Source organism: Mytilus californianus, unplaced genomic scaffold (genome assembly GCF_021869535.1).
Source record: "Mytilus californianus isolate M0D057914Y unplaced genomic scaffold, xbMytCali1.0.p SCAF_14, whole genome shotgun sequence".
Taxonomy (NCBI): Eukaryota; Metazoa; Mollusca; class Bivalvia; order Mytilida; family Mytilidae; genus Mytilus; species Mytilus californianus.
In genome coordinates this window covers 3,728,963-3,801,051 of record NW_026262626.1, presented here as the reverse complement: position 1 = coordinate 3,801,051, position 72,089 = coordinate 3,728,963, and the positions used below count along the sequence as shown (strand labels likewise).

Below are 72,089 nucleotides of genomic sequence, written 5' to 3'. Positions count from 1 at the left end.
AGTTCTCGTTGGTATCTTTTTTTTTTTTTTTTTTTGTTAAATTCGGGTAGCGTCAAGAGAATAACCATATACATTTTATAGATATTATGTGTCAACTAATGGTAGACGTACAAACCACATTTTCTTTACTTAAAGGGTCACCCGAAATTAATACGGCTACAGAAATAGAGTCCCGTCTACTTCTACGTGCTGGTGGAAAAACCGTGACGAACAGTTGTCCATTTTGGTTGCATTTGATAAATGTCCGATTGGATTGGGGAAATTTAAATCCGTGAGCCATATTCAAATATATTACCCCTGTGTAGGTTGCATCTATATAAGCAAAATATTTACTCTTGTTTCCGAAGACAATTTAAATTTCTCGCCATTCACCCTAGTCTACCCTCTTTGCAAAAAGTCCAAATATACACGAAGTTTTTGCAATAGAGTCGTTTAAGTATTCAACAAATTGCTAGATTTCTGTTTCAAGTTGAGAATTTTGTAAAATAACAAATTTTACCACTACGATTTTGTTAACTTTCGTTGGGAACCAAGTTGTGTGGTTTCAGTGTGTGCAGTCAAAGGGCTGCCGAGGGATGAAAATATTCATGTACCTCAGTCAACCAATTGGTCGACATTTAATCAGGATTGGTATCTTATATTTTGACATGGGTAAGGTGTTATCTTGTCAAAGGGTCACACGAAAATGTACTAGAAAGAAATTTTCAAATATCGTAATTTTTTTAGTCAACTTCTGTAATAGTGAAACCAATTAAGAATAGTATTTGACTTGTTATCGACACATAAGACTGATTTTTCTCAAACAAAATTTAAGTAAGTGCATTCAAAGAAGAAAAATTGATTGTTATTTTATCCACTGTTACCAGTATAAGACTATAAAATGTCACGACGTTGCGATATGTCATAACTCATCTTTTTTTTTTGAACTTCCGGGTTCCTTGTTACATACATTTTTACAGTATCAACCAAATTTCTTTATGAATATAAATATAAAAATAACGAACTTACAAAATGACTTGGCTAATTTAGTTAATAGCTGTGTGCATTACATCTACTCATCTGCTGGTGTATTTCAGTTTACTGGTTGGTACATTAATTCACATCACATAGTGTAAAACCCATATGGGAACCTTTTGCATTACAATCAATCACGTTCAATATATCATCGATGTAATCTTTTATTTTTATCAAAATAAGTGTATATTATATTCCCTTCATGTTTAGGTTTACTTGTTAAATATGTAATTAGCTTTAAATTCAAGTTTCAGATCTGTTCGTTATCTTCCGTTTTTACTGTAGACAAGTGTTTTTATCAGTAATTTCCCACCTCTTTTTATGTGACCATAAGTAGGGACAGATTTCAACAAGTGTTTTTACTTCCTTTTAACAGGACGTTTCCTATATACTTTTGATATATACTTAAGATACAGTTATATTTAGCAATCATCTATTAATGATAGTAAAATCGTATATAGTTGATCAGTAAAATAAATCAGAAAACAAAGTATTCCTTGATCTAAATCTTCAAACGATCTCGGAGGAGTTAAATAAATCCATTTGTCATTCTAGTACAAAGCAGTGTTCATATTCATATCTATTTTAAGGGTTCTCGTGCAGATTGACATGTGATAGTTGCCACTGGATTTTAAATGCAATCCATTATTATTGATACATTATTGTTGATGCCTTAAATGATTCTGCGGATATCTTTTTTTTTATATCAATCAAATATTTTTGAAACTCTACAGAAGAGATTCATGTGCGTATCCCGGTAGCTTTCAAATTTAATTGTTAGTGCCATTAGACTTATGTCACTACTTTCAAAACCAAAAGTCGCCGTCGTCTGTGTTCCGAATGTTTTGAACGTTCAACTTCATGTATCATTTCATCAATTTCTTCATCTTAGATATCTAAATCTAAGTGTTCGTCTGCTAGGCATTTCCTCTCATCCTCTGTGAGGACGAAAAAGGGAAGCGGTTTCCAAATTTAAGGTGTTTTCATACTTGGATATATTTACAAATTAAAGGAATATAAAATCGATGTATGCATAAAACTAGCTTCTACTGGTAGACTATTTAATCACGAGTGTATCATCAGCTCGGTTGTAGTCAGTGCTTTGGTTCTGACATAATCAATAACATACCTTTCTTAAACTGTCCGTTTATAAATTTAGAAATTATAAAGAAAGTAAGGTTTCAACCTCCTCCTGAGTCTTCCTTAGATGGATTTGGCTATTATTTTTAAGTCACTTTCGGTCCATATAGCTTTTCACATGTTTCGGTTCTTACACATCATTTGTCTTATTTCTTGAATTCTAAACATATTACAGCGTCTCGCGATTAATGTCAATACTAAATTATTTAAGAAAACTATTAATACACGTGTTGTAGAAATGACTTGACATAAATATAGCGTTAAAGATTTCTTTTAATTGATTTCAACATTTCTATTATTATACTTTCAATATTATTAACATTTTGATAATTTTCAGTATAATAATGAATAACCACTGAATGATGTGTTTTCATTTTAACCTGATAATCAACAGGTGCCGCGAAGTTTTGTTTCCTAAAGTATAGCTAATAAGGTGCGAAAGGCTTTACTTCTTTGAACTCACTTGTTATTATAAATATAATTAAATTCTACCATTAAAGACATCACTTTTCTGAAATGCTATGCAAGTGTTCTTTTAAAACGTCCAACACGTGATGTTTTGGTGGTAGGGACGTCTATTTTATTGTCGTGTATAAATATCTCCATGGCGTCTGTCAAATCATCATTTATAAATTATTCGCCGTTATCGCTTTGTAAAGGTCTAGGAGACCATAAAGATATATGCATTACTTAAAATATAATGGCCAACGAATGTTTGCGTAGGTTGCAGAAATTGAGCGTCTTACGCATGTTACGGTAGTTGGTTTTTTAAATTTGCAACAATATCAGTTTACGTGCAATTTAAAAATAATCTTGATCTCCCTTACTACCGGAAATATAAAATTCTAAAGCAATCGTAAAAAGCTTCATACTTTCTATGGTCTTCCGTGTGTTTTTATAATGATTTGAATGATTTGTTCTTTGTCCAAACATTTGTTGTAATGAACATTCAAATATGGAGACTTTTTATACATGCTTTTTGATTCTGAGTCAAAGAGATATAATGACATGAAATTTTGTACCATTCTGTCAGAAAATGCAACCTTTGGCTCATCTAATAATTATTTGGCACCTTGGTTCGGATGCTCTTCATTTGCTTTTAAAACGTGACGGATATAAGGAATATTCACCCACAAAATTGTACAGGCTAATTGGTTTTCCTTGTGAATTTATTTTGTTTCCAATATAAATATTCTACGATAGATTTTTTTTATGCAAATAAGCCATATAGATACTAAGTAACAATCATACAATATCTAAGGTAAAAATATACAATCTGTTTATAATAAACAAACATAACTTAAATTTAGAGAGTAATTATAGTTTTAAAATAAATTTAATAAGTTATTTCTTATAATCACAACTATAAAAAATGTTTTCATTATAAGAGATATTTTTTTTTTAAATCTGAAATCTGCATTTATTTACAAAATGAAAAATGACTGTCGTTAGCAGAACGGGGGATTTTTAAAAGTTTCTTTTTGAATATGGGTTTCGCACTTCTCGCAAACAATCATCACTGTTTATTTCTTTTCGACATCTGAAATAAATATTTAGGGAGCTATGTTTGTAAAGTCACTAATCCAATTTCAATGCGTTATTTCTTTAATCATAAGACGACATTTAGGGGTCCAGTCGATTTCATATATTGTTGGGTGCATTTAAACTGTAAACAAGCAAACATAATTACAAAAATAGTGCTAGTATATAAGATAAGATAAAACAGACACTAAAGAAGTTAAATGCGACTCAAAGGTAAATTACTCAGGCGAGGGTATGTCCCCAGGGGGCAACACTTCATTTGACATGTGGATTCCTATGACAAACGTTAGCATACATGATTCTATGTATGACTTTTTTTTATTCATTAAATGATTTACTGGGAAAGACTAGTCAACAGGATTAAAACAATATTACCCAAAAGGTCGTCGTCGTGGAATGGTGCCATATAAAATTGCTTGTAGAAAAAACAGTAATAATGGCAACAACCCTAAAAGTCGAAGAAAAAATATTTCCCTTGATGTAAACTATTTCTTTTAAAAGAAGCCTCCCTTTTTATAATGGATCATAGTTGAAAAGTTTCATCCACAACTGCGAGTTTTCTTTTCTGTAAATTCCATAATACTTTTCCATTCCCTAATTATGTTAGGTTGTACCGTACATAGACTTCAACAAATAATCCAGAAATAACTGGAGGTTCACTATTTGTTTTCCTATTTTCAATTAACATCCCTTCGAAGGTCATGTGTCTCCACAGGTGATTGGATGTTCAAAAACATGTGCTGCCATGTAATACTCAATCAATGGTTAATAGAGTCACTGTCTTCTTACCATAAGAAACGTAAGTAATCTCGATGGTATTTATCAAAATGAAATTGATAAAAAAAAATTGTTTATTATCTTTTATCGATTATAATTTCTACTTGAGAAAACTTATAAGCACTCCAACAAAGTTTTAGTCAGGGCCGGGCCGGGTAATGAAATACTATTTATGACGTGCTTAAGCGTAGAAAAGTCAACTTGTTTGTACAGGTAGTTTAGGGTGGTACATCCCCAATAGAAGATACCAGCGTTCTCCTGAGATTTCCGATGGTGTCCCCTCAGTTGCTCCAGTATTTATCACTTTAGACATAAATTTAAAAAGAATGCACACTTTTTTATATAGTTTTTACGTAGACTTGGCTTTAAAACTTGAGCCTGTTTCCAGACTTAAGAACAATTTTTTGGGCATTGGTAGTTTTTGGTGGTAAGAGTTCTATATGGCACCCCCACAATATTAAAAGAACACAATAATTTATTACAGTTTATTCCGTTGGGGTGCCATATGGAATTCTTTCCGTTTTGGTTGTATACTTAACAAAATCGATGAACAACACATTTTTCGACTTTACAAAAGTGTTGATCCACCCGTTCTAAAAATGTGTATGAAATACTAAATCCCTGGGATGTGTTTTAGTTGATTTTAGTCTCTGATGCATGATTTTTTATTATTAATTGTTTTTGGCTTTTTACTAGCTGTCAGTAACTGCGAGTACTCTCAATTCGTACTTTAATTTGACCTGTTGATACTATTTGTAATGCTTTTTTGTTATTTAATGTTTACTTATTCAGGGTTATATCTGGTCTATATACCAGCTTTGAAAAGTGTTTGGTATTACTATAAATTTTCACTTCTTCGAACTATGAACATCAAAATTATCTATTTTGTAAAAATATTTCCTTTCTTATTTTAAACTGTATACCTAACAACAAAATTATTTGCATTTACCTGTGTATAATATTATTGTAAATGGCGGATTTTTGTTTAAGGTTATTGTTGTTTTTCTGAAATTGTTTAACATTTCACAGCGGTATAATACTGTTACTTAAATTATTCATCCCTTATTTTTTTGATTTTGTATTTACATTGTATCATAGATCAAATTTATTCGTTCAGGGGATGTTCACTTGTGTTAATATGTCTTTTGATTGAGTTTCAATCAAGCCATTTCAATAGATATTTTATTGTGTGTCTTTCTATGTTGTGATGTTACACTATTGTTTCAGATAAGGGTGAAGGTTTGGAACCATTAAAACGTTTAAACCAGCTGCAATTGTTTGCACCTGTCCTAAGTCAGGAATCTGATGTTCAGTAGTTGTCGTTTGTTCATGTGGTTCATAAGTGTTTCTCATTTCTCGTTTTATATAGATTAGACCGTTGGTTTTCCCGTTTGAATGGTTTTACATTAGTAATTTTTAGGGCCCTTTATAGCTTGCTGTGTGGTGTGAGCCAAGGCTCCTTGTTGAAGACCGAACTTTGACCTATAATGGTTTACTTTTATAAATTGTGACTTGGATGGAGAGTTGTCTCATTAGCACTCAGACCACATCTTCTTATATCTCTCTACTATGTGTTGATAAGTTAACCGTCGGTGTACGAACAAAGCTGTAGTCTTCAACATCGTTTACTTTCATATTTTATTTACATAATACGAAAGGTATGCGTTGTCAGTCTTTTAGCACATACGTTAAGCGAATATTGATTGCAGATGGAAGATAAATCCCCCAAAGACCTAGTTGTTCTATAACAATCTATCCAATAGGAAATGTTATGCAAAATGTCCTTCTTTATTAACAAGAATGTTGCATGGTGCATGTCGGGAAAAGCATGTCCTTTCAAAAGTTCAAGTTTACAATTTTGATATTATATAGTATTTTAGAAACTGAGGGAGCAAGGTATTGAAACCTGCCAATTGAACAAATAATTTGTAAAAATTTGTAAGCTTGATGTTTAATTGTCCTTTGTATTGTCATGTACTGCATTTGATACATGCCATGTATTACAACAGGTATAAGGAATTTATTTTATTGTGATAGTCATGTTAATACTTTGATGGTCTACAGGAGGTAACCACTAGCAAAAGTATCAGTTGTGATATCACTTATTATTACTGTATTCATATATTACTTATAAATACGTATTAACAATTTGTCTTTATATATCACCATAATGTTGTTAGTTTTTTTTTGTGTGCTCTTAATTGGCAATAGTCTAATGCTTAGAGTTAAGATTTAATAAAAATATTTGATTTGATTTAATTTGATTATTAAAGACGTGATAACTTGGCGACCATAAAAACTGTTTTGCAAGAAACGCATGTAATATATCAATTATGATAGCTAGACTGTGAAGGATTTCATGTGTTGGTTTTTCTTTAAGGACAACAATCATTTTCACTTCCGGTCACGCGAAGGTCACCTCTGGTTGACATGTGGTCAAAGATTTTGGACTGAGCAGCGGCTTTTCAAATGTGGATAAAAAACCATATCTTCTACTTCAATCAGTATAATACATATAAGAATTAAAATGTTTAACAGCAACACATGCCACGCTTGACACCAACAACTGTCTCAAGGGTGAAAATAGACACACAACGAAAAACACTTCGTATAGATACTCATTTTGCTGGGATTAAATTAGTTTTACATTCGTAAAACATTTCAGCTACCAACAAGATAACCACGAAATTGCATACTTGAGTCCTTCTGTTTACGTTACACATGATCTACGAGTTGAAAATTGACGTGTGGAAAATTCAAAGTAAAACGTGTATTGGTAAGAGGTATACTGGATCGCTTCGTCCCTCTTTAGCCATTAAAAGTTTACTGTGAATACATATTACTTTTTGTTCAACATTGGCAATATCAGATCTTGGATTTTCTACAGAATCTACAAAAATTGGTATCAGGGAAGACTTTTGAAACTTGGCCAAACAAAATCAATGATTCCCTATTACGTTCGTATTGAATCGGAACTACCTCAGTAAACAAATTACAAAATTGATTGACAAGCCAATATAATCCATTGATAACCCCAATTAAGAGACAAAGAGTTGTATTTACTAAAGGTGAGAAAACTATCAGTGATAGGTAAACAGATGACACTAATGAGTTGGAGTTAGTTATTTTAATATATTGATTAGCTTCACTTAATTTTTTTAATCCTTTAATCATCACAATATAATAAGAATTATGAAGTGTACATGCTCATTTAACACCGAGTTATGTATGCTGTGAAAAATATTTTCATCAAGTGTTGATTGACTTTAAATTTTTCAGGTTCATATTGGTTTATATTCGCTTTTCTCAAACAATAGGTTGTTAGTCATACCCTACAAAATCATTGATGCATTACGTAAACAAAACATGGCTAATCTAACATTTGAACAGTGAACAAAACAAGAGAAATGAATACATCTTTATTATTAACAGCAATATAAATTATCATGATGAGCATCAACTAAATTCAAACCAAACAAACATTAATGCAGAAATGAATATTATTCCTGGATTTGCATTGGTTTTACCGGCGTTCAGTTACTGTCAGCTGAAAAAAAAATGCCCAAATTTTGTCCGACTTATACGAGGGTCAAGACTAAATCCTTAGAATTTGGAGCTGAAAAGGGCCCCCGACTTATAGTAGGATCGACTATTAGGCGAGTATCTACGGTAAATGAGAATCGTTTCTAGTCAATTTTTCATACATTATTCCTGCCAAAGTTTTGTTTAAATTTACCATAAATCTTCAGAGAAATTGATGAAATATTATTTCCTACATGATTTCTGTTTGAACTATGTGCCAGCAATGTTACCTTGTTGGCCAGATGAATAGTGATAATGTAAAGACAAAAAAAAAAAAGAACACGGAAAACTTTGCATGATTTGAAGTTCTTATTTCTTAGTCCACTTGGGGCAAAAGGCCAGTGTGAGGTATTCTCATCGCATGTCGTCCATCGTCTGTTAACGTTTACAGAAATCTTCGCTCTTGAAACAATAACGCTAATAGCAACTAAAGTCCTATCAATGGTTAAAATTGGAAATAGAGTAAGTTACAAGTATTATTTAATATCATAGAACTTGTTATAGATAGAGAAAGTCTGTCAGTAGCTAAATGATAAGATGTAAAAGAAACTACTTACTATTTCAAATAAATCTGTCAAACCATACCTTGTACGACTTAATGTCCTTTAATGACGATTTGTTCACCCGCTTGATCCTTTTTTTTTTTTTGCTATCATATTGAAAAAATATAATAGATAGAGAGAAACTTTAAAAACGGAAATAATCAGCAAAACAATATTTACAAACGAGTCAAATATTTGAAATGGTCAGATAACTCTTTACATGAGTTATTGTCCTTAAATGAGGTATTTTTTCACCTTTTCGTTTTTTTATTTTAAATTTGAAAACAATAACAGATGTTAACGACAAAAATTATTAGCTAGATAAGATATATATATATATATATATCTTTCAAGATACATACAAATTTACTTACCTACTGCATTCATCAATCACATACGAATATAACCGCATAATAAATAATAATAAAAACAACATTATAGACTTTTTATAGGATTACCAAAATATTTTTATCCAAATTTAGAAGTAATATATACGATTTAAAACCCAATTGTTCAGAGAACAATGGAAGGTCTTTTCACCCAAAATGCACATTTTCTGATAGACAAATAATCACTTCTGGTTTAAAATGTAATTTTTTATGTGAGATGATAGCCTTATATACGCTGATTCCAAAAATATATGGTTTCTATTATATTTTTGCTTAAAATAATGGAGATAAGTAGGCACTTCCGGTTAGAAGATTTCACTTCCGGTTATTTTACACTAAATCCAAAAATATAAAATTCTAGTGCCTTGCACATATGCAAAATGGCTACTTTCGGATGACATTTTTAATGTCATATGTCAAAAAACTTTGACCTTGACCTCAATTTTAAGGATCCTAGGTCTCTATTATATATGGTTTATGAGTAACATCACTATACAGCTAGTTGTAACTATATGAGTGAGAGGAAATTAAAAGTCAACGAACCGTTTCAACAAAATATACGTGTTACGATATGTCGCAACTACCAATTGAGTAAAAAGATTTTGTCGATATCTGATACGGTTTCTGATAAGGAGCGAAAAAAGCCAAAATCAAAATTTAAAACATGACCTTGATCGTTGACCTTGATCTCATTTTCTTTCTGGTGAACCAAAGATCTTAAATCAAACGACCCTAGGTCTTCCCCCTAATGGTTTTCCAGTTACAAATACATTTCATTTATATCAAATACAGAAGGAGTGGAGTCTCAAGATCGCTTCAGTCAAAATTATTTAGAAAATCATGAAGATATAATGGGTAAATTGAAGAAAAACTATCGGTTTCTTATAAAGATGAAAGCGAGTAGCAATAACAAAAAAAACAGTGTTCTGGGAGATAACTCTTACAAAGAAATTTGTTTTAGGTTCATCAGGGTAAAGTTTAAAGGTGCATACACTGTACGGTATCAAATACCAAATATCTTAACGACAAAAAATACATGCTTGAATAAAGTTTGGAAGAAGAACAAAAAACTATAATCAGATCAAAGTCTTTCCATGGAAAATTGGTTAACTCATAAGTCAAGTGAGCGTTACAATATACGTATGATATGAACTTCAGTGGTTTACGCTTTTAACAGGGTTTTCCGAAGATTGTAAAGTTCCGGTGATAAAACTAAAGAACCATTCAACCAACGCTTTTCAAATTTTGATATGTTTTTATGATGACAAAATGAAGGTTAAGTTCGACATTTATAATTTTCACTTTTGTCGTTCGAGAGTGATGATCTTTTGTTTTTTTATTTTATTTTGCTAGGTAATGGCTCTTTTAAAATGTCATTTCGTGCAAGTCCTTGAGAACTTTTCGTCTAATTCTTTTCTAATTTAATATTTTGTATAATTGATTTTCACGAACTGGGCTTTTGTCGCCCTTTTTTTTAGCTCACCTTGCACGAGGGTCCAAGTAATCTTTTCTCATCATTTGGTGTATGTCGTCCGTCGTCTGTTGACGTCTGTAAATGGACTTTTCCCTTTTTTGTTACAATATTTTAAATTATTTTAAGCAAAAATATAATAGAAACCATATATTTTTGGAATCAGCGTATGACAGTGATGACTGCTGTACCCATATTTTGACTATTTTATTTATAATGTCTGTTTTGTTCACGCATCGTTGTAAATATAACGAAATTTGATAAGACTGTCGTACAAGTGAGAGGTTTAGCGCTATAAAACCAGGTTCAATCCACCATTTTCTACATTTGAAAATGCCTGTACCAAGTCAGGAATATGACAGTTGTTGTCCATTCGTTTGATGTGTTTTGTCATTTGATTTTGCCATGTGATTAGGGACTTTCCGATTGAATTTTCCTCGGAGTTCAGTATTTTTGTGATTTTACTTTTTATTGACACAGATGAACGTTTTCAAACTAAAGTTGATGACAAACTTAATTTAAGCGTTCCTATTGTCAACTTTCCATTTCAAAGCCGTAAAATATCTTCTGACCCATCGAAAGGCGTTTACATATCTCAACTGATACGTTATTCTCATGCATGTTCACATCATACGAACTTCATTAACAGGGTTGTCCTCCTGACATAAAAACTATCCCAACATATGTTTTATTATCACAATCACAAATTGGTTGACCGATACAGTTTGTCTGCCTTCCTCTGCAGGTGTCAATATAACTGCAGTCTCTTAGTTATAGAGGTAAAATTGATAAAGGGGTAAACTGAAAGAAACCAAATTGTAAGGGACATGTAGCAAGTCTATACTTTTAGGGACATAACTCAGGAACAATCATTGGTATGTTTCTGTCGACCATTTTGATTAATATGCTGTAAGCTGTTTAGTGACATGATAGATTAAATACTGTTTTACATACACACATAAAGATCATTTAGAACTGGATTTTACAATCAAATTACTGATGTAAATAGTTATTTCCTGCAACAAATATCTACGTTCCCAAATGAGTCGTGATGTTTGATTTATCCTAAATATTATATCTTCCGATTTATATTTGTCAAATATAATCTGAAGGTTTTGATCATATTCTTTAATAGGATTTTATTTTTTCATTATAAAACGTAGTATTAGTGCAACGCGAGATAGCATTCCATATTTATATGAATGGGCAATCCCATGATGAGAGATGAAGAATTATTTTGTTTTTTCTAAAATTTATATATGTTTGTTCGCCTTCAACAAATATTAAGTACACACTTTTATATATATCCAAAAACTATTTTAAGATTGAAATAGGGCATACATGTAACATGATTTATATTCCGAAACTGAAAGCCTCCTTAGATATGATGAAACCAATACAATTAAAACACGAAAGTGACTTTTATAAATATCTTCCGTCTTTTATTTCCTTATTATAAAATTAAATAGGTCGAAAAATATTGTATGAACACGTTAAACATGTTAAATGCAAGAACAAAACTCAACTGGCCAACTGTGCAAAAAATATCCTAAGAATTCGAGTAACCATTTATATTATGTTCTTGTGTTTTCGTGAGGCATACGATAAATGACCTATAACTCTAAAACGACTTATTTAAAAATGGTTAAACGCTCGAAAGGGAGTTTTCGTATTTGTTCTGACATTATAAAGAATTGCATGTGATTCGATGAAAGCAACTTTTAGTTTTTGGCCGATATTAAAAAAAATCTCTAAGGATTTGTAAACGCACTAAAGTTATTGTACGGTATGGAAAATGCGTAGTTTTCGTCGATACGGGTAAAATAACTCTCGAACGGCTTATCTTAAAATCATCAAAAAACTAAGGTAATATGTCTTTTAGGAACATAATATTTGTTAACGATTCGTAAAAATACTGAGGTTGTCATTAATAGTACTCCGACAGATGGAATTTGAAGGGAGTAAAATAAAAAGAAAATGTTTGCTTTAAAATATCTATCTGGTTAGATGTATTCATTTGAAAAATTTTATGTTACACATGTTTATATGATTTCGTTTAACATCCATTGTAGTTTTTGTTTTTTCATTCATTTGCAATAATTGAAAGTTACTACATATCTCTAAACTTTACTTTCATATTTAATAATAATGGCCTGTACACCTTATGCGTGGAATAATTTATCCATATCGTCCAGTGGCAAATATACCATGCATTTAAGGACAAAAACATGTTAATGTGATATAATTACTAGTATATAAATAAGAACGACACGCGGAGCAGTATTTTTATTATGCTAGTTATAACAAGTTAACTGGCCACAGAAAGACATGTCACACTACTCGGACACGTTATTCGGACTCCGATATATATTAAGTATTTGGTCTTACTACAAGATGTCGCGTGTTTAGCACATATTATAAATTTTGAAGTCATTGCTTTTACCCGATCGGGGATTGAACCCATGACATCCCATACCCGAGGAGAATATGCTGCCATGAGACCATCAAGGCGGTAAGTAGACGAATTGATATCACAATTCCTATCAAATTTAAATATTGATAACTATACCTTTACATAATCAAACTTTTTCTCAATTTCAAAATGTGTAAACTTAGTTCTGTCTGTGTTTCCAAGACCAACATCGATATTCCATTGTTTATAAATGTTGTCGGTGTAGTTTGACGGATATCCGGGAGATGTTATTGTTTCATAAAAAACACCAATAAATCAAATAAATTCAATACATTATAATAAGAAATGAAACAACGCTAAAATACACTATATGATTCTCGTTCGTCTGTTGCAAACTTTTTTTTATCTTGTTCTGATCACAATTTGGACAGGGTTTCAATCAAGTATACCCTCAATTAATAATGTCATACTTAAAAGCAATGCTCAAGGCCCATTAAAATAAAACAGAACTGTTTATTGATTTAGTCAAAAAGACAAAATTGCAAAAACATCAAGCTACGCGGGCTAATTTTATATATGTTTTAGTTCTAGCTAACTATTTATTTTTATGTCGTTCGACAGAATGAATGTCTAATAGAGTTACATTAAAGATCGTATAAACTTGATGTTTAATTTATTTGCTGTAGTGACAAAACTTGATAACATGATGAAGTGTAGTGCATCAATGCGAGGCGGTGTTGCTATAGAAGTTAGAAGTGAAAAACAGGTTCCAGCACAGGTTGGGGAGGAAGTACAGAAAGAGATCTATCTAGCATTGATTTTCTAGACTATTTATGTGTATATAAAAAAAGTTTGTTGTAATATTCCAAACAAGTCACATCATATATGATATAAAAGAAAAGATGACAATTTACTAAAAATTGTATTCATATAAATCACTATAACACATAAATTCACTTTCACAGTGTTACTCCAACCGGTTTCACTCTTGCGAGATAATCATGGATGGCTGTAAAACGATTGATGTTGTTATCGTCAAACGTAACGTAATACATATATATAAATAGAATAAAGTTGTCTAGGACTGACAATGAAGAAGACCATTTGTTGTGCCGAATTATCTGTCAATACGATTTCATACCTTCTTGTTCGTATATTTTTATCATTTATCAGTATCGTTATGCAAATCTTAAGACTATTTCTTTTGTTTTACCGTCATTATACGGTTCGGTACATTTATATATATGTTCCGGACAATATGAGTGTTTGGACCATACGCGTATGGTCATGACCATATGCGTATACCCATACAGTCCGACCATACGCGTAAGGTCGGACCATATGAGTATTATACTCGTTTGGTTATGAACGGCCCAGACCATATGAGTATTTAGACAGGTATTTTTCAAATAAATTCTAACTTCCTTCGCAGGGAAACACAGCTCATTCTCCGAACCTAAACCGGCACGAGTTTCTAACTGATTCCTTTATCTTTCCATATTGTCTGAATCTTGGTGTATCTGTTATCTTGCTTTCTCTAGAATAACTTTAGAGCGTTTTATCTTGTCGACGTTTTTGTCAGTAAATGAAACTATAGGCGTTTTGGGCATGGTCCTTTTTTTCTGTTTTCTTAGTGTTTAAATTATTATTTCAGAAACAAAACTCCTTCTAATCTCAACTTATTTTCATTTAATTGTTGTGTTCTTTCTCTTTTTCATACGATTTTCTGTTATTGTAAGATCGTATGAATACGACCAAGAACACATTAACTAAAAACAATTTGAAATATTTAAAATATTTCAATTTAATAAAAACACCAAAATAGATTTTAAAAAAAAGCAAAGAAAAAGGGTTTTAATGAACACAACTCCTGTGAGTTAAGCAGTAGACTTCTTGTTTAACTGTTCATTTAAATATTTCTTGAAGTTATTTTTATAAGTCGATATATTGTGTTTCGTACAAATGTAAGGACAAATCAATAATGATCATGTAAAAAAGATTTTACTATAATTCTTAGTTGTAAGTAAAATTCACTTTATTTCATTAATCATGTAACAATGATTACAATATGATTAAATAAGTAAAAGTTTCATTTTTAGAAAATCTTAAGTTTTGGGACTCCTTTTAATCGTTTTAATTAACCGGACCATACGCGTATGGTCGGACCATATGAGTATATACGTACATGGTCACGACCATACGCGTATGGTCCAAATACTCATATGGTCCGGAACATAAATATTTCGTCTCAAATTTATCCCAACGATGCTAGATCTGAAAATATGAGTTCTTCCCTCAGCGGGATGCGAACCCCTGCTTCATAAACATCGTGGCAACACCGCCTGTACTGTGGCCAGCGGCTTAGACCACTCGACAAACTAGGCTCTATTAAAGCAGGGGTTTTAATCCCACAAACATTTTCTGACTTTCAGATCAAACATTGTTGGGCTAAATTAATGACAAAGTATATACATTTACGTCGTTTGTAAGACATGGCCATTTACATATTATCTAAAACTTAAATGGATTTGCTGCATTTCTTTTTTTTTTTATTTCTAAAATGCTTCATTTAGTCTACCAATATTTTTATTTACAAACATACCGATGTCGAAAAATTATCGAACTATAAAATTCAATGACTCCTATTCGGAATTTAAGTTTACTTCCATAACAGTATATAAATGCTAAATAATATTCACAAACAAGTTGATCTATTTTGGCTTGAACTTTATTCTAATAGTATTTTAACTATGGCAAGCCGTTCTTGTCAAAACTATGTTTAAACCATTTTTTCGAAAAAATCACACACTGAGAATTAAAAAAATCACACTGAGATTTAGAACCTAAAATAACACACTGAGAAATCGAAATTACACACTGAGATTTAAAAAAATGAAAAACACGCACTGAGAATTTAAAATTACTCACTGAGATTTTAAAAGGACACACTGAGATGGAATAAACTAAAACACACACACTGAGAATTGTTAATTACACAATGAGATTTCCAAAATACACACTGAGATTAATATGCAAATTGCTAATGAATATTTATGAGATGAATAATTCAACAGGTTAATATCTTGGTCTCCCGACTCTTGTCATTATAATGAAATGCGGTTCCTACAACCAACATTCGCACTGAATTTCAAGACTTAACAACTTTTATTGCTAACTCATATTCATAAGCTTGTTGCCCAAAATTCAGGTTATTACTAACAGTATATCGGGATTTTTTGCTTAAAACTATTTAAGCATGGTTCCTTTTCAAAAGTTTTTCAACTGTTAACATGATTTCGCAAGGGAATCTTTTATATTTTTGTTACGTTTATATGCTGTAATAAGCACTTGGGAAAAAAATTCACTGCATTGTTTGTATTTTTGCAGATTGTTCCAATGTGTTCTTATATAATTTTAATAAAGTTTTTCACCATTTGGTTATATTTTGTAATGAGGGTAAGTGGGTATTTTTCTTGTTCTATTGGTCTTTGATAACGTAGTTTTTCTATACGTTGTATTTTTAATGTTTTTTATAAAACATATAGCGCCAAATTGAAGGACTAACGAGTTCTGTCCCCTAGTTGTTTTAATTAAGCTTGCGATAGATTCAGATTAAGTATGCTTATGAGATATGTGCGCATAAAAAGTGCGCACTAATCTCAGTGTGTAATTTTAAATTCTCAGTGTGTAGTTTCAAATTCCCAGTGTGTGTTTTTCAGTTTATTTCATCTCAGTGTGTCTTTTTGAAATCTCATTCTGTAATTTTCAATTCTCAGTGTGTAATTTTCAATTCCCAGTGTGTGTTTTTCATTTTTTGTAATCTCAGTGCGTTTTTATGAAATCTCAGTGTGTAATTTTTAATTCTCAGTGTGTGTTTTTAGGTTTTTTAATCTCAGTGTGTGTGGGTTTTTTTTTTTAATTCTCAGTGTGTAAATTTTTCGAAAAATGGTTAAAACATTGTTTTGACGAGAACGGCTTGCCATATCTTACCTTTCGATGTTCAATCTTCATTTAATATTTATCTCACCTTGACAACGCTGGCCATCTGTTCCATTTGGACAATTACAGGTGTAATTTTTGCTTAATACAGTACAAGAGCCATAATTAAAACAAGGATTTGAAACACATGGTCCAGCTTCTGAAATTTAAGGTAAATTTTCTGAAAATCGTGATCAATGAGATATTTGATATTTTTAATTGCACTTTATACCATCTGGTATTGTCAAGTTTATACTCTCATTCTAAATAATCTTGAGAATGCTACTGAAAAAATTCAAATAACAATTAACATTTTAATTGGGGAGGGGGTAGACAGTTACGTTAATAAAATTATGTTATTTTTAAAGAAAATATGCAGATGGATAGTACTATTGATAAAAACCTCCTCTGTTCATGCTATATATGATACGTGTTTAATTCCAGCAAATATATATAAATTTTAACATTCTAATCAGATAATTCGTCCTTCCAATTTGAAACAATGTTTGCAGAAAAACAGGTGTAGTATCGTTATAATTGTTTTACCGTTTATTACAATATTTGCGAATGATAAACACTTCACCAATGGCAAAGTGATTTATAATCAAATAAATAAGATAAAATTGTAGTATTACCCCATCAAAAGAGAATGTTGCAGTTTGTTTAAATCACATGTGCTGGTATACTAAAATGTTCATTATTAGTAGTATCGCGAGTTATTTTAGAAATAATTTTCACATGAATAACACGAGATGTTGGTTATGCATTTATGAGACAGCAACCCAACGACACAAAAAGGTAAAGGAAATGAAGATATAAATATATGGTCTTCATTAACAGACAGGTGTTTCAAGCTATTTCAAGCTCTAAATCTTCTAGCATTAGAAAAGTATTGAATAAATGTTAGATTTGAAAATATGCTATAAACACTAAATTTTCCAAAATGTCAAACATAAAAATTAGAAGATGTGGTATGATTGCCAATGAGACAACTCTCCACCAGAGACCTAATGACTTAGAAGTTAACAACTATAGGTCACCGTACGGCCTACAACAATGAGCAAAACCAAAATCGTATGATCAACTATAAAAGGCCGCGAAATGACGATTGTAAAACAATTCAAACGAGAAAACTAATTACGGCCTGATTTATGAACAAATCAATAAACGAAAAACAAATATGATATAAAGCAACAAACGACAACGACAGAATTTTAGGCTCCTGACATGGAATAGGCAGATACAGAATGTAGCGGGGTTAAACATGTTTGAAGGCGCCAACCCTCCCCTAACCTGGGACAGTGGTGTAACGGCACAACACACTATCCAAAACAACACAAAATATTGCATTTTGAAATTCATATAATATGTCACATGTATGCTTTTTATGAAAAAATGTCGCATGTACATGTATGCTTGTATGGAAAAAGGAACATTCAAAGCTCATAGGTAAGAATCAACTGAATAGTATCAGCAAAAATGAAACACGACGTAAAGACAACAAAGATATACTGAAAACTACATAGAAAACTTAAGACTGAACAAAAAGAGCCCCACTTACAATTGGATGAGTCTCAGATGATACTGAAGGGTAGGAGATCCTGCTCCATTATTGGCATATTGTTCATGGGAAGTATACATTTGTCGATTAGTCAAATTCCGTGATGTCCCAATCGGGTAACAGAAAACGGGATTGTGATTTGGAACATATCAATATTCATCTATGACACAGATATTTCAAAACGGTCAACCAACTTATGATGATGTCTGTAAAAGGGACTATTTAAATTTTACCACTTGGAACCCTTGGTTCAAAAGATTCATTGTAATCAGAAACCCTTTATTCCTTTATCAAGAAAATCATGATAGGAAATGAAAGCTTTGGGATATCGTATCACCTAGGAGATATATACTCCATATGTAGGCTCTGCTGGAAAGTTGCTACAAAGAAATGGAAACCTCAAAATCAGGAAGCTCAAATCATCCCTTTAGTCGTAAAGTTTTGTGTTCTCAAACGACCCTAATTGTCAAATTTTAGATTAAACTCAAGATATGATACAGACTTAACTATTTCTGTATAGAAATAAGGAGATTTGGTATGATTGCCAATGAGACAATTATCCACCAGAAATCAAGTGAAGTCGACGTGGAATCTTTTATTTCAAATTCGTTTGGATCAATGTTTTCATATAAAGTAGATATAGTGGAATGATTTACCTTACACAAATAATGTGGAAATATTGAAGTATCATTGCTATGAAATTAAAGTGGATCGGGAGTCTTTTTCTGAGCATCCCTTCTGGGCATGTTGCAAAAATACTTGTTTGGTTTAAAAGTTTTACCAAGTATCATTCAATATATAACATTTACATCTAAAACTTGAATCTTAAAGATTTAAGTATCAAAAATTTAAGTGTCGTTAAGAAAAAACCCTTTTAATATCAAGGGCAGATAGATATATTGAATTTGATAGGAAAGTTTCTGGTTTTTTTTAATTTTTCAAAAGATAATGCCCATGACCCCTATTTTCATTCGATGTTTCGGAAATATTTATGAAAAGCAATTATCTCATTGAATTTTATCCAATTTTATAATTCAATGTTTCTTCAATGAGGAAAAATGAAGTTTCCCCAATATAACCTCTATAAAATATCTGTAATTTCATTAATTTCAATATATTTTTACATAAAAAAAAGCTCCGTGACCAACAGTTTTTATATTGAAATTTGAAATAATATTGCCCCAGAAGTCTTTTACAGAAGTTGAAGAAAAAAATATCGTCGAACAATCCCCAGCTACCTGAACTTGATTTTCTACGTTAGATATGTTTTAATAATTGTTGATATTACCACGTAGCTGTGTTTCTTCAATTCACAGATGTAGCATATTTGTGGTAGATATCAGGCAAATATTTCCGCTCTAACCGGTGCTATGAACCGTCTTGAACCTGCAGTGAGGTGAAAGTTTTCCTCCATGTTGAAGGCCTCACTGTGAATTTACGATAAAGAACTTGCATTTTCCTATGGTTTTTTTCAGGTTATGTCATGTGAGCTTTGTTATGTTGTGTCAAGAATAAATACACCATACCTTTTCTTTTCTTTAAAAATCATTCTCATAAATATTATGTTAGACAGAAAAAAATGTTATGGTAATACTTCTTTTTAATACAATATGATTTTTTTTTAAGTATGAATAATTTTTATATGCATCTGAATCTATGCGTAATGCAAAGATCATTTTAATCGGGGGCACCGATGTTTTTAAACAAGTAATAATATTAACCTTCTTAAAATACAAATATATTATTTTATTTTTTTATAATGATCATATTTTTAGTATCGATATGAATTCTTTTATTAGAAGTAGTATTGTTATTATCATTATTTCAATAGTATGCTTAGCTGAAATCAAACAGTCTTCCAGATCGTTATCAATCAGAGATTATTCCATGATAGGACCATTTTCCTTGAAATTTCTATCCGAATAGATTATTCAGGAGCGCGAGGTAAAAATAATGATTTTTTTATATCTTTCAATCTTACTGTATTTTTTTCTAATTCTACCACTATTAAAGGCATACCTTCTTCACACATATATCCTGAAAAGCCAGAATCGCATGAACAGTGAAACGTGCCATTCAAAACTTCAAATGAACCTCAGTTCAAACAGTTAAGTCCAGTACAAGGTGTCACTAAAATTTCAAAGGTTCGTCATAATTATATCATGACCAAGTTTACATTTTTAAACTCAACGTTTGGTTAAACTGTGTTGAAGTTCATGGTAAATATGCCAAAATGAAATCTTGCCGCCACACAGTTTGTTATCTATTGGAGATTCTGCCATGGATCGGCAATAGTTTCGTGAAATATGAAATTTGTATGCGGAGGAGCGCGTCGACGTCAGCTATAATATTAAAAAAATATAGTAGCTACCCTTTCGAAAATCGGAGGTTTATTCTATATGTTATACACATTTCTAATCAAAAATGAAAATTAAACCAACAGATTACCAGAATTATTGTTTCGTCGGACGAATTTATGACGATATTTGCGGAGAAGTTAAAATGTGTATTTTATAACGGAACTCTCGATAAAACGCAAATCAGATATCATCCCAGTGAAGCTCTTAAGCGGATTTTGCTCAAGAATGCTAAAACATGTCGTCATTATTTCTCAAGTTGTTTTTATGTATTGTAAATTGTCGCATAAATCAACTAATTCTGTTTAATTTTGTTCAAAAACGTTAGTTATGCAATACACTTCACAAAGACGCCCATTTACATTTTCACTGGACCGGTACTCACTGCTTTTGAACAACGACGATGTTACTTTTATATTGATATTTTAGAAAGATGCGAGATTTCTGTATTTCCATGAATATCCGTGCAGGTGTTTTTTAACAAGTTTTTGGGGTATTTTTTGTTTATGTTTAAGTTCGCGTTCGGTGAAAATAAAGTTTAGTATATATCTCACAAAATTAAATTTGGATAACTATGATAAAAGAACATACATATTTAAACATATACTTACAATTTGTTTTCTTTTCCGAAAATTTATCTTTTGTTGTTATGAATGTCGCGACATTTAATACTACTAATGTGATCACAAAGCAACTAATAAAAACAAATAACCGCAATTGAACGTGCATCTTTTGACTCCGACTATTATCTTCTTGTAAGGACTGATTATTTGGTATATTGTGTGCAATATTGAGGTCAGTATATTCCGGATTTGTTGTTGCAACCGGGGACATTTCTTCATAAGCGGATTGATCTACAGTATCAAAACATTCCATGTACACTACATCATTATCTGTATTTCCTTCATCGAAAATATTGTTAACATATACACTTGGTTCTGCTTTCGACATCTCGGCCAGTTTTCCGTTTCTTACAAAGTTGTAATTATGTTGTTTAAAAAGGAGACAGTAGGTTTTCCTTCAATCTACTCTTGTTAAAGACTGAAACAACAATGATAACGATATTAAGGCTAACAAAAAAATGATATTTGTGAATATAAAGTGAATTTTAAAAACGGCAATGAAATATCAACTTAACCGCACATTATACGGTCACCTATATTTGTTAATTTCTATTGTCATTTGGTCTCTGGTTGAGTGTTATCTCATTGGCAATTATACCTCATTTCCTTGTTTTTTTATAATGATATTCTTTACTAGAAAAATAATTAATTATTCTTATAAAAATAAGGAGATGTGGTATGGTTGCCATTGAAACAACTATCCACTTAAGTTCAAATGAAGTGGATGTAAGCAATTATAGGATCCGTACGGCCTTCAACAAACAGGCATAATAGGTAAAAATGATGTCAAAAATTTGGGAGAGCAATTAACAATGTGTTATAATCTTAATCACTATAAAAACAAACAACTATGTCAACAAAGATAAATAAAATGGGGCATAGACCAGGCATGGGGTAATGCAAATTTGTAATTGTAATGCATGGTACATTTTTCCAAGTAATTGCATGGAATGTGTAATGCAGCAATTTTTGCATTACATGTAATTGTAATTAAATGCATTACTTTAGCAAAAAGTTATGTACATTGCATTACATGGCATTACTGTTTTCAAATACTATATTTGACCCGACATGATATTTCCAGGCTTATGGCGGTAAACGTCATAATTAAAAAATGTCGATGTAAAGTTAAGTAACGTAATTGGGGCACCTGTTATTGAATGCCCAATTATCTCACGCGGTAAAATAAAGTTTCATGTTTTCTTGACGTGAGGAAATTTGAATCTTAAATAAAGATAAGTAGATTTTTACGTAAATTTAAAAATTTAGGTAAAAATTCCGTTTAGGATCGCGTTCTAAATTCACACAATTTATCTTTTAGATTTCATTGCATTGATCTGAATCAAAATTAATTCTCAAAGGGGCCTGAAAATAAACTTTAGATCATTATAGTCATTTCAAAGTGCAGTGTTTATACTTTTCTCCAATTTATTACCAATACAGTTTGCATCATTAACACCATTTTTTTTAGTAAATCTCATTGATCACATTGTAAAGGAAAATATCTTGGTATTCAATTTCTTGGCATTAATGTAGTTTTCCTTAAGAGAAAGCAAAATGTTTTAGTCACTATTATTTAGATTGCAGATTCCGGTACATTGTTGCTATGGCAACTGAATGGTTGATATATAAATTAAAATTCTTTTGATGTTTTGTCCAAAAAAAAATTTGACAAGTTTTGTTTGATTTTCCTGACCTCAGAATGTGTGAAATAATTGCCAGCGAAAGTTAAGCAAAGACAAATCAATCAATCTAGTGTGCGCGGCCCCTCAAAAAAGGTAGTTTGGAAAAAAGTAAAGATCCTATTTTACTTTTCGTTTGTACTACATCGGGATAGTTAATCAATATATGGTAAGTTCTTGGAGAGATAAAAGTACACGAAAACGAATGATATATGGTCTATCACCTTTACCTTGGATGTTTTACGATTTTGATCCAGAAACTTTCAGATCCAAATCATGTTACGTAATTCTCATGTTTAATATATTGACATCGATCTGACGTCCAACGGATCCAAGCCGTCTGAACACACGTTTTAGGACATCCGTGCAATATCAGACTAAACTCTATCAAATTTGAATCATGTGCAATCGGTCATAACCATAAGTTTCATGAGCGCAAATATGTGTAATACATTTTCCATACGGTACCAGTTGTGTTCCATAATTCATTTCTTGAATAATGAACAAACTTGGAAAAAATAGGTAGCAGTTCATGTTGCATAAAAAGTATACAGTTATGCTACAAATGTTGACCTTAAATGGAGATGTAAAAAACCGTCTTTTTTCTACCTCAAGAAAATGTTTAATGGCTCATTCGATAATACATTTTTTTTACACTTTTTTATATATGAGGCTTTTTAAACATAAAGGGATGAGCATTGGGTTGTATAGTTGTTGCTTCCTTAACTAGAGAACAAATTAAACTTTTTCAGATTTATAATGTTTTGACAGTTTACTTGGTTGGGCAACAATTAGATATGTTACAGCATATGACCGTTCTAATTGACAATCCTTCTTATATATTTATTTTATATGTTTTAGTATGTTTATTTGTATTTCTTTTTCACTTTATATATTGATTATCTGAAAATCATATAAATACCTAAATGTTGTCCAACCAATGTAATTGGACGGTCAAACATTATAAATCTCAAATGGTTATTAATATATTATGACCATAAATAAATATTGCTTTGTGGATTTGAAAAATTGATGCTATATAATTTGAGTTATTTCCCTTATAATGCAGATTGTCTTCGTACAAATGTATAGTTACCACGTTGTTTGTTGATTTGTATTGGAGAGGATGAATATAGGCTTAAGCCTACTATCTAATTCATTTCAGTTATTTTCTGAAAATTATTTGTTCAAATTAGAGGTGGAAGATGAATTTTGCAATAATGCTTGCACAACTCAATAATTCTAGAATAAAATGTTTAATGATATTTCTGATAGTATTCCTACATTTGTTTCAATTTCAAAGATCATTCTGTACCTATCATTTCTTATACCTATAACAAACCAATTGCAACTACAATTTTCAATTACAAACACGTATTGCAGGATCTCAATATTGACGACTTAAAGTCTAAACCTCCTGTTTGCACCTGTGCTACTTCCCCTATCATTTATAATCCGACTGGCCACGTTATTACTGGTGACCTAAGCATTGTCAATAACACGCACTTCTCTGCAGAATGTGTTATCCAAAGGCCCGAAATATTGTGAGCCTAAATCCATAAATTGGAAACACAATTTCAAAATTCTAATGGATTCAGTCAAGGATTATGCCTGGCAATAGGTTAAACGCGAGGAAGAAGACGTAGATACTTTTCCGAATGGATTAAGGCTTTGCGGTCGTCGATACAAATCAGAATTTTAAAAAAGATGCATGGGTCTATAAATACCCATACTACATCAACTTTAAAGATGTTGCAAAACACCTCTCCTACCTCCATGACAAATATGTTGTTGTCCCTGCAAATAAAGCCCAAAACAACATTTGTTTGTGTGTAAATCACATTATAGAAACTGATTGCTAAATGAATTAGGTATTGACTTGGAAACTCAACATATACCACAACGACACTTACCAAGGAGGAAATCCTTGATAATCATACGTCTGTTCAATGTTCCTTTGGAATTTCATACAAAGATGAAGAACTAGATCTTCCTTAATTGTATTGGATACTTAAACTACATAAGTATCCTTACAAACAACGCTATTTTCCTGGGTCTTCCAAGTGCTCTATGAAACTTCCTTCTAAATTTTGAACATCAGTTTCATCAGCAATCAAAGCCGGTCTTCAAAATTATTGTGAAAGTTACTATTCTAGAGGTGGCGTGAATCAGATATGGACACAAAAAATTCCAAAGATCTTTTTAGAGTACATGCAATCTAAGACTCTTTCATCTTAAAATAGTATTAAAACATTCAACTTTTCTACACTTTACACAAGTATTCCCCATTCCAAATTTAAAGACAAATTGAAAGAGTTGTTCCTGCTTTGTTTCAAAAAAAAGAATGGCCAACGTAGATGCAGTGTCTTGTCTTAGGGAGGGATAAATCGTACATGTAAAAAATCACTCAGATTCAAAGAAATAATTTTCGGAATCTGAAATTATCAAGATGCCTGATTTGTTGATTGACAACGTATTTGTAACGTTTGGAGGACGTGTTTTTCAACAAACAATCGGCATTCCCTTCGGAACAAACTGTGCTCGTTTCATTATTCATACAGAAGCTTGTTATGAAGAAACTAAAGAAGTTAGCAGTATCCTTTAACTTCACTTTCCGCTATATAGATGATGTTCCCTCATCAAATAACTCAAAATTTGGTGACTATGTTGAACGCATCAATCTCATCGAATTTAAGATAAAGGATACAACAGATACAGCTAAGTCTGCCTAATATCTTGACTTACATCTAAAAATTGACAATGAGGGTCGGTTAAAAAATCTTTACGGCAATTAGATGATTTCAGTTTCCCAACTGTGAGCTTTCCATTTCTATGTAGCAACATTCCAGTAGCGCCTGCATGCGGAGTATATATCTCCCAGTTGATATGATATTCTAGGGCTTGTATTTCCTATCATGATTTTCTTGATAGAGGGTTGCTGCTCACAAGGAAGCAATAAATCCAAGAGTTTCAAGTTGTGAAGTTGAAATCATCCCTTCGTAAATTTTACGGACGCCATCACGAGTTGGTTGACCGTTATGGAATATCTGTTTTACAGATGACGGATATGTTTTCCCCGGATGTGAACTACCGAATTAGATTGATCACCTGGTTTATACTTATATGAGCAACACAACGGGTGCCACATGTGGAGTAGGATCTGCTAACTCCTTCCAGAGAAACTGAGACCACCCCCATATTTTAGCGGGGTTCGTGTTGCTCAGCCTTTAGTTTCCTATGTTTTGTTTTTTGTACTGTTGTTTGTGTATTGGTCTTTTTCATTTTTAGCCATGCCGTTGTCAGTTTATTTTCGACTTATAGTTTTAATGTCCCTTTGGTATCTTTCGCCTCTCTTTTAACTATAACAATTGTAGTGCTGATTTGAGGAGAAGGGTGTCCCCTGGCAATTCAGGACAGAAAAAGGAAAAATAAACAAACTAACAAACTTATTATTTTGTGTTGATTTTGTCAATGTTACATATTTGTATTGTTTTTTGTTTATTTGTATTGTTAAGTAACAATCCGATAGTTTAGATTTTATAATAATAAATATCTTATTTCTTATATTTTATATATCTTAATAGATAATATTTGAACGTCGGCAAACTATTTTTGTCTTTATTTACCTTAAACGTAACACTGACTGTGTATTCAAAATCTTTAATTATGCGTTAAAGGTATTCAAGCAACTGGATTCCATTTTGCCTCTCTTAATGGATCTATGACTGTTGGCGTATAAAGCATGAAAACCAATATAGCAATGTCCGATTCTCATGTGTTAATCATGTATCAACACGTTCAGTTTAAGACCTCATTTCATATTAAAAATGAATAGTAGAGATTTGATGTGTCAATAAGACAGCAAACTAAAAAAAAAGTAGATAACAAGGTGTTATACTCAATATGCCATAATCTAAATTCACACGAATTATGAAATGTCGTGTATAAAACAAAACAAAACAAAAATTATCAACAATGCAACTAAATAAAAAAAATTGAAGTAAGAACGCCTAGAAAATTCCTTTTCCTTTTTATCTAATGCTGATCATTGATTTAAGGAGTATGCACTTAAGTTAACGTTGTTATATCATCTAAAATAATTTAGCAAAAAAGTTATATTGACCCATCGAATTTTGGTTGTATTTCGATATGGTTTAGCGTCAGATTACAAAGAAAAAGCATCTTACCGTGATCAAAAGCAATACAATACAGAGAATATACAAAATGAATATTGATGATGATTAAATGTAATGTACGTAATATGGAAAAACAACATTTTATGCTTATGCGTTGTTAGAAGACTAAACAGCTGAAAATAAATCATACAATACAATGGCTGAGCATTATTAACCTTTTCCATCTCGTTGATTTCTTCCTAAAAAGCATGTTATCAAAATTAAATTGACGTTACTTTATATATAATTGCACGGAATTCGTGATGTTGTTATAGAGTAATCTGATATAAATACAATTGTGACATATCTTCCTGTTGATGTAAATTCTTTTGGCAGAACTCTTCCAGTGTAATATCCTGCAAGGCAGCAGTATGTTGACTGTCTATTATATATCTTGTGTGAAAAAAAAACAAATAAAAATGTGCATGTAATGTCAAGAAAGCAGAGGTAAACACTAAACAATTGTTATTTGTGAATGCATTTTTAAGAAGTATACCATAAGTTTGTGAAATTCAACGAATGGCTTCAGACAAGGCACAAGAACAACACATTAAGATTATGAATTTCAATCTGAATTAAAGTTCCTCTTTTTTTGCTTATAGTTCCACGATGAGTTGTACCCTATAGATAAAAGTAGTTTACTATCATTTCAAGATATATTATAACTCTTTGGTTTAATATATCCAGTAAGCTTATTTTCAAGTCCCGCTTGACGAAATTAGATGAGTGCATTAATACACAGGTTCGTCTTCTAACGAGAGTGGTGTTACTGTTTCCGACAAAATATATGGGTACTACGCGGAGTGTGATACGAAAACGTGATACGAAAACTGTGTTAATTTGATTGGCTTATCCAGCATCATGAGACGGTATTTCAACATTTTCATAGGCTGTTCTTTAGGTCATTGATGATTTTCAAATGTCAAGTCGATGCGCATTTCGTCAATAGCAACGGACATATGTGATTGCTTCAGTAATATACAAACCACTCATACTTTTCACCTGAAAATATTCTTTTTGTCAAAATTTATTACATTCTGAAGCGTACAAAAAGTTTCAAAATGCCTGAAGTTAAAAGTTTGACACTTGAACAGGACATATGACGTCATAATAGTATGTGCAAAAGACTTGATCAACAATTGGCAGAATTTTGATTTAACACAATGAGCGTGTTGACCATAAAAGAAATAGGTTTAAAAACTCGTGAGAATTGGATATCGCTTGATATCAACTCACTCTCGTTATTTGATTTAAATAGTATACTGTAGCAATAAACTCGCCGAATGATTATTACTATATTGAAATTTAATAACGAGAGTTGATATCAAGCGATATCCAATTCTCACTCGTTATTAAACCTATAGTTATACATTATTATACTTTATCAAAAAATGTCGACGTCACCCTTTCGGTGAATCTGAAATCATCCCAGTTGGGTGTGCGTGTTGCAAAGTCTTGAGTTTTCAGTGTAGTATTTTGTGAAGTTTCTGTCATAGTGTTGTCAGTTTCTCTCGACTTGTTAGCTTTTATTGTCCAATTTGTATTTTGTGCCCCTCTTTGACTGAAGGCAAGGTATAATGCATAACTTACATAGTCCACTTATTTATTGGAGATTCTAGGCATTATTTATTATATACCTGAGCGAAAGATATTTGTGAAAATATAGGGCTAATATTTTGAAGTCTCAGATAATGAAAATAGCACTTTATAGATAAGTGTGTACGAAGCGATTTTTGGGATAAATTCCATCAGAAACGTTGAAACAAGAAACAAAGGAAAGTCAAGAATGTATAATTACTTGACGAGCTATATTACCAAAAGTTACCATAACAGAATAGAATAAACCTTCTACAGCAAAATTTGCCCGAAAATTTGGAACCTTATTTCTAATCACTTCTTTATTTTTAAAATGAATTTAAGAAATGTGTATTATAATAATGTATGTGGTGAAGCTCTGACTTCTTAGCTGATGATATTCCCAGGGACAACAGTCCAGAAGCAGAATCAATGCTTGAAAATGAAAATACCAGTTTATGAATGTTGTGCGTCTGAAGCTCTTTTTTTTAATTAACCTTCAACACATAGAAAACGCTGAAATCGAAATTTTTAAAGCCTTTTGGTGTATAAATATTTGACAAGGCATGAAAGAAAAGCTACAATTATTTATAATCAACTTTACCTGAGGGAGTTGGAATCTACGACTTTTAATAATGTCTTAATTCATTAACAAGAAATTCGTGAAATGTGTCAGAAGCGAAGCACTGAAAATTTGGACTGATGATATCCTCGGGTACCTACAATTCACCGGGCAGAGGTATCAATCAAATGCGATAACAAAATTACACTTTATAAATAATTTGAAGCGACAAAATAAATACTTGACAATGCATGAAAGAAAAGCTACAATTATTTATAATCAACTTTACCTGAGGGAATTGGAATCTACGACTTTTAATAATGTCTTAATTCATTAACAAGCAATTCGTGAAGTGTGTCAGAAGCGAAGCACTGACAATTTGGACTGATGATATCCTCGGGTACCTACAATTCACCGGCAGAGGTATTAATCAAATGCGATAACAACATGACACTTTATAAATTTGAAGCGACAAAAGCGTTTTTGTGGATTTACCTTCACTAGAGGAACGCTCAAATCCAACTTTGGAATTGCTGGAATGTATAAATACTTGACAAGCTCCCCGACCAAAAGGAACATATACAGTATAACCAAAATTATGTATGGTCAACTTTGTCTGAGGTAGGTGGAACTTTAGTTTCTAAAAATTTAGTAATTACTTAACGGAATTTTTTTTAATATTTGTTATAAATCATTTCAGTAGCGAAGCACTGACTACTTGTTTGGTAATACACTCGGGGACTAATCTCAAGAGGTAGAGTATCAAACCAGAGCTCAAAAATGAACACAGAGCTTTTATGGATTTGCTTCATCGTGAATGTTAAAATAAAGAAATATATAGCTATGGAAAACTAAATTAAAGACGAGCTATATGACCATAAATGTCATTGAAAGAATAGTCAAAATTCATAAATAAACTACGGGATGCCATAAATTATTTGGATTCTAATAGGAAAATAAATCCAAAAATGACCTCGCGCCGATTTGTAATTTGGGTTTCATCAGACGAATTTTTGACGTTTCTATGCAGGAAGCAACGTATTGTTACAACGTCATTTTATATAAGACTTGGTTCAGGGGTAATTCATCACAGAACATACCACAAAGCAAGAATTGGGCGGCATTCCGCCAAACTTTTGAATACAAACCGAAAATTCAGAATTCAATGCGTGCGTTTCCTTGACAACTGCCAAAAAAATGAAATCTAATTAATGTGATTGGAAAATGTTTATGAAAGAAAATCACTACTGAACTCATGAATGCGGGTTTTTATTCATGAGAACCTGTCACACCTTTCGCATTTATAAAAAACATCACAAAAACACTTTACACTTAATCCATAGGATGTGTAATGATGGATGCAACTTAGTCTTTTAGAACATGATTGATTTATTAGTAATTGGCTTTGAGTTAGCTTTCAGTAACTGCGAATACTCTTTTTTCGGTGCTTTGTGTCTATTGTTTTAATATTAGTTATTTTTGTGCCTCGTTCCGATCTTTTGAGTTAAGCCTATTGCAACTAATTTTTACAGTTTGTTTTGATGTTGTGCTGGAACACATCTGCCCTAGATAACGGGAGGTTTAAGCGCTCAAAAACATGTTTAACCCCGCCACATTCTGTAAGTGCCTGTTCCAAGTGAGGAGCTGGTAGCTCAGTGGTTGTCTTTGCTATATTATAAAAAAAGGAGATGTGGTATGATTGCCAATGAGACAATTATCCACCAAAGTTCAAATGAAGCGGAAAGTAAATTAACAAAAATACCTAACTTCAAGGAAAATTCAAATCGGAAAATCCCTTATCAAATGGCAAAATCAAAATCTGAAACACATCAAACGAATGGAAAACAACTGTCATATTCCTGACTTGGTACAGACATTTCCTTATGTTGAAAATGGTTGACTAAACCTGGTTTTATAGCTAGCAAAATCTGTCTTTTGTATGACAGTTGCATAAAATTCCATTATATTGATGTAAGCAATTATAGGCAACCGTACGGCTTTCAACATTGAGAAAAACTCATACTGTATAGTCGGCTATAAAAGCCCCCGACATGAAAAATATGAAAGAATTCAACTGAGACAACTAACGGCATATTTCATAACGAAACAATTCTTTTTTTTTTTTTTAAACAATTTACGAAAAACGAATATGACAGACACGATTCAACGAAAACCACTGGACTTCAGTCTCCTGACTTGGGCAGGCACATAAAGTGTGTAGCGGGGTTACACATGTTTGTGAGCGCACAACCCAAAAATGCTGTTAAGGAGAAAATTTATGGCTTTAATCATCTCATCACACCTCCAGTAAGTATATCTTGCATATTTACCTTTCTCATTTGAGAAAAAGATTATGTACAGCTAATAAATTTGCAATCAGATTTATCAAACGAACATTTAATTAAATAGGAAAACTTTTGTTTGATAATAGTGTGTGGAAGTGTAGTATAAAGAGTAGAAAAGTCAAAACTGTCAACCGAATCAAAAGGACCATCATGTCTGTCATATTTGGCTTTTGTAAATTATTTTGTTATACTTTAGACCATTAATTTTCGCATTTGAAATTTTTCATGTCGGGGTCTTCTATAGCCGACTACAAGATATGGACTTTTCTCAATGTTGAAGGCCTAATTATGGCTTATGATTGCTTATATCCCATTCATTTGAACTCTGGTGGATAGTTGATGCTTCGGCAATCATACCCATCTCCTTATTTTTATATCAGATATGTCTGAATTTATAGTATAAGAATTTCATTATTCCTTAAGCCTTTTAAATTAATTACATTTTGTTGGAGATTTACAACCCATTTTAAAAAAATATTCTGATGGACGAAAATGTGGCGCGATCTATTTACATCTAGTTGCAGCGAAAATTAGAGATACTTTTTATATGCAATCTGTTTTGTTTTTCCTTTAATTTAACTTTAGTTCTATTCATTCTATTAATTTAAAAAAATAAACATTCACATAACTTTCCTGAAAAGCCAACATTACATAAACAGTAAAATGTGCAATTCAACACTTCACAAAATCCTCCATTCAAACAATTAATTCCAGTACAAGGTGTCACTGAAATAAGAAAATACTTATTGTATAAGCTATATAAATAACAGAATAAAGATTTGACAGCTTAAGTATTCTTTCAGAACTGACAAAAAAGGGAATAATTCTTGTAGTGATATCATGAACATCTATAAATTTTCGATTAAGAAAGTTGGGTTTATTTGTATTCATGCAGGCAATAGTGAGATGTAAATCAGAGTGTACACTATATACATCTTTATGGTGTTAGAATACACACAGAATCAAGTGATTTAGTATAAACTATTACTTTTTGTTTGTAATTGTCTTTCTATAAATTGCAAGCATAAAAATTATTTTCCTCCGACTTTTGTACCTCACAAAACTATATACCTTTTCAAGGGTGATAATAAAAACGGTAGCACTACACTTTAATAATTCAAATGTGTATTTTCGTTCCTATATCATAGTTATTTAATACCGATCAACATATTTGTAAATTATTGTTTCAAAATAAAATTTAAAAATTGAATTTAGATACTTCATTGTCTCTACCGCTACCGTTATTATAAACTCACCTTCACAGTTTGTACCTGAACCAGCCCGAGTACATCTACAATAGTATTGTTCATCATCATTTATACAAACGCCTCCGTGCAAACAAGGGGATCAGCTACACATTATATCAGCAAAGATGTGAATTTATAATTTCAAATTTACTTTAGTTTCATATAGAAGTCAAACAGTAATATTTCTTTCAATGCACTATTTCGTAATGCTGCTTGAAGTTTTGAAGTAGACTTTAACATAGTATAATTTCGAAAATCATTTGCAAAACTTGATCGAGAGCCGCTTCTTTTGAATTATGGCTATGTTACCTTTGTATCGTTTCTTTAGAATTTTGCAGTTGACAAAAGCTGTGAAACTTCTTTAAATTCAAGGATGTTCACTTTTGTTAGCTAGCTTTTGATTATTTTTTTTTCGTTGTCATTCGTATTTTGTGAAATAAACGTTCATTGCATGCTACACAATGAACGAAAACATTATATAATAGGATCAAATTAATGTTTAAACACATACTCACGCTGTGTATTCTTTTAAAAAAAAAACTTTTTTGTTGCTTTGAAGGTGATAACATTTGATACACCAATTGTTATCAAAACGCAACTAATAACTAATAGTAACAGCCATGGAACTTGTATCTTTTGACTCCAAAATTATTGTCTTTAATGCACTGATTGTTGAGTATATTATGTGAATTAATAAAAGAAATGACTTACATGTTAAATAATATTCTTAACTACGAACATGAATAAACATCCATGTTTTTTTCATAAAAACAGTAGTTGTTGTATTTGTACATAACAAAGAACGAATAGCGTTATTGTCAATGATGCTTAAAAGCTGTATAGTTTGCCTAAAAACAACTTGAATATTCACGTTCAAAGATAAAATAATTCAATTCAAGGTCTCTACTACTTCCCTTGTAAACAAACAATGTGGTTTTGTAAGAATGAATATGTACAGACACTTTGTTAAAATTTGCAAAGACACCTATCAATACATCGATGGAGATAATACGGAAGAGATTTCTGAATTACTTTAACCTGTAATTGTACTTCCTATTACATATAACAAAGCAATTCAATTTGTGCATATTTTTCTAGCGATAAAGAGTATAACTACTGATGGAATATCAGTGCCACTCATGGCCACGGATACGTTTCAAATAGCGTAGCTAAAATCTCGTTCGATGGCATCTGGTGGTAAGGATCCTTTCACCCTACCGGAGCACCTTCGATCAACCCTGGGTTTTGATGAGGTTTTTGATGCTCTGTCTGTGTTGTATTTTGTGTACTGTTGTTTCTCTCGTCGTTTTTGTTTGTATTTGACCAAGGTATTGTCTGTGTTTGTTGGACATGTGTTTTCATTGTACCTTAAGTATCTTTTGTCTCTTTTGTTCATTCAATTAGCGCGGTGAAAATAACAACCGAAAGCATATGCATTTGAAATATCAACTGATGCTTCACCTACAACCAATTTATATTTAAGTTGACTCAAAATTGATAAGGTTAAGTCATTTAGTCACTCCGACAAGTAGTGCAACCCGTGCCAAAAAGGGTATTTGTATGGTTGCGTAGAAATGAACGTCCGGTTTGAATGGGGAAATTTTAGCCAGTTGCCCCCCATGATGAAAATATGTCATTTTCTAGCAAGGCAACACCTTTGTTCAATTTTTCAAAACCATTTCAAATTTCTAGCCAATCACCCTAGTAAACTCTCTTTTCCGAAATTTTCTGAAGTATTCTTTCATTGTTATTAATCGTCATAAGTACAACGTATGCATGAAGTATTTGGCGTCGTCGTCCATGATGTCAAGCAAACACAATATTGCAGACTTTAAAATGTTTGAGTGTAATTGCTCGATTGAAGTTAATACGTGTAACCATATATTTGATAACAATAGACCTTCTTGTTGTACATCTAAAGTTTATAGAAATTTGTCAAATAACATTAGTTGTACACACTTGGTAATATAAACATGATAAAGCGTACTGAGAGGAAAATGTTATAAATCCTTTAATCTACGTAAACTTTTGAAAGAACCGCAATGATTGCTGGGTAGATCAAGGGTTTAAATTAATATGAGAAGATAATTCTTATAATGTGATTTTAGAACATAAAAAGAAAAATTTGGGTCTGGCTACTAAACGAAATAGGTAATTCCCCTACACATTCCGTCATAAAAGTAAGGTAATCTTATATAGCAAAGTTGAAAAACACTGATAATGCAAAAAATGTTTTGTGTTTAAAAAACATAATCGTTATAATAAGATAAAACACAGAATTTTTTTCATTAAGATGGAGAGTATTACATATGGATTACATATATCTCTTAAAATGTGTATACTTTGTAAAGATCTAGACTAATTGTGGTGTGCTATTTGGAAATCCAAGATGGCGGAATACACTCGATCTACCATAAAACGACCATTCTTTCAAAATATATATTCAAAATGTTCAAATATTGTGAAGCAGTTTGATCTTCTTCTATTGTAAAAACTGCACATAGCCATTTATAATCTTTAACTATGATAGTTACTCAGCTGTGCGTAGGGTTACGTTGCTATAGTGGTTTAGCAAAAGACATTTACCCTGTCAAAGCATACAGTCACTCACTGTTTAGAGTTTCCTTCAGTTTTTTTCGCTTGGTGAAATACTTGCCTCTTATTCAAAGTCTGTGTTTTGTGTACTGGTATTTGTCCTTTTGTCTTTTTCCTTTTTTTTTGTTGGCATGAAGTTGTCAGCTGGTTTTTTTTTTCGACTTATGCGTATGAATGTCCCTTTGGTATCTTTCGCCTCTTTTACTCACAGTTAACACTCCCCATATTACTGCGTCAAACCAAGCAGCCAAAATAAGGAAATACCTTTCATTCATTCAAAATTAATTTCCCTATCTAGCTATCTTAATTAAAATAATAACAGGTATTTGCGTCAAACAGCAGCTTTACATTTAGCAAAAAAAGTGTAAAAAGTCCATGGTGCGTATTCATTTAAAAGCATTAACAAATCGCAACATTGACATTAAGTACATGCATAGCTAATAATTAATCATATCAGACTAATAGTAATCGCCATAGTATGCACAAACTAGCCCTTGTTGTATCATATTCTTTTGTCGAAAATATATTCTGATATCTTGTCTCTTTATAAAAGTATGCGTTCAGACGAAATTAAATATGATTTCAAACATAAGCCACCGAATCGGTAATAAAGTAATAAGCAAAAAAGAAATAAAATATTATTCTTTAAAGTTTTACCTTTTTTGCTTCCTAAACTTTTCTGTTTCCTAAGTAATTAATATCGGCGAACAAATTGACCAACTAACAGTTCTATAAAAATTAATATGCAGTACACAATAAATGCATGTACTTTTTATCAATGTATTATATACCAGGTCTTGAATATGTAGTTCAAAAGACATCTGCCATTAATTTATTTTATTTTTTTATCTTTAACGCCGATTAAATTACACGTATATAGCAATCCACGGGATTCCACAAACTTAATTTTCTGTGGGTTTTTTAAAAGAACTATTTATAAACCTTTTACAACATTTAAATAACAAAACAAATTTTGATTTTAAAAGCAATCTGAATTGACAAGGACAATTTTAATGGAAGTTTAGGCATGTGACATTATATAATCAAAGAGAAACGTATATCATTAGGAATATCTTTGGCAATTATCTTTATGAATACCGAAAGTAATGTTGACAGAGAAAGAATGAATTCAGCTCTTTTAACAAATGTAACCTTAAAAAATCCATGAAACCACCTTATGTCACCATTAACTTAGTAAATTGGAAACTTACCGTAAAAATGAAAACAACACTTTATAAATGTCATGATTACAAAGCGCTGTTCTGGATTTATCTTCACCATGAACACTCAAAGCCGAATATTTGAAAATATTCTAAACATGTTGATAAGGAGAATGTATCAGCTGAAATATTTTAAACCATGCGCATTATATCATGACAAATTCTAAGTGACAAATGGGCGAATAGCATCGGGTAATACAGATCACCTCAGTGGTGCGATTCAGAATATGAATAAAAGGAAAGCGCAATTGTTTTGCTAATTTGATATTCGTTTTCTTGATATATCTTTTTTTTAAACTCTGATCACAGTAAAAAAACGGTAAATAAGGACATTAGAAACTTTCATCATAACATGACAATCAGGAATGGCAGGGAAACCTGGGTTAAAGTTTTCCTATGAAGGGGTTTACTGTGTCAAGTGTAATGAAAGAAAATAATCGTAAAATTTTGTTTGCAAAATGATTACGAGACCATTTGAAGGCTTACATTTCGGTAACTAAAAGTTCACTTGGTAGTAATGATTTCAAGCCAAAGGTACCTTTTTAGCTATATCTAATGCGCCTTTCTGGATTTACATTCAACAAATAAGGGCGATGAATAAAAGTTCAGACGACCGAGGATGGATATAACAAATGAAGGTTAAATGGAATATTGAAATAAAGTACATCAATATTTTCCATTGATTCGTAAATGAGTAGGTTTAAAAAAGCCTATTTAAACATATCTTTGACTTGACATTCTCGTCTTGATGGAGAATATTGTAGGTTAAATTTCTACGCCCGTACACTGAAAACATTGGTTACATAATGTACATAAAAATAAGAAGATGCTTACACAACTCCAAACCGTCACAATAACCGTGTCAGTTAAAGATGGCAGGAATCCAGTTTGTCTACAAAACGTGTTGTCTCATTTACGAAATAAATCAGTTCATAGTAAAAAGTTTAATGTGAATAGCAATAATATTTTAAGTCAAGACATGAGGCAAACTTAACTGTATCTATTGTATCCTTTTTTTAAAGTTCGATGGGATAGATGCGTCTTCAAACTTAGTAATTAAACAGGACATAATTTATAAGGAAGAACGTTTAAAAAAACAACTAACAGATATCAAACACATCATTATATTAAAAGCAAGTCAAACATATCTTAACCATTCCATGTATTAGTATTATCATGAGATTATAAAAACGTTTGAAAGAAATTCGAAACGACAGAAATGAGATACTCGTTTTGAATTAAGTGCCACCTATTTTATGCATTCATTTGTCTCCTGAGCAAAGATTTGCCTAGAATGTCTCATTTTTCCTTCAGTTTTCTAACTCTTAAACGATTGCTGTAGATAAAGTCCCCATGTTTCAATGAAGATAGGTTTTGTTCGGCATGCGCAGTTGATATATCTAATTGGCACCATCAGTGCTTTGGTTGATGATAGCGACGAATTACAAACATCATTCAAAACAAATATAGACAAAATCTACAATGTAATTCTCATGATTGCATATCTGTTTAATTTTTTTTGAAAAGTGTATTATTTGAAATACTTGTAAAATAAACAGTGTATGGTTAATATCTCTCTCTTTTCTCTCTCTCTCTCTCTCTCTCTCTCTCTCTCTCTCTCTCTCTCATTATGAAAGCGAGCTGCATGTAAATGGTATTGTGAATACCAATATTTATTTTTAGACGACAGGCGACACACCGTGCCTTTATTTATCGGAGTATCTGTGTCAATAACTACCACCGGTATATTCAGTAGATTCGTCATAACATAAATCCCGTCTGCTTTTCCTCGTTTTTAACTGAAAAATTGTACTTTTCATTTACAACTACAACTATATTTGAGTTCACTCAAATTTTTGTTGGGTTCCGTGTCACTCTTTCTTTAGTTTAATTTTATTTACTGATTGACCAACCACAACCCTATTAAAACCAAGAGGTATACCGGTGGAAACGCTAAAGTTCCCGACAAATATTGGATCCTATTAATAGTCCATTTTTTTAAACATTTACTTACAAATGTATAAGTTTTTCAATAATGCCATTTAATATTTTTCTTTAAACAGAAAACACAACCTATCTCATGAACACCATGTGATATATCGAATTGTATTTGTTATTTTATTTATGGTTGCAACTGTTTCCATGAATTACAAAGAAGTGCGTAATAAATGATCACATTATCAAAATAAGGGGAGAAGATTTGGTGTTTACAACTGATTAAATATTAGAATATTGATAACTTACCAAAATAGTAATCACTTATTTTCTTACGAATACATTGGGTTTTGCATATTAAATAAACGCTGATTTGCCTACGTCATATTGCTGCCCGGGAAAAATAACCGGGGCCAAAATGGGCTTTTCATACAATCTCAATGGGGTAGCCATATTAGCCCTCGCGTGTAAAATCCATATTGGCCCTCTTCCGGTTTGGAGGGTCATGTACAATCTTTGAGACTTACTTCATTATAAAAAAGCCCTGCCGTTTATAAACATTAATTCTGAACAGCGCAGTGTAAGAAGAAATAAACTCATCTTTATTATACGCTGTTGCTAGAAACAGTACAACTGTGTTGATTGTCTGTGAAGACCAGATGTGGTTACAGAAATTAATGAGGAATTATTGGATCTTTATACAATGCCATAAAAAACAATAACCAAAAAGAACAAACAAACACAAATTAAAAACAAACAGCTGAAATAAATACGTTGCCTATAGTCAGTTGTTTATTTTATATTCCAAATTTTGGGGCAAAATATATGATAAATAGATCATTACATGATATTTTCCATATGGGCCCTATTATCATCCATCTACCCATATCAGGACATTGGCTTAAAGTCCTCAATCTGATATGGAAGTCTCGGGCTTATACTAGGGCCGATATGAAAAAGGCCTTGTAATAATATGATAGGTATTATATTGTCGTTTCATACATTACCCATTTCGTGATAATGCAGCATATCTGTATTTTAATTGTTTTCCCTTTAGTTTTTGGATTTCTGATAGATACTAGAACTCCTCTCAATTTATAACTGTGTCTTAATTTTTTCGCGGCAACATCTGGTTTACAAAATGAAACAGAAGAAAACCGCCACGATTGCATTTTTTACAAACTATCAGATAAGTCAACTAAATGAATTAATTCAATGCAAAGACAAACAGAATACTAACTTTATTCATGCATTTAAAGAATATGCAACCATCCAGAGTAACCTGCAGAATATTGGTTTGGAATTCCATGCTTTGAATGAAAGTTATGTCAGACGTAACGATTTCCTTGCTTTATACAATATAACTACATATTCCGAAAGACAGATTTCTAATATATATATATGTTGTAAATGGAGATCCTGATTCTTAATAGATAATCACATGATCTCCTTCTTGGCTCGAGCCCAGGATTTCTGTGTTTCATATCAGCGTTTAACCAACTGAGCTAAAGAAGTTATTGCCTAGCTCAACCGCTTTCGACTGACTTGCTAAGTATCTACCACGAAAGAGACGCATACTCGTCATTTATATTTATAGGGAAAATATAGTATTACACTTTCCCAGCTTTAGGTTTGCCTTTTGTGTACCCAAGGCAAGTAAAGGAAGTCAACTTAGCAGCGCTGTGATTGGATGTAAGAGTATAATATATTTTTTATTTATTCATGAATAACTACAGTGTGTATATTTACAATACAAATTTTTTAAACCCAATGAAATATTTTCTTGAGAATTATTCAAAGGGACTTCAAAATTTTCATAAATTTGATGTAAAATGACGGTGGGCATGGATACCATAAATAAGCTCCGTTGGAAGTTGGTCATGATACTGTTTGACTTAAATTTCTAAAGCAGAATAATTAAGTTCAAATACCACACATAACTGTTTTGTCCAGGTTTTTTATTATAAAAAGTAGTAAATTTAGAAAATGTTAGTATTGTCGCCTATGAAAGAATAAATACTACCGTTTTCCCTATATGCTAGACGGAGTTGCCATAAAGGTAGGATAAAAAAAATATAGGTTCCAGACCCGTATGGGGAGGAAGAAAAGAATCAGATCAATTCTTAACATTGTTTGGTTGAATTGCTAGGCACTTTATATAAAGCAAATTAATACGGTGAACAGAATGTATTTATCAGTTTTTATAATTCGCAAAGACAGCATTTCACTTTAAATAATTAAAGTTCGTTACAACATTGTCACTAGCGCTTCATTACTTTTGGCAATCTTTCGGCCACAATTTTACAATGTCTTTAACGACACTGCTATTTGTAACGTTCACGACGTTACAATAATAGTAAGGCGTGATAAATTCAATGTGTTTACATATATCCGTTTTACTTCTGTTGATAGACACTTATAAAGTGTTATTCCTTTGCCAGTCGTTTGTATTTTCTAGAGTCGTTTTAATGTATAAAACGGAAATATTTTGAATTTTCCTCTACTGCATTTTTATGGTCGAATCTCAGATATGTTGTCAGTGAAAACGTACTCTTTCACTAATATAATTCAATAAAATATATCTAAGAACATGACATTTCGAAAGGTTGTATTCTAATCCAGCTGTGTTATGAAATTAAGCCCTTGTTAAAATCAGTTTTAGATTTCGAGACCGTTGTTTTCTTTTTAGGAATATTTCCGTAATGAATATTGTTTTTAATCTTTCAGTGTTTCGTTAAACCGGAAAGTTGGCTTTAATGACGTTGAATATGTCAGGATTGCACGATTTATGAGTGCTAGCCAAAGGAATGAGTTTCTTGTCCTTGTCTCTATGTGATGTTGACACGACTTCCGTTATTGTAGTTGATTTTACTTTTTCTATTCTTTGGTATATTAAAGGGTTTGGATAATTTTGTTCCCTCAAAAAGCTCCTCATTTCACGTAAATGAGAGGCGAAAGATATCAGAGGGACATTTAAACTCATAAGTCAAAAATAAACTGATAACGCCATGGCTACAAAAGGAAAAAGACCAACACACAAACAATAGTACACAAAACACAATATAGAAAACTAAAGACTGAGCAACACGAACCCCACCAAAAAATGGGGGTGATCTCAGGTGCTCCGGAAGGGTAGGCAGATCCTGCTCAACATGTGGCACACGTCGTGTTGCTCCTGTTCGTACAAACCCGGTAATAAGTCTAATTCGGTAGGTCACATTCGGGAAAAGGGGACGGGATTTAGTTACGACAGTAGGAACATATCCCCTATCACCTGTGAAACGGATATTCCATAACGGTTAACCAACTCTTGATGGCGTCCGTAAAACTTACGAAGGGATAATTTCAACGTCTCCAGTTAATGTATTTCCTTCATGGACTCGTCACTTACAATTGAACAAACACGTCTTGTAAGACAAAACGGTATATTCCGTGTCATGTGTGAAAGATGGCACAAATAGAAATGCAGGCATTGCTGTGTGTTTGTCTTCTTATACTATTAATATAAGACTGTCGTTAAGTGTGTTTTTCTTTAATTATAAAATATCAAGAAAGGGTCGCTTGAGTCGATGTTAAATTTATTAAATTCATTTTCGACTTGTTAATTATATATAATACATCTTATCCTTTATATCTATAAATCCCATTGCGAGATAAACATATTAATACTTGACTTTATAAAATATGATTTACAAAACAGTTTATGCATAAACGTTTTTCGAAAACGAAATCAATGGGAAAATGTATTAAATGATAAATGTATAAGTATTAAAGGAGCATTAGCTAAGAGATCTAAAAATAATTAGAACATGATTTTTTTAGTTCAATCATTAATGAAAATGATATAGTGAAATGATAATTCGCTTTAGCTGCCAATTTGGTTCAATTTGTCAAAGTAAGCTAAGTAACATCGCTGATGAATTATCTACTTCCAGGTGAATAATTCGACCTCATTGAATCCGTATTCATGTGACCTTCAATGAAACCCCTTAGCTGGAGACGGGTTACGCAGGTATTCAGCTATTAAAAGGAAAAGAATGTCAACAATAAAAGTGAAACAAGGATGAACCATTTGGTTGACTGATTCGATCCACAGAAAAATCATTCTTATACAGGTAAAAACGATTATAAACATACTTTTAACATGCAATATGAAATCAAACAGACCTAGAAAAATCGAATTGCACGTGGTAGCTATCTGTTTATATTTATATTTATGTTTATATCGGGTTATATGACCGTCGGCAGTCTTCGGAGGTCATTTCGATTGTTAATTTGATGACATTTAGACAAAAAATACACACACACGAAATGTTGATACTTATAGTTGAGTCCATGCATTGTTTATTGTATTTTTCAGACATTTTGTAATTTGGATATACGTTTTAGCATGTTATAAATAGAATATGAGAATTTGAGTCGAATCGGTGAACATGAATTTGACAGTATATGCCCCTTTAATGACTTAAAGATTTCGTTTCTTTGTTCTATCTGGCGAAAAGTTCATAAAATCAAGTTTGTTATTTTATAAATAACTGCACGAAATCCCAGGTCTGTACTAGAACCATCAGATGTAAATAATATTGACATATATCTTCCTGTGGATGTTGAATCCGTTGGATTAATTGGTCCTGTGTTATTTGCTAAAGATCCACATGTTGTTGACTGTCCATTATATATCTTGTATGAAAAAAGAAAATATAAATGAAGACCAGTAGAGGGATATTTAATTATTTGAAATTTTATCAAAATCAGGTAAAGCAGAGTGCGGATACAACCAAGCGAATATAGTCCAGTGGTTGTCGTTGGTCGCCGATTGCCATATGCGTTGTTTGTTATATGTCATTTACTTAAATCACGCTGTGAATTGTCCTTTTTAGTTGTTTCACTCTTTTTTTTAAGAGACTTTTCATATATGTGACCAGCCATGAGATTTTCAGGCTGATAGAGGTACCCATGTCAAATGAGTTGTATGCATTTTCATGAAGTATACATAGATTCAAAACACCTTGACAAGTTTTTATGCTAGATACTTCAAAATAATAGAATTATGGTCATTTTTTTTTAGTTTCCTTTAACAACTAAATAATTCTAGAATTTTAATTCGGTTGCCATAGAAACAATGTACCGGAATCTGCAATCAAAATAATAATGACTTAAACTTTTTTCTTTCTTTCGTAAGGAAAACTACATCAATGTTAAGAAAGTGAATAACAAGATATAAAATAAACCATCAAGGAGCTGTGTATTATTTAATATTCTTTCTAATGTTCAACTATTATCTTGTTGGTTAATACATTTTGTACATGTATCCTGACAAAGTGAATAAATCAAAGATCTGTTAATGTAGAGTAAGATCAAAGATCAAACAGCATGATCAATAATATTGAGGCATGTAGATGAAAGGGGTGTAAAAACTTTCAACAACACAAACATCTTGTTTGTGTAATTCTGAAATAGTCATAGATGAAAAACAAACTAGAAATACACATTGGATTAAACACTATAGGGGTCCAAATGGGCAGGTATATCTTGCTTGATTTGCATGCACCGGTATATGTCCATACATATTTTCATATTTTCCCTTACAATGTGAAACAATGAGGTTTACTTTAAAAACTTTGTGTTCATGCTGCAATATGATTCGGGAAAGTTATAATTTTTCGGTACTTATTTTTCAAATTATATCTAGCAATGGTGATATAATTTAAACCATTTTGTATAATCAAAAACATATTAATGATTCAGGATAAAGTGATTTACGCAATGACATCTAAAAGATAAATTTTGTGAATTTAGAATGCGATTCTAAACGGGATCATAATTTAAATTATCAATTTTACGTAGAAAATCTACTTGTTCTGTAAATCTTAATATGAAATTCAAATTTCCCCAGGTCATGAAATGAAAGAAACTTTTTTTTACCGCATGATATTATTGGACATTCAATAACAGGTGCCCAGATTACCTGACGTGACTTTACATCGACTTTTTTCTCATTATGACGTTTACCGCCATAAGTCTAGAAATTTCATGGCGGGTCACATATTGTTGCTTAATATCCTTCGGTTTTTGCTCATCATTGAAGATCGCACGATGACATGTAGGCATTTACAAATCAAATGATATTTCGGATCACAAATATCCTTCATCAGTATAATAGAGTCTTCATCTTTTTTTGGTTTTGTTTTTTTTCTGTAATCATGTAGTTTTTAAATAATGCAAATTGAACATCGATATATTCTTTGATCTTGAATAATATACAACTCTAGTGTTATCGAACGAAGAAATGAAAGTTAAAGTTATAAAACATTTAAAAAAAACAAGATAATAAATGGATATATATATACATACCATTTGACAGTCTTGATATTTGTATTAAAAATAGTAATTAAGTTGACGTGATAGTTTATTGTTTTATATATATCAGCGCCAAAAACTTCTCGCTCAGACGAAGATGTCACTGGATATGAAGGGTACGATTTTGCTTTCTTAATTATATTGTATTGTGCTTTCTTGTATTTTTTTAAGAGAGGGGAAGGGGGAGGGGGATCGATATCAAATATTTTTTAATAGTTTTATAATTTGTCTTTTTTTTAAGAGCATTGACATTTGGCGTCACATATAGAAAAACTGTTCAGTTTTGGGTTTTTCGTTTATTGAATGTTCTTTTTTCTAATAGTTTTATTTTGATCGTATTTAGAATGGCATTGATATAATATCCATTCCATCCGTCTGTGGAGATCTCATTGACGATAAAACCTATATCTATCTTATATATAATATGTGTTTTAGAAAAGTTTCACGGCCAGGTTTTCTACCAATAAACCAAAAAAAATCGCTTAATTTATACAGGACAACTTTATTTTTCTTACCAAGACGTTCTTTTCAAGCAGGGTATTTTAACTATTAAGTTTTTTTTTCAATATGCATTGTAGTTAATTGTCCTTCATCAAAATACTGTGTTGACATTTGTTATGAAGAGATACATGTTCAGATGTTTATAACTGTGTTAAAATATATTTAGAGAAACTAACTTACTTTTACGAAATTATATTGAGAAACTAACTTACTTTTACGAAATCATATTGAGGAACTAACTTACTCTTACGAAATCATATTTGTCCTCAAGTCCAAAATGAGTAAACTTTATTCTGACGGTGTTTTTAAGTCCGACATCAATATGCCATATTCTACGCATGGTGTTGTTGTATGTTGACGGATATCCAGGTGATGTTATTATTTCATGAATTACATCTGTATATTTAGAAATTAAAATATAAAAAATGTTAAAAGATACAAGGCTCAGATATGCTAGAGGTAGAAAAATACGCATGTTTAAGTCTGTTGCTGTGTTGTTTATATATGCGATTAGTATGTTTATATCTCCGTCTGGAAAAATTCTCTGCCGAAATGAAAAACTAACTAATGTTTTGACATAAGCAAACACAAAAAATTGGCACAAGTATACTTTCATATGAAAAATTTTCATGTAAATTAAGATTCATTTAGATACGACTAAAATGGCAGCATAATCTGCCTATTCATAGCTTATCTGTTTTGGCTGACTAGTAAACGTTTAGTGTTCGGCGGTCGATACATTTAATGGGGGTTAGATGGTAAACTGTATAAACTTCTTATATTATTGAATTGCTAGAGTCACAGAACATATTCAATTAAATTAATATTTGTAAAATACAAATTTTAGTCTAGTACAGACATTCTCCATCGGATAACATAGGGATTTACACGGCTAACACCACAAATAACATAATAAAACGTAAATCTGATATTTAGCCCTAGAATGCCATCTTTGCAAATTTGGCGGAAGAAAATTTTTGACCCTCCACTAACGGGATGACTTAAACCCATGATTGCGTGACATCTGTACTATGACAATCGCCATAGTCTATTCGTGCAATTAGGTCATGCATAAAAGGGTTCTTTAGCCGAATAATGTCTTTCATCGATTTCAACCAATTGTGTCCTAGTTTCGCATATCACGTGCCGCTAATATTGTTTCGCTCCTTTCAGATTAAATGTGATTCATTCATGTTTTGTTTTCTACCTTGATTTGTATGTTCTGAATGGATTTATGAGATTTAACCATTAATATACTCCTATTCCCATTAGTCGTCTTTAGTTGTAGCACAGTACATAAAATGTGGTGACATGATGATAGAATACCTTGCACAAGTGTATTTGAGTTATAAATATCAAGTTCCCCGGCCCATCAACTAGTAATCAGTCAGTGAAGGATGCAGTTGATAGTAGGAAAAGTATTCACTATGAGCAAGACGAACCTAAAATGGACACTTCCTGAAGCACATTAACAAAAATAATGATGTACAAGGGTTTTCTTTTTTATTTCCCTGAAGAAGTCTAGGCTATTGGTCCCGATGGTATCATTTTAAAATCATTATAAATTTAGGAATATATCTCCCTCATCCAAAGTAGATTACTAATCCTAATTTGCAAAATCTCAAAAGTTATTTTTTGGTTTTTCAGCTCTCGTGTGAATAAGTACAAAGTTCGGTCTCGAAGAAACAAAAATTAATTGTATGAACTCCAAAAGGAGCGAGGCCGAACTGGTCGACAGGGTAAGCATATCCCGCTATGCGTGTATTACCCGCTATGCGATACACTCAGTAAAATGTCACGATCTGTAAAATTACTGATCAGAAGACTGTACTGGGGTCTTAAGATCTAACACCGTGCAAACGGGTCGCTAGTGAGTTGAGACACCGACACATCATGTCCGGCAACCAATTCTTGATGGTGACCGTAAAACCTATTTAGTGTTGATTCAATTTCTTCTTCCTAATACATCTGTTTCAAGAGTTCTTGAGTAAGTAGCACAACCCTATTAACAAAGTTCGTATAGTGATCATTCACGAGTGTAACGTATTAACTTCAAACGTTATACGACGGAGCAGAGGGAAAGTTACTGCTGGAAAATGAGATTATGATAATTGGAAAGTTGAAATCTTCACGTTGATATAGATTTTATTTTTAATTCGTCCGCCTGTGTCGATATCAAAGAAAAGACCAAAATATGATGCAGACCTTCTACTTTCGGTAGTATACTTAATATCAAATTAACTGGTATATATGAGATGTGAGGACTCATTGAAATGTAGATTATTGAATTACATGACATCATTAATATATTTGAAAGTCAAATTAAAAAAACGTTGTAAGATTCTTTTTCTTTTTGTCTTTCAGAATATTTTGTACATGCTGTATGAATTCTGCTTTATATGAGTAAAAATACAATTCAGTCAGTAGTGGTGCACAATTAATGCGAATTGGTGTACCGAATGTACCGAACAAAAAGTTGTCTATCAAAACGTCTAGCATTTTGATGATATCATATTCAGTGTATTTGTATAAGAAATCAGTTAGGTGATTTACAAAGTAAGATTTTTTATGACTCAGAACTGGTGATAAAATCGCTGCTGGTGAAAGAGTGTTGAAGAACATAAAGCAACATGATAAGATAAAATCAAGAGAATGAGATGCTAATATAGAGTATAAATTGTAAAATTGTACACCAATTTGTATGATATTATATTATAAAACTTTTGATTTTATTATCTGGTACATATCGAAACGATTGGAAAAAGGATAAATACGACCTATATTTGAATAAGTTACCATAGCAATTCTTCAAAATTCAGAGGTGTTCCTGGTATGTAGTGCTGAACAATGAACATATAGGATTTCAACATCAAGCTAACACGGTTGATCATGTGCTGTAGACCACTGTTGCCTTATTTTATTGGACTTTTCTAAATTCGCCTTGACAATCAATCGGTTTTATCTTTTCAAGTATAACATTCAAATTGTTCGTAATAAAACAATGTTAATAAAATTAACGATTACCGGAAGCTATCATGACAACTTGTCATTTCTTTAATAGCTTCCGGTTTCGGTTAATAATAAAATTAAAATTTAATGTGTCGGCACGGCAATTAACATCATCATCCATAATGCAGACAAAATAGCTGATCTGCAAGATAAACCATCTACTTGCCACTACATCATGTACTGTGTTACAACCCTAGATAAAGCCGACGAGGAAAGGCATTACATCGACCACCAAAAGCTATCTTGTTATGTAGCTTAGGCGGTCGAGTGGTCTAGGGCGCTGGACACGGTGCAGGCGGTGTTGCCATGATGTCGATATTGAAGTTATTTGCGCAATTTTAACTACACATTTTCATTAATCCCATTTGGTGCAATTTTTTTTTATTTTCTTATCCAAAATCTTTCCCGAGTGTTTCTATCCAATCAACTACGCTCTATATGTTTATAGTATTAATTTCACTCGAGAGAATATTGCTTTGTTGTGAAAAGAGGAAAGTAAATCACTTTGCTCTTCTTGGTCATTGGAATACAGATTATTTTCCCTATTCAATCTGTATGTTTGTTTCGCATCGCCTTGCTGACATCGGTGAATTTGCTCTCTGACGACGGCGTTCTTATCAATAATAATTAAGTTTTAGAAGACCCCTCGACGCAATTGTTTAATCGCTAATATCGAGAGATTTTGCTCGTCCTTTTAAAAATAGATTAAAGAATGCACATTGTTATAGAGATGGGCTATTTTGAGATAACATATTGTGTTTAATATTCTATCTTGACATCGTGACTGAATCTGGGTTTGCAAGGCGGTAGATGTATGCATAAGCAAGAGATTTTTATCTTATCGACGCACCTGTTATCTATCCTTTTGGAGTTTATACGATAAATTCGGAAGTTTTCACTTGGCTTTTACTTGAGATTTGTACATCGGTAATTTACTTTTATCTGTTACTTGAAGATCTTCTTTTTTTGTCAATCATTAATGATTTATTATTGCATATGTCTATTTATTTTGACTCTACTACAGACTTTCCTTATCGGATAACCTATCTGTAAATATAAAATGATACTCTTTGGAATGAAAGTATACCTTCATACAATTGGAAGACCTTTTCTTGTACCTAATAGAAAATATTGACAAAACGCGTTGTCTATTTTTGACATTTATAATGGTCTTTTGGCTTTATATAATTTTCTATTTCGATATTTTTTGTTATTGTTGTTGTCAAATTCAACTCACCTTGACAACGGCTGCCTTTCGTTCCATTTGGACAATAACAGGTATAAGTGTTGCATGACGCTCTGCATGAACCAAAATTGAAACAGGGATTTGAAAAGCACGGTCCAACATCTGAAATTGTTTTATAAATATATAATATCTACAATAATCTTTCATATTATCAATTAAACATTATTTTATTCTGCGGTGTCAAGTTATTATTGTCATTTAAGATAAAAGAACAGAATTTCAATGCATCGCGCCAATACACATATGTTATATTTCCAGAAACAATAACTCCAAGATATTTATGTTTTCGATGAGAGTGTTTACAATGTAATTTTCAATATCAATTGCATTTCAATTCGAAAGGAGTTCTTTTAAAAATAGTTGATCGCCTATGATTTTTGATCTCGTTGTTAACTAGTTGTTATCAAATAGTCCGTTTCTATGTATGTTGACGTTTGTTTTTGTTGCAGTTCAGAGTATCTGTTGTTCCGTTGTTTTCCTCTTACAGTTGATGTGTTTCCCTCGGTTTTAGTTTGTAACCCGGATTTGTTTTCTCTTTATCGATTTATGACTTTATTCGGGACATAACTGACCTGAACCCTTAACATAAATGTTATAAAAAACGAAGGGTTCAGATCGCTTACCATGCAGTTTTCCATAGAAATCACATTTCTAAGCGACATAACTCCTGTAAAGAATATTAATCAGTGCTGATATCGAACGCTCCAGAGACATTACTGCTATAAATCTTTAACATGAATTACTGTGACTTGACTATGGGTGTTGCTGTTTACCTTTACCAAGTGTTCAACCAGATTGTAAAATTGACAATACCATTGGGACATTTAAATTGACCAGTTGGTATTGTTAGAATTGAGTCTACCTTGATGCTACCTGTACTGATTTTTATTCACCTATCCCAACCTTACAGCTTGCTTTTTTCCTAAGTTTTTCTTCATCTAGGGATATTATATTATAAAGTTGATAAGGAAGAAAGTATGATCGGTTTTCATTGTTTTAAGCCCCCAATATAGATGATAAATCTAATTTTGACCCAATAATCGAAATCAGTCAAAGATATTCGGAACTGCATCTTAATATGTACGAAAATTAAAACTGTTTTTACATGCTAAATGAATCTTTAAATTTTGAACCCTTATACATAGTATTATCCAGTTGACAGTGCAACAAGAAATAGCAATTCAAGTGTTTTCAGTTTCAGTTTTCAGATGGATATGTTATGTGTTTCTTCATAATTATATCCTTTAATATTTTTCATTTTGGATTTTTATTCGCAGTGTTTGAAATCTATTGGAATCAATTTGCATAAAATATTGGAATTTATTTTATTTGAATTCAATTCTTAGATGCATTTAATTTTGCTTCTTAAAATGTGACTTTGAATGGATCGTATCAAGGTGGAAATAATTCATTCAAAATGTTTCGTGTGGCTTTCACACGATGATGTACATGTAAAAGCCAAAATAATTTTGAAGTATACTTGCAGTGTGTTTCTTTGAAATCTACTAGGATTTTTGTTCATAAAAATGGTGTTCACTCAAGGAAATTCACTTTTTGAGAGATGAGATTTAGTTAATCTAAAAGTTAAAAAAATTCAAAACTTGAAAGCAAGTAGGAGAAATAAGTTCAACCAACATGTTTCTGTGGCTTTAAATGTTTAAATGTGATTTTGGATATAATCATTATAAAAATATGGATCTAATATGAAGATAACTCACCTGTTTAAATTGGATATATATCATGGAAATGAAATAAAATGTGAATACAGTGGATATAGTCAAATCTTAAGTGATAAAATGAATAATAAAAGTAAAATATCCAAATAAATTCATTACGTGAGGATAACAATTTTGAATGTGATATTTGGAATAACCATTATAAAATTCTGGATCTAAGATTTTTAATTTGGGACATATGTTATAGGAAATGAAATAAAAACGGAATAATGTGGATATAGTCAAATCAAGTGATATAGTGAAAATATAAATAAAATATTCCAAAAAATTTGTAAAGTGAGGATAAATATTTTGAATGTGATATTGGAAATAATCAAAAATTACAAAATTCTGGATCTTATATAAAGACTCTTTGCCTGTCTAATTGGGATATATATATATATATATATATATATATATCATGGGAAATTAAACAGAATACTGTGGATATAGATAAAAAATCTAATGATATAGTGAAAAATTTAAGAAAATATTCCAAAAAGTTAATAGAATTAGGAATATAGTCTAAAATTACTTCAAATAGTGAAAACTGGAATACTGGATGGGATATCAATATCAGTGTCAATAAATAAATAAATAAACCAGTTTATTCATAACTATTATTTTGCTATTTCACTATGGAAGCTCATGTCAAAACGTATTGATCAAATTTCTAAACGAAGGAATGCACACATATGTTCTTATGTTTTTTAATCTTGGAAAATTATGGAAATTATGAAATAATCAAGATTTCCACGAGAGTCAAAAGTAATATTTTGAGTTATCTCCCATTAGAAAGAGCGAATGTGAGATAAAAGCGGTCTTTTTTAACAATATAAAAGAAATACAAGCACTAATTAGTGTTTCAATATGAAAACATTAAAAGGAATTGTTGTGCATTATATGACATGCAAATTAATACCCTGCAAGAAAAAAAACATATATATTCTTGTTCTGGCTTGCTCACTCTATAAATTTGAAATGACAGTTAAATAAAAAATCTCTCCTTTTTCTTCTTAACGTTATGTTTTTTTGGAAATTGAATGGCCAACTACTTCAAGGAATACATTCATTTAAATGAAAAAGACTGTCATCACAATGTGTATTCCTTTACTTATTTTAGGATTCTCTTAAGAAAAAAGGGAAATGAAATTAAAAAAAAATCAGCAGTCTTTAGCAAATATTAGAACATTGAATAATTTTGCATATTGTGGCCATATTCTAGCTTTTTCATACCATATATACTTATATAAACGGTAGGCATGTTATGTTATTTCACAAAGATAAATGGCACATGGATAAGTTTTAAAAAACAGTGACAATTGAACAGGTAAGGTGATGGGAAAGCATCAAGGTAGACTCTAAATGCATGAGTGATTACCTATTGTCAACGCTTAACAATACCAACTGGTCAATTTAAATGTCCCAATTGCATTGTCAATTTTACAATCTGGTTGAACAATAGGTAAAGGTAAACAGCAACACCTGTAGTCAAGAAAAATTCTAAAATAAATTTAGGATTGAGAGCTCTAAACAATGCAAATTTCCATTTTTTTACATTTCCTAGGGGAATAACACTTTTAAAAATAGTTGATCGGCACTGATTTTCTACTTCGTCCAAGACATTTTCGATATAAACATTGGATACAAATTTCATAATAATTCTCGAAAGAATTGTAAGCGGTGATAACAAGATCTGACGTACGCATATACATTTCAAGGGGCATAGTTGAATACACTTACCAAGAAGCTCGCCCGAAACATTGTTGATATGAAAATGTGATATAAGTTCCCAAAAATTGGAAAGACCTGTATGCACAAGAACGCTAATAAGACAGGAAGAACGAACAGTCCATGGACGGACGTACGCAAGGTGTATCTATGCTCCCTCACCGCGTTGCACTTTGATAAGTCAACAAGGTTTAAAAAGAGGAAAACAATGACGGAATCGTTAGCATGCAAATTCTACTTTTAAATATTCGAACTTGTTATATTTATAGTTATCAATAGATATAAGAAGATGTGGTATGAGTGCCAAGACTAACATGGCATCATGATCATCAATCTAATAGCATTTATAATTGGTTTATATGCACAAAAACAATGTATTCTAGTTACCTTTTCACTCGTGTTTATCAAATAAATAAACTTTTGCTTTGAAGATATGTTTTTGAGATACTTTTAAGAGAACATGGTTGTGGCCCTGATACGATAGTAGAGAGCATTATGTTTTCCGGTCTGTTTGTGTTTCCGTCCGTCCCGTATCTGGTTTAAGGCTTTGGTTAGATGTAGTTTGTAGCATCATTAACACGAAACTTAGTATACCTATTCATTATGAAGTTAATATATATGCCAAATTTTGATTATGACTTACATTTCACGGTTTATTGAATATGGAAATATAGTTATACTTATACGAACAGGCAGTGTATCCTATGTTTGGCTTTCTTTTTCTATTTATTTCTTTGTATTCAGTTAAGTTAACATGATCTATGTGATTATTTAATTTTTGACGTTTGATTTTTTTGTTTTCGTCTTCATCTAAACATTCATTAAGATCAATATATTTTTAGGGCAATTATTTGGAATTTCTCATTTTTATTTGAGTGTCGTTAATGAGTATTTTGTAGACGTGTGTCTTGCGTACAAAATTTAAAGCCTGGTATCTATGATGAGTTGTAGCATCACACCTTTATGAATATGATTTCATTATTTAGGAAGACAAACCGGCATGACAGTCATACATCGTAATGATAAATGCAAGGTTTTATTGAGTAATGAGTCGTAGTTTACTGCCGCCTAGGTTGATTCTTTTCAAAACTGAATCGATTGAATCGATCTGCTTCCTAAATATCTTCTGTGTTTACTGTTTAATTGCATCAACAAATATATTTTTTATTTTTTACCATATGCTTATATGTCTTATCTAATGGAACCATGTTTGGTCGAAATTCTTCAGGTGTAGTTTCGTTATCAATTAATATATATACCAATTTATGACAATATGAGCATGATTAGTATCAGCTTATCGAGTATATTTACCTCTTTATTTTGATAAAGAACCACTTATTATTTCGTATAAATACAACAAAATCCAGTAGCACTTTAATTATTTAATTACAGGTCAGCTACATCAGACGTTAGTATTTTAAAAAATAATGTTCCTTCATTTTGAAACTGTGAAACATCGAATTTTAGATACGGCCATGCTTTAACGAGAGACCCCAACATCGTTCAAAATCGAGAGGTTAACGCTTTTTGAAAAAAGCACCTTGATATCTTCCTCCATCTTAAAAAGATTAGAAACGGGGTCGTCAGATCATTAAAGACGCCATTCACCTTCTTTTAATAAACAGCTGCACCAAGACCACATGATACGCCCTTATTGTGCATATTGCAATTGTTGCAAGAATATAGTGGGATCTTTCGAAGACATTTAATCATATGTTCACCAATTCCACTTAATCAATAAAATCAAACTCAAGTTAGCATGCTTAGGGTACAATATGGGGAAAATGTACTAAAATCTGACAATTCAAAAATCATAACTCGAGTACGACAAACTGGAAAATTCAAAAAATTAAAATGGACATTACTTTCATCAATCTTCACAATAAGGTAAAATTTGGAGGTAATCAATCCAGGGATACTAGAGCTAGTGCACGATTTGTGAAAAATAGCTTTAAATGTAACAGTTAAAGTTTGGTAGCTTTGGAACGACACATCGGGAAATTAAAAAAATCACGAGGGAGCTTTCTTTCGTCAATCCTCACAATAATGTGAACTTTGGATGACATCAATTAGGATACTGGAGTTAGTGCGCAATTTGTTTAAAACTGCCTTAAATCTAAGAGACATAGTTCTCTAACTCTGGAATGACAAAAACAAAATATGTGTAAAGGGGAACTTTATTCTGTCAATTCTAATGTTACGTTAAAGTTATATTAGAATAAGATAAAATCGACTTTGAGTATTCGTACAAAGTGTTGACGGACCGACGAATGGACGGACGGACGGACGGATGGGCGGACGGACATTGGTTTACCATATAACGTTCCGTCTTTGACGGGCGTATGAAAATTGTTGAATCGGGAAAAAATCTGATAAACACATTTTTTTATTGTTATTTAAATAAATGTATAAATATTGTGATATTCGAATATCATACTTTGAATCTAATTTTAAAATGAATAAAAGGGTAAATAATACGCTTATTTCAAGAATAAGAAAAAAAACCAAGTACTAACAAAGCAGTTTGTGTCCTTATCGGCCTACAAAGCAGCCAACAATGTAGTGGTGGTATGACCTAAATTCTACAAGGAAGTTAAGAATGAAATAATAAATTCTCCTATATTTAGGTCCGTGCACTTCAAAAAGAGTCATTAAGTAAACAATAATATCATTACCACATCTCAGCTAAGGACTTATCTGGACATTTGAAGGTCCCTTACTACGTATTGGTTACTTAAATTACACAAAAAAACCTGAACATTCTACAACTAGTCTTTTAGTGCTTTTACTAGTTGCTTCACTACTATTAAAAACTTTATCATTAACTTTTGTAATAAAGCATATGAAAACAATGAAGTAATTATAACATTGAATGTTAAAACATCGTTGGATGGTTTACATAAATTACGTGCGTTTGGTTGTTCTTTTGATTTGACTGACAAGTTTGACTTTTCAACTCTTTACAGTACCCTTCCATACAATCTTTTCCTATAACAATAGTTTTCCTATTAATTTTATGGTCGCTTCGGAAATTTGATTGCAAATTTATTTGCTGCAACTCATATGTAGCCTCCTTCTCTAATGAGAAATGAGAAAGGTTAACATGCTATATATACTTACTGCAGGTGTGATGAGAAGATTACAGCTGTGAATCTTCTCCTTTACAACAATTATGTATGTTTCGACAATAAAGTTAGATATTCCTATGAGCAAAAATTGCATCCATTTAATAGCAGACTTGTTCCTGTGCTGTTTTGAATCTTAGGGCCAAAGTTAATAAAGACTCGTCTAAATTCCATCTTACTAATAAATTCAACAACACTTACATAATGATATTTTTTTTCGTTAAATAATCTCGAATTCTCTAAATCATGTTAATATACTGCAGAAATTACCCAAAGGAAATTACTTCAAAAGAATAAAAAAAACAGCAATAACTGTTCTTTCCTTAATTTAGAAATTACGACTGTTCGTTCCCTATTGTCAATTTTCCTTTTTTGAACGGTGATTATCCTTCTGCACAATCTTACGATGATAATATATCCTAACTCTTTCTATATGTCCGTTTTGGTAGTGACTTTTTGGATTTCAATGAACGTGATCTATGTAATACTAGTACTATTTAGTCAAATATTACCACAAATTACTTGAAACCTTTACTAAATTCTTTCATTGATACAAATTGATGGTTTGAAAGTTCGACTGTACCTTTAGAAAACTTATTACAAACGGTTAGCGCATCATACTTTTAACGATGATGTTGTTTATCTAGCCCATAAATTTAGAAACGGACCGGGTAAACCTATCGATTTTTTAAATAAACTTCATCTAAAAGCTTTCCTATTCAACACTGTAATTAGATCATTTAATATTGTTTTAATTATCGCACAGGCGTTTGTGGAGTGGATCCCCCCTTTTTTTTATTTGTGTGGTTATATTTCATTTGAAAATATTTTTTCATATTTCAACTTATATTAACTTTGTTTTACTAATTCAATGTGTTCATAGTCTTTTCAATGCGATTAAACAATATTAGTAAAAAAAAAATTCCCCTCTTTCCTTTTCTTCCACAAATTTTAATTTTCGTACATATGCTCACCTTCGGGACGTTTTCTGTCTCAAAATCTAGTTATTTTCAACAAACTTGGACTTGAATGGTATGAAAAAAGACTAACCTTTTCGCCAATGTACTTGTTTTGTAACTACGATCTCTCAGATATCCAGACTATTTAGATTTTTATCACTTGTTCGGCTCATTTTGGCCCAAGAGACAACTTTCGAGTTCGATGCATTTCCGTCAAAAACTTTGGTTTTAGTGAACACCATTCGTCCGTTTAGGGGCATATATCTTCACTTCCGTTCCAATGTTGAGCGAGTGGTTTGAAAACTATGATGCTATATTGCACGTATTGTTTGGCAAATTGAATTCTCATAATTGACCATCAGCACTGCTGTCATTAGGGAATTGTGATTAAGCACCTACAGAACAAACATTGTTTCTAGTTTAATATCCTGCACAATGACGATCACTAAGACGCTTGATGAACGTTAACAGTGCAGGGATACAGGCGATCCCCTCTATCTGGTAAATGACGTCATAAAGGCACGCATAATTGACGAGTTTTTTCCGGTGAAGGACAAACTCGAAAGTGGTCTAGTCCATTGTCACTAACGGAAGTCGATTTTTCGCAAATGTTTGAATTTTCGCGCCGTTTCTACTTGAATTCCGAATGCAATTACACTTAGGATAACATACGAAGGATTCCGAAAATTTTCCCGGACTTACTGTAAAAATAAATTCGTAGGAAAAAAAAAAGGTAAGCAATGGACGAAGATCAAAAACAAGCCTTTGATACAGCTGTGGAGGGACACAATCCATTACGGCGGACTTGGGGCTATCACATTACATAAATTTGCCGGAATATCTGGTGGCAGACATTCCAACAGAGAAATTACAGAACTGATTTCTTCTGATGAACGGTATGATGATACTAAAAAAAAAAGATAATCAAAACTGACGTTCTTATCATTGACGAGGTGTCAATGATCAGTAGCAAAGTGCTCTGTCAAGTAGAATTTTTATTTAGACATTTTAGGAAAACACAGAACTTATTTGGGAGCATGCAGGTGATTTTGGTTGGTGATTTTTACCAGCTTCCCCCTATATCAAATGAATTGTATGGTGACTTTGGACACTATTGTTTTGAGGCAAAGTTTTTCAACAGTACATTTTGTCACAAGTTGGTGCTAAATGAGGTACATAGACAGAAGGAGAGAGAACTTATTCTTGCTGTGAATAGTTTAGAAAAGGGAATTATAAATGATGATGTAGTTGCGTTTTTACAATCTCTTTCTCGGTCACTTCCTCAAAACATTTCTGAAGAAGCTTTTCCATTTATTTGCCAGAAATTTAGATTCAGATGTTTTTATCCAAGCTACGACAACTTCCTGGGGAAATGACAACATTTGCATGTAAAGAAGAAGGTGATCATCATTTTTTAAATAGAATTTTAGCATCAAAGCATCTAGGATTGAATCCATTGTGTAATGTAATGCTGATATTAAATTTATCCGACACTCTAGTGAATGGTTTAATAGGCACTTTAAGTAATATTAAATCTGACTCAGTTGATGTAGATTTTGCTGTAGATGGTAAAACTGTTACTATTAATGTTGTAAAGCATACTTTTTCAACATATGATCATGTGAAAAAGAAAATATTGGCAAAAAGGGAACAGCTTCAATTGAAGCTAAGTTATGGGATAACAATTCACAAGTCCCAAGGAATGAGTTTGAATTCGGTTATTGTTCATTGCGAGCTTATAAGCTTCCCAGGACAGTTAGGGGTAGCTATAGAGAGAGCTACAAATGTAAGTGGACTTCACGTGATTGGTTTTAAGAAACACCACTGCAAGCCACAACCTAGCAAAGTAAGCAGATTCAATGATATTTTAAACACTGCATTTTTGGTAGACTCATGTCGTCATGTTCAATTTGATTTTGGTGTTGTTGACAATAGTGATACATGTAAGAGTGACAGTCACAGTGACAAAAATGACAGTGAGTGTGACACAAATGAAATTATGGGGGGTTTGATAATAAACTACAAAGACTCCTTATTTTCTAATAATGATGAAGATCTAGTACAATTGATAGATGACATGTTGTATTACAGTCATGACAGTGTTCCAAAAAACATTAAAGATGAAATTGTTAGTAGTTCATTGAAAGAATTTGCTGATACACCAGTGGAAAATGGCATGGACATATTATTTAAGAATAATATTATACCTTTTAATGAGTGGTTTACGAAACAACATACATGTATAAAAGACATGGCTAGTTTTGTTTTTAAAGGATCAGAAAACATAACAAATAAACAAATAAATGCACTCTACACTCAGTTCAACAGGTACTAAAGAGGTGAATAGTTCATCAGTTCTGTTTCCAATCTACTTTCACAGTACTATGGAATGAGGCAAAATTTAACAACAGAGAGGAAGTTCCTAACAAGTGTAATGTTCAACATCCAAAAAAAGCATCTCCATGATTTGTCAACCCAGGTGACTTGTAAAGAAACGCATCAGTTAGGGACACTGCCAGAGGAAATTTTACCTGCTGGCAGAGGTAAAATCAGATATGTAGGAAGATATGTGATTGCCAAACTAAAGTACAATGCTTCCAAATCATCTATCCAATGAAAATAAGGTACAAGAAATTAAGATCTTGAAAACTGAAATAAAACTTCTTGAAAGTGAGTGTATATCAGAGGCAGAAATTTCCTCAATAACCACTGATTCAGAAAGTCTTGATGAAACAAAGCGAAAACAAAGTTTGGTGAATATTACAGATCCCGTGTACAATTTCTTTGTCTTATTGGACAAAAAATGAAAACTATGAGAACTTGGTACTGTACAAAGACAACCTGTTTCATGCTCTTGGTGAATATATATTAAATAACACTGACATACTGGAATCCTGGGTGAATTTATTTACAAATGTTGACACAGACTTTGAATTAAATGTAAATTACTTCAGCAGTACATGGGACATTGTAAATGATATTAGCAAAGACATTGTGTATAATTTTGATTCAATTCTCATATTAATGCCAAAGGTGTGTGACTTGTTCATGAAAGTCTGCATAAGCAAATTTAGAAAGGACTATCTGTCATATTTGAAGAAAGAAAAAGGTGTTGCACTGAGAAAGTTATGCAAAAGTCATTAAAATCAGTTAAAAAATGGATATGAAATTTATAATTGATGATAATTCCTCAGATACGTCTGCCAGTCATTTCAGACTAAAGTCAGAACTAGTAACACAAGAAAGCATATTCAAAGACAGTACTTTTACAAAAGCACAACTACAACCCTTAGGAAAGGCATATGGTGTAACTCTTTTATCAAAACTGAAGAAAGAAGATATGACAAAAGAACTAGCTAGTGCAGAAAATCAAGCACAATGCGTGCAATTTCCAAATGAACTGATAATATCCTCTACATCAGTAGGGTCGTCATCAGAACCTATTCCATCAACCTCTAGCCTCACATATGAATCGTCAGAGAGTAATGTAGAAGACATAACTAACAAACGTTCAAGAAAACCTACCAACAGTGGAAAAGGAATACCTCTTCACTCAAATCCTCAATCATCAGTTTTGACATCAGATTCTCTTAACCCATCAATAAGTGTGTCTGAAGTGACAGAATCAAGTGCACTTAGGGAAAAAGGTGGAAAAGGAAAAAGTACCGGTAACAAAGGTAAGGGTGCTGGCAAGAAAAAAAGACAATTCACCAAAAGCAAGAAATCATTTAAAGATATTGATGATTGTTGCAGTATTTGTAGTAGACAATATATTAAAGGAAGGGGTGAGGACTGGATTTTGTGTGACACATGCGAGTCACGGTTTGACAGGCATTGTGCAGGATTGGAACTTGATGAGCTGTGGAATCGTTACACTACAGCAGATTGATTGCCCTCTTTGCAAGAAAGGCAAGTACATGTAAATATATAGAAACATTTAATAAAATTATACATCATTATATTATTTACATCTTCAAATTTATATGTTCAATTTGTTAAAACAATCATCACACACACAGACCTGTGGCTACATGCACAAATTATTGTTAATGATGCAGCAACCCAGGCATGAGAGAATAGTATTGAATTTTCTGATGCAATGGTGTATATAACTATAATTGGGTAGGGGAGTGTAAGGGACCCCCTTATCTGGAATTAAAAAAAAAATACTGGGATTTTTGGGCAAAATTTGGTCCCCGCTCCTTTTTGGAAAGTCTGGAACGGCCTCTGAACTACAACTATATCTGTATGCAGTTTACTTAATAACTTCATTATATGTAACTATAAAAAAAAAATTCTAATTAAAAACAAAAAAAATCTAAATCCATGATATTATTATAAACACAAACAAATGTGGCATGATTGCCAATGAGACAACTCTCCATCCAAGGCCTAAAGTAGTAAATATAAGCAATTAGTTTTTGAGTTTGTTTAATGTTGCATTTATATATCTACATATCAAATAATCTTTTGATTAAAAGAAATAATAATCAAAAGATCTGTCCTTAAATCCATATCAGATATGGTATATATTATGTACATTAAATTACAACTTTTTATGTCTAAACCATTATGCAAGACACATAGTAATTTATAAAATATGTCGGGTAAATAGCAATTATTTCATATTTCATCAATATAAATTTCATATTGTACCATGTGCCATGTGCTTTCAACAAACAATGTTGTCTATTAATATATCAATTTTGTATTTCTAATGAACAACTGTTTTACATGAGACTTGAATCCTATGATATTTGTATTGCCATGTTTCAGAAAAAAAAATTGAGATGTCAAGGGCTACAACAATAATACCACTTGTTTAACACAAGAATAATATCATACAACAGCCGTAAGCTTAAAGATATGAAAAGACAAACAACGTCCACAAGAACACCTCATTAAAATGGTGGAGTATTGTCTCATTGGCAATCATACCACATCTTCTTATGCTTATATAAAATAGTCAACAAAAAACATAAAAATATTTGCACTCCAAACAGAAAAGCAGTTCATGATCATCATATCAAGTTTTCTCTACTACAGTGTAGTTTTTTCATATCTCATGATATTTCATGTTTGTCCATTGTATGCATGAAATATTTGCCACTGAACATAACGTAAAACAACATATAATTGAATGCATGCACACTAAAGGGTTTGTCTCTCGCCAATTATCTAGTTTCATATTTTATAGTGTTATTGAGACCATGCTGTCAATATTATGAAATCTTCTCTATTGTTCATCTCATATGTGCTTGGGGTACAGTTAAATTAACAAGAGTGGACACAGACCAGCGTGGATAGTATTTAGCATTCTGAGAGTATTGCATAGAGAACTGTGAGTCAGCTCACTAAAGGATACCCCTACAACCCATATTTAATAAACTAAATTAATTCAATTATCTCCCTTGAAATATTTCAGACCAGAATTATTTTCCTTCATGCATATTCCCAGGTTGTGTACTGCAACTGTGTAAAGTTTCATCAGTATCGGTCAATTCGTTATATTAAAGGAGTCGTTGCGCTTACAAGACATATGGACAGACGGACGGACGGACGGACAGGGTGATTCCTATATACCCCCCCCCCCCCCCCCAAAAAAAATCTTTGTTTGTGGGGCTATAATTATATTGATACTACATATACCTGTACCACAGAAAATAATAAAAGGGCTTTACAAAGATTCCTGTGATCCTTATGGGTGTCTACTGTACTTCTTTTAATTTAAAAAAAAAGATACAACCTGATTTACATAATGCATTTATTATTTATTGTAGGAATGTAATATTTGAGATGATGTTTAACAGGAAGACGCTGTCTATAGCTTTATTTACAATTGTGTGTTTCAAATTAATGTCGTTGTTTTTTGGACTGATTCAAAGGATTCTTAGTGTGGTAGCTGAAAGGATCAGCACTATAACCTCCAGTATTGGATTTTCTTGATATGGTAATTTCACCAAGAATCACTGAATTCATGGTGTTGCAGTACCCTAAATATGTTGGATTGGTGCAAGCACCATTATGAATTGACCGTTCTTGACAGAAAATGTTTTAAATAGGATCTCTGTTGATTCGACTTAGGATATATGATAGAAGAGCCACTATATCTGGTAAGTTTGTTAATACAAAAATGCGTAAACCCAATTATCAGTGATGATATATCCTGCCTTGTTTGATGCGATATAAGACATTTCTCTTTATTAGATAACTTATTATCCTTGATCACAGATGTTTCCCACTCTTTAAAGAAATGCAACCCATCATCATTAACTTTCAGTCTGTCATCAGATATGTCAGTTAAAGGTCGACAGTCTCTGAAGTTTTTTTATTAGTTGACTTGTATTTTTCAAAAGTTCTACTGAGCTATCTAATTTATTACCATTTGTCCCCAAACTTTTCTGATACTGGATCAATAAATTAAGCATATTTGAATCTAGAACTTCCTCTGCTAGTTTGTTTCGCATGTTTGCTTCACTTGTCAAAAACATGTGGTCTTTTTTAAGCTTCCAGTGTACAGGGAATAGGTTACTTGATATGTCCCAAAATAAGGCTTTTCTCCAGTTATCCCAATGAATTCTTTTATCCTTCCAAAGCATATTTCTTTTATCATAATTGTTTAATACACTTTTGTAGATATTGTTCCGTATTTTTTTCATTGCGTGTGAGAAGTCCATAATTACAGATATTTCAGGATCAAAAACATTAGAAATTGTAAAAGTTTCTGTTTCAGCCTTACCAAATAATGTGTTCATGAAGTCTCTATTAGACTGTGCACCATCCATACTTAAAAATGTTACTTTAAAACCAAACAAAGAAAGCATATTAACTGCTTTCCAAAAAGTAAGGTAAAGTTCATATGCTGGTGCTCCTGTAGTTGCAAAATGAGCAAAAGGAAAACGAAAACCAGTTACCCCTGTAATGCACGTGTCGCTAAATTGTCATTGTCTTTATGAGTCCTCAGTGTTTGCATATATTTGGACTCCTCAGTAACATCAGTAAAACCTATTATTCTCATACCACCACCTTTCTTAGAAAACTGTAAGTCACTTTCAAAACTCATTTTATCCAGTAGAATACCCCCTTCATATCCCTGAAGGGGTATATTTATATTTTTTTTCTCATTCAACATCCAGGATAACATTTCTTTATTAACCCCTGATACTTGATTAACTGAATTTTTAAAATATTGTAGGAGTCTGGAAGAAGGCAAAACAACTAATCCACTAGCTCTCAAGTCTGCATAACCTCTAGGACTTCGACACCAGAGCGACAAGCATATTCTTAGAATATCCTTGTTCCACCTTCTTCCTTTAGGATGTGACTCAGCTGCTTTCTGTTGTGAAACCAGGAACACTTTTAGACGCTTTTGACATTCAGATATGACTTTATTTAAAATTTCAACAAAATCGGAATGATCTTCTGGTGTTAATATAATATAATGTTCATTATCCTTTTCCTTAACATTTTTTTCAATTTTATGGGGGATCTTTAGAAGATTACATTTGTAGCATTTTGTATTTTTACATGTAAATGGGAGACCAATAGCACATAGCTTAGAACGCAATTTTCTAATATCAGAATTTCCATCATTTCTTTTGCTTTTGACCAAATTTCAACAAGTATTTTATTATTATGTTTTCCTAAAATGTTCTCATTTATTCAATTACAGTACTGGAACTAGTGAACAATAGTTATAACACTATTTATACCTTGCTCACTGAGCTCATATACTGGTGCAATCCCCAATTTTATTACATTTATCTTCTGTCCAAAGATTGTGACAGACCATGTTTTATCAACATGAAAACTTATTTCAGCTATTATTCTGTTTCCATTAATTAGATCTCCTGTAAAGTGACCAACTTTGATACATGACTCAGTTCTTTCAATTGGGAAAACTCCTTTGGCAGTGTTTTCAATGTCTTGAAAGGCGCATATGTTAGTTTTTTATGCAATCTTTCCATTTTACCCCTTGATACAATGTTGTTATCTTTTTCCAATCAAGTTTTGATCGCCCAGCCTTAAATTTAACATTTGGAAATAACCTTCTTAAAACATTTCTGACACTTTTTTTGTCAATGTCTTTTGAATCATTTTTCAATTTAGATGAGAGCTCTTCAAATTGTATTTGACCAGAAGTATCAACAGCTATGTTATCAACAAACCTGCATAAAGATACATTAAACATAACAATGATGCTGGTATATACTACAGGTACTTGTAAGGTGGACACACACCCTCTTTTGTTGGACAAAATTGGTTCACTCCAATAAACAACACTTGGCTCATCCAAGATAATAAACAAACAGCAGCACACAACAACACACGATACAACCAGATAACCTGACATGGTAGAAATTTACACAATATGTACTAGGGTTAACTTTATGCATACATTTCCATTTTGCCCTGTCAAGAAAAAAAGGCTTAAATAAAAAAAAAACCACAACAACTACCATAGTATGTAACTATTCTTTAATCGAATATTTATTCAATTTTTTTCAAAGTACAAGAAGTAACTAAAGTTTGCAATAAACCATATGTCAGTGACTAGTTTTTCCTATAAAAGTACTCTTCTTTATTCAGCATTGGAAGCAATGGTGGACAGAAAAAAAACCTGAAAATCCATCAGTGAACATAGCTATGTCAAGACAATCTTTGATAGTGCTCTTTCTTGTGTAAATAAAAAGGTGTTTGAAGATGTATTATATCTGACTGAAAATAACTTGTTAAAATTTCAAAGAGTTATATAAACCCTTTTTTAAACGGTTGTAATATGACGGATAAGAAAGATGTTGAATAAATTCTTAACACATTACATGTGCATTCAAACAAAATACAAAATTATCATTGATGTTCTACATCTTCACTTCTAATTGGATTGCTTCAGCCTTCAACATGCAGTGGAAATTCACCTCACAATGATATTGCTCAAGCTACATTTTGTAAGAATGCATCAAGTGACAAGTTTTCTGAAGCTTATATTTACCAGCTTATGGTTCAAATCTGGCTGAATGAGGAAAAAAATAGATCTTTAAACACTAAAGGCATTTCAGGAGGATTTCTGACATTTAGATGCATTTTCTTGTTGTTGTATGGGAAACTGTCTTATTTATATATCCCATTTAGGGATTTTGATAAAAATAATTACAAATATAGTTATCCATGCTAAACGTTGGATAAAATTTGGTGTTTCAAGTACTGTACCAATTCAATTGAATGTTGAAATAAGTTTGTATCTTAATTTCACTAAGGCCAAACAAAAAAGTATGTGTGTTTATAGTTTCATGTTCATGAAAATTAATAGGTAGGTAGGATTTTCCTTTATTTTTTGCTGATTTTTTTTTACATTGTCTCAATGGGAGGAAATTTGTTTTTCTAAAAGTGCTGGTCCAAAAATGGCAAAAAAAGTTGAGGGTCAACATTTTCTTTCATAAAAAAATAGGGTAAACAGGGAAACTCTAAACACATACATACTTTATTTGGCCCAATATGAAATAATTCAACACACAAATGGATGTTACAACTGAAATTTATAAAAAATATTTGACAGAACAACAAAAAACTGGCTCCTCAGAGAAACAAATAAAAAGTATAAAGAGACAATATCGACGTAGTCCAAAAAGAGATAACAAAAAATTCTACTTGCATAAATATGTGGACAGATTAAACCAGTTGATATTGAAAAAAGAAGATATAGTATGATTGTCAATGAGACAATTTACTTGCCATCAGAGACCAAATGATACCTTGATATTGTTGAAATTATAGGTCAGACACCTTCAACAATAAGCAAGATTTATCAATTTATACGAGAGTGACAAAGTCAAAAGTTGATTTTATTTCATTTTCAATCAGAGACCAAATGACAATGATGTTTTCTTACAGGTCACTAACAGCCTTCAATAATGAGCAAAATCCACACTACATAACAATCTTTATTTACAAGTTTTAAATAGAAGTTGACTATATTATATTTATTTATTTATTTTTGGTGTTTTAACTCCACTTTTAAGCACCGCTTTTGGGCTATTTCGTGGCGGCCAGATATTATTGGTGGAGGAAGCCGGAGTGCCCGGAGAAAACCACCGACCTTCGAAAGGAAAACTGACAATCCTAGTCAATTAAGATTGGAGTCGAGTGCACCCGCACGAGCGGGGTTCGAACTCACAACCTCAGTGTTGACTGGCTAGTGATTACAGTAGTAACTACTTAGACCACTCGGCCACCGAGGACCCTTTGACTATATTAAATTTTCCTTCTAAAACTAATTTTCTTCACGAAATTTAGAAATGAAACTTAGTATTGAAGTAAATCCCACTAAAGATGAATGTCTTGTGCCTTATGCACTTACATTGTTTTGTAAACAGTTGCTTGTCTGCAAGTAAGGTTTCTTTATTTCTTTATGGCTCTGTCGTTGTCAGTATTTTGATTGTCCTTTTTCTAGAGACTCGTGTCTTGTTTAAAATAAAAGTAGGAAGAGGTGGTATGATTGCCAATGAGACAACTTTCCATCAAGACCAAATGTCGTTGATGTAAGCAATTATAGGACAGGACGGCCTTCAAGGAGGCGAACTGGCTCACACCGCAAGGTAAGCTATAAAGGGCGCCAAAATTATCAGTGTAAAAGATTTCAGACGAGATAAATCAACGGCAAAATTTATGAGACGGTGGACAGGGGGCGGTAACCCGGGAGTAACTAATAGTAGGGGGCGGGAACCGAGAGTAAGGGGGTCGGCAAGCGGGAACCAGTAGTAAAGGGGAGCCTGATGTTTTTCCTCAAGTTGGAATATAGGGGAAGGAAGTGGAAATTGCTACATTGTTATTAATGGTATTAATATTTTTTTATAGCTTGCTGATATAAATCCAAACGTCGTCCAGTCAGTATTTTACAATTTTACAATGGGTACCCCATATTTCACGATAGGTCTATCCCGAACAGCGAGAGGTGAAATTGATGTAATTTCACTTCTTTCAATCTAGCTAAAAATTTGTCATGGCCTATCACTATTAAAGTCATACCTTCTTCACACAGACGTCCTAAAAAGCCAGAAACGCATGAACAGTGGAATGTGCCATTCAACACTTCACATGAACCCCCGTTCAAACAATTTAGTCCAGTACAAGGTGTCGCTGAAATGTCAAATGTTTGTCATAATTATAAAAAAAATAAATTAAATATTTTTAGTATTCCATAAAATTTGAAAAAAACATAGAATAAATGATTACATGGATATCATGACTAACTATATATATTTAATGGTGAAAGTTTGGGTTAACTGTCTTAAAGGTAATGGTAAACATATAAAAATAAATGTCAAATATATATTTATTTTGTATGTGTACGTGTACTAGTTACAAGGATTTGTTTAGTTTAGGGTGTCGATGAAATTTGTGAATCTTTAATATATAACTAAAAATGCATTATAATCTTTATTATAATATGTTGATATGATATCATGTCGTTATTTATCGGAGATCTTACCATTGATAGGCCATATTTTCGAGAAATATGTATCCCGAGTAGAGCGCTAAGACGCAAGAGATTACATTCATGAAAATTTGGTGGCAACCCTTTTCGAAAATAGAAGATAAACTATTGGATGTTAAATATTATTTCAAGCCAAAAAGGAAAAAAAATAAACCAACAGATTACCAGAATTTGTTTTTCGTCGGTCGAATTTTAGACGATATTTGTGTAGAAAAAGTATTGTAACATTGTCCTTTTGATGTCGGTCATATTTAAGAGTATATTTTATAATAGAGCGATCTGTAAAACGCAAACAAGATGGCACACTGGTGAAGCTCTTACAATATTTGGCTTCAGAATGGTTTCTATGCTAAAATGTTGTCATTATTTCTTAAGTTTTTTTATATTGAATACATGGTCGAAAATAAACTACTCATTCTTTTTAACTACGGGTCAAAACGTTGTTTAATATGAGCGAAAATAAGGGATTTTTCCGATGTTCAATCAGTTTTTTTGTTTGTTTGTTTTCTTTTTTCTTTTTTTGAAGATATCTTTACATTATATTTAACTTTAATGCTGTTAAAGGCTTACCTTCACAAAATAGGCCTGAAAAGCCAGAAACGCACGAACAGTGAAATGTGCCATTCAACACTTCACATGAACCTCCGTTCAAACAGTTAATTCCAGAACAAGGTGTCGCTGAAATTTCGAATGTTTGTCACAATTTCGAAACAAATAAGTGATATTAATCATTTTTAGTATTTTATAAAATTTTAAGAAAAAAAATAGAACGAATAATTTCATTAATACTATTTACTAACTATATATATTTAACATATTTAAGTTAAAAGTTTAGTTTAACCGTCTTGAAGGTAATATTACAGATTTAAAATAAATGTCTAATATATAACATTCTGTATGTGTATGTGTACTATGTACAAGGATTTGTTTAGTTGAAGGCGTCGATGAAAATATGTAAAGCTCTTATATATAAATAAAAATACATTATTATCCTTATTATAATATGCTCATATTATATAATGTCGTTATCTATCGGAGATCCTACCATTGGTAGGCCATATTTTCGAGTAGAGCGCACCGACGCATGAGATAACATTCATGAAAATTTAGTGACACCCTTTCGAAAATAGAAGATCAATAATTGGATATCATATATTATTTAAAGAAAATTATACCAACAGATTACTATGTTTCATTGGACAATTTTAGACGATATTTGTGCAGAAAACGTATTGTAATATTGCCATTTGATGTCGGCCATGTTAAAGAGTATATCTTTTCATGGAACGATCTATAAAACGCAAACAAGACGGCACACCATTAAAGCTCTTAAAATATTTTGCTTAAGAATATTATCTATGCTAATATGTTGTCAATGTTTCGTAAAGTTTGTTATGTTGATTACATTATCGAACATATACAACTCATTCTATTTAACTACGCGTCAAAACGTCGTTAAATTTCAGCGAAAATAAGGGATTTGTTGGTAGTTTTTGGGTTGATTTTTTTTTTTTTTTTTGGGAGGGGGGGGGGGGTTTCAATTCTTTTAAAATACCTATTCATTGTTTTAACTTTAGTGCTATTAACGGCTTACCTTCACAAAGGCGTCCTGAAAAGCCAGAATTGCATGAACAGTGAAACATGTCATTCATCACTTTACATGAACCTCCGTTCAAACATTGAAGTCCAGTACAAGGTGTCACTGAAATTTGAACCGTTTGCGTATGAAAAATAACCTAATTACAGCTTTAACATTAAACATTTTAAGTATTCCATAAAATATAAAGCACAAACACTTAATTGCAGTGTTATCATAACCCTACACTTCAAAATAGGAAGGGTATGGATTATATTCATAATTGTTTTCATGAAGGTAAGATGTAAAACTTATGTAGAATATATACACTTTCTTGATGTACGAACATACATAGAATCAAGCGGTTACTTTTGATAATATATAATTGTTTAGCTATAAATCTCAAGAAAATAAAAATGCATCACAAGACTATCAACCTGTACAAGGTTTTAAATCAAGACGGCAGTGTTTAAGTTAATAAAAAAATATGTATGTCTAACTTTGATGACATGTATATTATGTATACGTATGTGATATAAGCACCGCCGATCAAGCAGCTAGAATTATTAACTCCAATGGAATTCGTATATTTTGACTCCGCCAATTACTTTCTTGCATGAACTGATTCTTAGGTTTTATTATGTGAAATATTACAGTAATACTCATTGATAACTCCTAATACAAAGTATAGTTTCTACTTATTGTCTGCAAAATGGCTACGTTAAACATATACTTACGCTTTATTTCCTTTTCCGAAAATTTATTTTTTGTTGTTATGAATGTGATTACATTTGATACAACTATTGTGATCAGAAAGCAACTAATGAAAAATAGTAACCGCCATGGAACTTGTATCGTTTGACTCCGACAATTGTCTTTTTGAATGGACTGATCGTCGGGTATATTATGTGCAATAGTAAAGACAGTTTTAGGAGGACTTTCTTTTGAAACCTGTGAAAGTTGATCATAATTGGACTGATCCACTGTGTCAAAACATGTTTCGTACACTACATCAGCATCTGCTTTTTCGTCATCGAAGATATTGTTAACATAAACGTTCGGTTCTGCTTTAGACATCCCAGGCCAGGTTTTGTTTTCTGAAAAGTTGTAATTCTGTTGTTAAAAAGGAGACAGCATATTTCGAATAAATCTACTCTTTTATAAACTACAACAACAATGATAACGTTATAACAGATAAAACGTTCTTTAATATATTTGAATGAAAATAATTAAAACGTCAAAGAGTAGTAAGAGTGTTCTGCTAATTATATAGTAAGAAAGGAGATAACCCCTTCTCAAGTCAATGCTTAACATCATTATCAAAGGTAAGAAAGCATGTCAATAATATGCAAATTGATAACAAGATAGATTAATGTCTAAAAGTCTAAATGCTGCTATAAAAAACCTTCCCGTTAAAACCAGATATCAAACTATAATATTGAGTCAAGTGTTATCTATCCGCATCTATCCGGATACTGTTAACCAATATAATTTTGCAGATAAGATTTATAATTCTGTTGTTGTGTTCATATCACTAATTTAATATGTTGTGACAAGTTTATGGTATAAGAAGATAGTGTTTAACGTTTGTCTAGCATTGAAACATAAAGGCAAAACAAAACAAAAAAAATAAAAGTTTAAATGAGCT

The 72,089-nt window shown here is 31.9% G+C and overlaps 1 protein-coding gene across 1 annotated transcript; it reads left to right on the top strand.

The window, feature by feature from the left end:
• Window positions 1-55,742: 55,742 nt before the first annotated feature.
• On the top strand, window positions 55,743-60,515 carry LOC127724870 (uncharacterized). The gene is given in 7 exon segments (XM_052231875.1): window positions 55,743-55,754; window positions 58,146-58,280; window positions 58,283-58,674; window positions 58,676-58,714; window positions 58,716-59,499; window positions 59,851-59,957; window positions 60,356-60,515. Coding segments are annotated over 7 exon segments (1,629 nt in total).
• Window positions 60,516-72,089: the final 11,574 nt, after the last annotated feature.